At 40.2% G+C, this 72,089-nt stretch overlaps 4 protein-coding genes across 11 annotated transcripts; 3 read left to right on the top strand and 1 right to left on the bottom strand.

The window, feature by feature from the left end:
• The first annotated feature begins 23,473 nt into the window (after positions 1-23,473).
• LOC107811234 (uncharacterized) lies at positions 23,474-35,044 on the top strand. 7 transcript variants are annotated; one of them, XM_075254079.1, is made up of 21 exons: positions 23,548-23,578; positions 23,750-23,817; positions 23,952-25,092; positions 25,175-25,243; positions 25,320-25,518; positions 26,276-26,360; positions 28,325-28,438; positions 28,541-28,609; positions 28,691-28,772; positions 28,919-28,978; positions 29,135-29,187; positions 29,267-29,433; positions 29,790-29,958; positions 30,740-30,797; positions 30,930-30,986; positions 31,067-31,312; positions 32,045-32,106; positions 33,038-33,094; positions 33,249-33,342; positions 33,458-33,598; positions 34,319-35,044. In XM_075254079.1, exons 3-21 carry the CDS (start codon positions 24,061-24,063, stop codon positions 34,409-34,411), a joined length of 2,907 nt encoding a protein of 968 aa, XP_075110180.1. In that variant the 5' UTR covers positions 23,548-23,578; positions 23,750-23,817; positions 23,952-24,060; the 3' UTR covers positions 34,412-35,044. The 7 variants fall into 7 exon arrangements, 5 of the variants coding, with proteins under 5 accessions (XP_075110178.1, XP_075110177.1, XP_075110179.1 ...); XR_012709779.1 differs by adding an exon at positions 33,682-33,787 and having other exon boundaries at positions 23,475-25,092; XM_075254076.1 differs by having other exon boundaries at positions 23,497-23,578; positions 23,750-25,092; positions 25,317-25,518.
• Positions 35,045-36,449: 1,405 nt separating this feature from the next.
• On the top strand, positions 36,450-37,151 carry LOC142180978 (uncharacterized). Its single transcript, XM_075253086.1, has 2 exons — positions 36,450-36,786; positions 37,084-37,151. Exons 1-2 carry the CDS (start codon positions 36,450-36,452, stop codon positions 37,149-37,151), a joined length of 405 nt encoding a protein of 134 aa, XP_075109187.1.
• Positions 37,152-37,562: 411 nt separating this feature from the next.
• Positions 37,563-47,746, top strand: LOC107809589 (organelle RRM domain-containing protein 2, mitochondrial-like). Its single transcript, XM_075254074.1, has 3 exons — positions 37,563-37,726; positions 46,969-47,037; positions 47,145-47,746. The coding sequence occupies exons 1-3, from the start codon at positions 37,615-37,617 to the stop codon at positions 47,384-47,386; spliced, it is 423 nt and encodes a 140-aa protein (XP_075110175.1). The 5' UTR covers positions 37,563-37,614; the 3' UTR covers positions 47,387-47,746.
• Positions 47,747-48,614: 868 nt separating this feature from the next.
• LOC107809588 (uncharacterized) lies at positions 48,615-51,288 on the bottom strand. Of its 2 annotated transcripts, none has more exons than XM_016634247.2 (2): positions 50,604-51,283; positions 48,615-49,041 (listed from the first exon to the last, which is right to left on the bottom strand). In XM_016634247.2, the coding sequence occupies exons 1-2, from the start codon at positions 51,194-51,196 to the stop codon at positions 49,035-49,037; spliced, it is 600 nt and encodes a 199-aa protein (XP_016489733.1). In that variant the 5' UTR covers positions 51,197-51,283; the 3' UTR covers positions 48,615-49,034. The 2 variants fall into 2 exon arrangements, with proteins under 2 accessions (XP_016489733.1, XP_075110173.1); XM_075254072.1 differs by lacking the exon at positions 48,615-49,041 and adding an exon at positions 49,356-49,737 and having other exon boundaries at positions 50,604-51,288.
• Positions 51,289-72,089: the final 20,801 nt, after the last annotated feature.

The following is a 72,089-nucleotide window of genomic DNA, read 5'->3' as shown; positions in this document are numbered from 1 at the left end:
AGAAAAGAGAATGGAAACCTACTAGTTTGAAGTCCGGTTTCGAATGGCAACCTCGATTTCCGACCAAACACCAAAAAAAACTTCACGTCGAACCCAAACGCTTGAGCTACTCCATTTCGATTATTTCTTAGAAATGACTTAAAGTTAATGTTTCGAAAGAACAACAAACACCGAACTCTATCTATTTTGTGGTTGTTTTCGTTGATTTCTTAGTCCGTTCCTCCTCTGTCTTCTGAATGTGGACGTGAGTGTGTGCGACGTTGCTGGGTTTGGTTGGAAGTGAACGACGAGAGCTTGGAGCTGGCCGTGACAGTGGCGGTGGCTGCTGGACATGGAGGTTGCTGGGGTGTTGAAGAAGACGACGCAACGGCAGTGAGTTGGGTCGTTCGTGTATGGCTGCGTCGTGTGTGTTTGAAGAAGGAGAAGGAGGGCAACGAGGGAGATGGAGGTCGACGTGCTATGGTCGTTCATGGCTGGTGGTTGCTCAGAAGCGATGGGGCTGGCTGTGGTCGTTCGGGGTAGATGGAGGGGAGAAGGGAAGCCATGTGAGGGATGATGGGGACGACGGGGAGGGCAGCCATGGATGACGATGGTTGTTGCTGGACGCGAGGGGGAAGGGGGGTGGTTTGGGGAAGATGAAGAGGAGAGGGGGGCGGGTGGTTTTAGGGTTTTGGGGTTGGAAAAATGAAAATGAACAATGGAAGAAGGGGGGTGTTTGTTTGGGGTTATGGGGCGGACCGGGTCGGGTCGACCCGGTGGGGGTTTTTTGGGTTGGATAAGGGGTTATTTGGTTTGGGCCTGGTTGATTTAATTTAAAAGGGGCCCAATCCGATTTTCTTCTTCTTTTATTTCCATTGCTTCTTTTACTTCTTTTATTTTTCTTTAAATAAAACTAAAATTCTAAAAATCCTAAATTAGCCTATAAAACTAAATTAATTTATAAAAATGCTAATTAACTCTTAATAACAATTTACACACAATTAAATAGCAATTACGATAAAATCACACAATTTGGACATTAAATGCTAAAAATGCAACATACACTATTTTTATGATTTTTTTTTATTCTTGTAAAACAAACTTAATTGCTCCTAATTGTAGAAATAAATTCTAAATGCAAATGCGACATATTTTTGTATTTTTTATTAATTTAACAAATAAACATGCACGGACAAATACAAATAATTCTCCAAAAATGCCACGAAAATTCTCAAAATTGCACCCAAAGGAAAATTGTTTTATTTTGAATTTTTGGGAGTAATTCTCACATAGGGCAAAAATTACGTGCTCACAACCGTCTAGCTCGACCTATCACACCTGACACTCCTCCTCAGGCCAATGCTTCCTTTATTTGAAAAATTCTCCTCAAAGGGTTTACCAAGGGAACTAAGTGGAATTAGATCGGGTTTGGATATCAACTTTTGGCATGATATTTGGCTTCCCAACAATTCCATGCTTAGGAGTCTTATTCAGGTCTCTTACAACTATTTGAATCTACCTTAACATTGCCCCGCCTTTTACAGAATAATCAATGGTAATTTCAAAATCTTTCTTTTATCCTCCCTCATACTATCTCTTCCCTCATCCATAGTACGTACTTCAATCCTAACTCATCGCGCCCTGATATGTTCTGATAGTTCCCCAATCAAAGCGACACTTTTTCCACAAAATCGACATATTGACTATCTCCAGGAACTTCAACTTGCTGAGATGAATGCTGCCCAATTCTCTTGGATTTGGAAACTACATATACCCAATAAGCTTAAAATATTCCTATGGTTAGTGCTACAAAATCAACTTCCTACCGCTGCTTACCTTCACTTTTTACATTTTCTTCCTCACCCCGCATGTCAATAATGTATTTGTGCTCCGGAAACCATAAAACACTTGTTTTGGGACTGCGACAATGTCAAACCATTGTGGACTTTCTTCGATGTTAATACTATTGTTTCCAACTTTAACGATTGGTTTCACGATCAATGTCGTCAAACTCAAAATCCCTTTAGCTACCAAGGCATTCGGGTTCTTGCGATGTTAATAGTTCCCTTCATTCTTTGGCATATTTGGATAACACGGAATCATATTCTTTCTAATAACCTTCACAATCATGTGTCTGTTAATAATATTATGTACTATCTTATAGAATTTCACTTTCTCTCAATGGCTCATCATCCTACCACTATCACGCGCACTCTTTACATCAAATGAAACCCTCCGCCTGAACACTTTTTCAAACTTAACACGAATGGTGCCTTTGATCCAGCTACCCTAAAAGTTGGTGCCACAGGAATTTTTCGTAATCATAACGGTCAATGGATTCCCGGATTTACGACCAGCCTAATTTGCTCCACTGCAACTGAATCTGAAGTAGTAGCATTTTTGCTCGGTTTACAATTAGCTAAGGAATTAAATTTGTCTTCTCTTCAAATAGAGACCGATTCACATATACTATGCACCATGATCAAACATGAAATGAACTGCACTCACACTTTCTTTCTAATTGCAGGTCATTGATGTTGGAGCTGGGTCAAGAGGAACCTAGGCATATCTACCGCGAAGCAAATACTATCGCAGATGTCTTGGCTAAGCATGGATTGAACCTCACCTCATCTGATGGCAGGCAACCGTGGCAGCCCTTACACTACTTATCCCCCCTTTCTTTGTATTACTCGCTTTCAATAATGATTGTTTCGGAGACTTGTCTGCTCGAACAGTCCCAGCTTGTAATAACTATAACTCTCACGTTACTTAGTTGTTAAAATAAGTATCTGATTTAGCAAAAAAAAAAAACAATGCAATGGAATATTGTGTGATGATTACAAAGTTAAAGATGGAGACTCCAAGAAGAAATCTCAAATTTAATTTCAAAGTGTAAGTTTCATAGAGAGTAGTGGGCATCAGAAGGAGGCAATTTTCACCAAATAATGTGTTGTAACTATCTTTGTACTAACTACCTGGTGCACACTTCGACTATTAGTTGTGAAGTGATCTTTGTCCTTCCATACTTGTAGAAAAAGGAAGACATGAATTTGCTTTTCTCTTTAGTCTCTTCTCCAATACACTGAGTATCATAGGATAGTTAAGTACTTCCACACTAATAAGAAAACCAGTCACTTATTTTTCTTGTCCCTTCTCTTGCTTTTCCTTAACCAAGTAAGTATTATTTTAGCAGCTAGGTGTATACTTCCATATACCTCAATTTCAACTTAGAATATTAGGATCATTAAAAGGTAGCAAATGAGGGTAAAATCCCAACAACAAATGATTCAACAAAAGATCCAAATTTATCGAGAGATCAACGTAATGGATCATGTTAAGATATCAATATCTATGTGCATAGAATAAGTCAATACAAGGGCATCAGAGAATGTTTTCTACATAATTTATTGGATAAAGAATAAAGTATCCCATTAACTATTCTTATAAAAAGCGATAACGAATTAATCAAATAGCGCTTGCGATTAATCTATGTGCTAAAAGGGGGATTGAGATTGAGCAAAAATTGTCGATGATAGAACAATCTAATTTATTTCGACGATATTGTTTGTAACACTAGGGAGCTATTGTTGAGCAGTTGTTGGAGATGAAATTACAAGTAACCTTTTCCCCCAATTTTATGACAAACTTTCCGACTTTTTACTAGAAAATGGAGTAAGGCCATAACATTTTGACCCAATTTAACCATAGTCTTGCTTGGCCAAGCTTCTAAAATCATAGCCTGTTTGGCCAAGCTGCAAAAATCAGCTTATTTTGAGAAGTGTTTTTTCTTAAAGTGCTTTTCTCAAAAGTACTTTTGGTGAGAAACAGTTTGTGTTTGACTAATTAATTTGAAAAACACTTTTGAGTAGCAATTAGTGTTTGGCCAAGCTTTTAAAAATTGCTTCTAAGTGTATTTTTTTTCAAATGTGTTTTTCAAAAAAGTGTTTTTGGAGAGAAACAACTTTTTTCTGTTTCTCCAAAACTGCTTCTGCTTCTCCTCAAAAACACCTTTTTTTTCTTCTAAAAGCTTGGCCAAACACTTCAACTTAGAAAAAAAAGTACTTCCAGGATTGGAGACGCTTGGCAAAATAGGCTATCAGCCTATTTGAGAAGTTCTTTTTCTCCTAAGTATTTTTTTCAGAAGTACTTATGGTGAGAAATAGTTTGTGTTTGACCAATTAATTTGCAAAGCACTTCTACGAAGCTATTTGGCGTGGGCGTTCGGTACTTCGGTACAGTATTTAAAAACTTCCGTTCTGTACTTCGGTCTTTGGTATATCAATTTTGCACACTAAATATCGTACCAAAATAGTTTAGTATGGTTCGGTACTGCTTCAGTACGGTTCAATATAATTGCTATTAGTTTTTTTCTATTTGCCAGTGGAGTTCTCACAATATTCCATCCATATAATCCAAATCCATGAGATAACCATACTGATTTGTCAACAACAAACTCGACGGAATAACGTTTTCATACATTGCACTCAATCTATCTTCAAACGCCTAATATTAGTACTAATATTCCTTCTAGCCAGAAAAAGCTCCAGCCTTGAAAATTAAATCTACCAAATTTATGTTCTAACTGAGAATCCGCAGTAGAGCAACAAAGGACAGAGGACCAAAGAATCTAAAACAATAAGAAAAAGAGAAACTTTTCAAATATTATTTAGTTCCAGAATCAAATATATAAAGATATCAGCACACTCCACCAAGTTGGATTTTGTAATCTTGGTATACATATATGATTGTAAGTCAAACATAGAAGATTGGACTGTAAAAATTGTACGGGGCGACCAAATTTAATTTATACCCATTTTTTAAAAAACTTCTAACTTGTACTCACTTTTTAAACAATTTCAGCCGCCTTTCTCCTCCTCCTTCTCCTCCTTCGTTTTCCTCTTTCTTCTTTTATAACGATGACTTCAACATTGCTCTCTTTGATTAATGAAACTAAAGCAAATATACTGAGGACTTCCATTTGGATTATTATAACATTAAAAATCACCTAAACTGACTACTGAAATGGTTCAATTTTCCTGCAAAATACAAGGGAATCAAAAAGGCAAAGAACTGGCTTCCTAAAAAGGCTATTAAATAAAATACACATTCATATCAAGCATCAACAAAGCAGAAAATACAACTAATGTATACACGATAACAGACGCTCGAATCGTTGAACTCTGAGATGTCGGACTGATAGGTCCAACTGCTGTCGGAGGAAATAGCCCACCTAGAGTCGAACTGTCGAATAAAAGAAAGCAAATTAGCACAGAGAAGCAATATTTTTGCAATTTACCATGCATAAAACATGAGAGCATAAAACATGTTGAAGTTAATCAAATATAGAACAAAAACTTCAGCTCTAGAACTGAAGTTTGCCAGTTACAAAACAAAAATTTCAGCTCTAGAGCTGAAGTTCGCCAGTTACAAAAACAAAAACTTCAGCTCTAGAGCTGAAGTTCGCCAGTTACAAAATAAAAACTTCAGCTTTAGAGCTGGACTTCAGGCCCGGCTACTAGAATGCTAAAATTTTGCGTGATTGTCTTTGCTACTTCTGCCCCGTATGCTGAAGTTATGCGAAAAAGCGGGTACGCTTGCAATTTTTTTTGCAAAGCGGGCACAAGTTAAAACGTGACATAAAAAACGGATATAAATGCAAATGCCCCGATTGGACTTGGGTACTTGAATTGGGTTTACCGGCTTTAGGGGATGGAAGTTGGACTTGGGTTGGAAAATGGGAACTTGGGCTGGGCTTACTGAAATATTTCGATTTTTCGGTTTACCAAAGTATTAAAAGTTTAGTCCGGAACCTAAATAATGGTATTTTGGACTCAAAATACTTTTATACAACTAAAAAAAAAAGTTACCTTTCTATCTAAAACGCACGCGTTTTAGTTTAACGGAAATTTAGCTGTTAAAGGAAAACGTAGTATAAAACTGCGTTTTAATTAATAATTCGTTTTTTTTATGTAAAACGCAGTATAATACTATGTTTTACTAAAACGTTGTATTATACTGCATTTTACTTCAATTTTGGGCCCACCAATAAGTGTTCTGCGGATAACTGACATAAATAATTTGTTTTTAATGTAAAATGCAGTATAATACTGCGTTTTACTTCCTTTTTGGGCCCACCAATAAGTGTTCTGCGGATAACTGACATAACAATAATTCAAATACATAAAACGTGGTATTATATTTCGTTTTATATATAAAAAATTCTGCACCCCAAGCTAGGAATTGCCTTATTTAAAGGCGTTAGGATTTTATGAAAATCCATTCAAAACTTTCCTTCAAACTTCCGTTCATACTTCTCTTCTTGTTATTAAGCATTTTTTTATAATGTCTAAAGAACCAAAAATAAGGGTTCATTATATTGGGGGGTGAGGTTGTAATGGAGAATACTCTGTGAGGTATAGTTCACCTCCACAGTGTCATGTTAAATTGCCGCTTGCAATGGAGTAAGATAAATTGGTATCGTTGATATGTAAAAAAAATGAGTGTGAGGAAATGGTCGGTGAACCTTAAAGTAACCGATAGATTTCCGTATTCTATGACTCCGCAGGGGTTTGCTTATTATTCTGAGTTTAACATCGAAGATGATGAAACTCTTAGAGATTTTTTGCGGATTCTGGATGAATACAGGGAATTTATTGTAATAAAATTGTTGGAAATGTACGTCAAGGTTAAAGACGTTCCCAATAATGAGAGTGTGCATAGTAGGGATAACCCCCAGTCATCGGGTGGTTATTCTGGAGCAGTTTCTGCCGGACAAATTCCTGATGAAAGGGCTTGCCTTGATTTAAACTTGTCACCACCGGCGAATGAGCAACGAGAAAATAATTTTTTAACTTTATATAATCCATAAAGCGACTGGTAAACTTCAATTTTCTACGCTTTAGCGATGTTTATTTTATGTTTGAATTGGATTTGTATTAACTCATATTTTTCATAGGGAGTACCGTCCGGATATGAATTTTACAAGTTATGACCCCGCTCCTAGTTGGAATATGCGTAGTTCTGGTGTGTTGGACCACGGTGGTCCATCCAGGAGTCATCACCAACAAAAAAAATATCCATCATGGAACGTCATCACAGTACGACTTGTAAATAAAGTGATATAGCTATATGTAAAGTATTTATCTAGTTGAGTAGCTTATCATTTTGTTCTTTTTGTGCAGTGAAAACGAGCAACTTGATGTTCCTGACCTCACACAGTTGCCCATAGACGACGTATTGACTCGTGATTTGGAAGATGCAGAGTCAGGAAGATGGTAGTGATTATGACAACAATGTCGATGAGTCTGGAGATGATACACCCTTCCATGATGAGGGTGATGATGAGAAGGAAGTGAATGTCGAACCTGAGCTGACGAGGTAGCATGCTCCTCCACCTCCAGTTAGACCAAGAGTGTACGAGTCCCACGTGTTGTTTCATGAGCGGAATATTCCTTACCTTGATAATATGCCAAGTATGCCGGACGTGGATGCCCTCACAAGGGATGCTGATGAATTGGTTAATAACGTGGGATGAGTCTAGACCAGCGGTACTGGCAAAGGGCATGTATTTCCCCGATAAAGCTCGCCTAATCAGCGCTGTGAAAATCTACAGCGTAAGAGAGTGTCGTGAGATGACTGTAAGGGAATCAACTACGGAGGTATACAAGGTTTTATGCCGTAAAGACTTTATGGGTTGTCACTGGATGTTGTGTGCCATCAAGAAGAAATCAGGGTTGTGGAATGGACACATTCAATGAGAATCACTTCAACCTGGATGTAGACTTGATTTCTCTTGTCTTGATTCCATACTAGGAAGTGTCCATTAGGTTCAAGATTAAAGAGTGTATTACAGCCGTCCACCAGGAGTATGGGTGTACTATAACCAAAAGAAAGGCATATCTCGGTCGCAATATTATTTATGGTGATTGGGATAAGTCATTTTCTGCTCTGCCCAGGTACTTTGCCGCACTGCAACACTTTAACCCGGACTGTTGTTGAATGGAGGCGTGAGCGGAGTCCGGACAGACCCGAATATATTTTCAACTATGTGTTCTATTCATTTAAACCAGCAATTGATGGTTTTGTGCATTGTCGTCCTGTAATTTTCATAGACGGTACTCATGTCTATGAAAAGTATGATATTAAGCTTTTGATTGCAGTTGCAGTAGATGCCAACAGACAAATATTTTCACTAGCTTTTGCCATTTGTGCCAACGAAAGCGAAGAGACGTGGACGCTTTTTTTGAACCACTTGAAGCAGCACGTTGTCAAACAACATTCAGGTATTTGTCTAATATCTAACCGACATGGTGGTATTTTAAGTTCTGTACGGCATTTGCCTGAATGGCAGGAACCCTATGCATACCACTGTTACTGTGTGAGTCACCTGAAGGCCAATTTCCAGAAGAAATATCATGACAAGGCCTTACATGATTTAATATGGATGGCTGCAACTGAGCACCAATAGTGCAAATCACAAGGCACATGGAAGCGATCCGGCAGTTAGATCCACGAGCCTATACTTGACTGATGGGACATGAGCTTCACATGTGGACATTGCATGCTGATGGTGGCAGATGATGGGGAGCCCTGACTACAAATGTGTCGGAGTCATTCAACGTCTTGTTGAAGTTTGCACGTGGATTGCGTGTCACTGCCATGGTCCGGATGACATTCAAACAGATTGCGAAGAGGTTTGTTGAAAGGCATAGAGCTGCATCGGTATTGATGGACAGGGGTGTTCAATTTATGCCAATATCGATGAGAAAGATTTGAGAAGTACAGGAGGCGAGCACAGTGGCATTCATTTTTACAGTACGATCACGACCGGTGTGTTTTTGAAGTTCGCACCGCTATCCGCGGACACCGGGGGAATAATCTACAGACAGTGAATGAAGCCAGCAGGTTGTGTTCATGTGGGAATGGACAATCTACCACATGTCGTGTGCACATGCCTTGAAGTGCTTTCAACAAGTTGGTTTAGGGGCAACCAACTATATTGATAGGCAATACAGTGTTGTTGCATACGTAGACACATATAGTGGGTAGTTGCAGACATTGGGTGCTAAGCATTATTGGCAGCCGGAACCTTTTAAAATGGTGCGTAACAAGGACTATTTGTGCAAACTGCAAGTGCAAAATAAAACGCGTATACGGAACCAAATGGATGTTGGTGATACCTTTTATGCGCGTAAATGTGGCATATGCTCGCAAACAGGACACGACCATCGTAAATGTCCTTCAGCTGGTGTGGGTGGCGGTGGTAATCCAGCTCCTGGTGAAAGTTCGTCGAATGTACCCAACTATTAAGGATACACCTAGTCTTTTGTTTTTGTATTGTTTTTTTGTAATAAGTGCATGTACTTGTGTAACTTGCAATATCTATCAAATAAAATTATGTTCCACAATCTTGTTACATCTTATTTTTTAACATGACCTTTTGAATTGGGATTATGATATGGTAGTTCAAACATTCAACTTATTGGTATCTTAAAATTCAACTTATAAGAAGACCTATCTTAAAATTAAAAAAACCTATAAAATCAAGACATCTTTTATTATCCTTCTTGAAAATTTACTTCTTAAAATGGCCACTGTCTTAAAAAGGAATCGAAGAAAATAACTAAAGCAACGTACAAGAAAATAAAGGATAATAACCAATAGGAAAAATTTAATATGTATAGTGCGGTATAATATTACGTTTTGTGGGTTGCCTTGTCAGTCTGAAAAAAGCTGAACCGACTACGCAAAAGCTGTTTCACCTTAGAAAAATTTAATATGTATAGCGCGGTACAATACTATGTTTTGCGTGTTGTCTTGTCGGTCTGAAAAAAGCAGAACCGACTGCGTAAAAGCTATTTCGTCTCAAAAAAATTTAATATGTATAGCGCGGTATAATACTACGTTTTGTGTGAAATCTTGCCTATAAATAACGGGCGCATTCTAGTTATTTTCTGCGCTTAACAATAACCAATAACAAATATTTCCATAAAACCAAGGTTTCTCTTTACGCTTTAACAAATGTCTCAACAACCCCTTTATGTCCCAAGGTACGAGTGCGGCAAAAGATGCATGATGCACGATTGTTGGGAAGAAGCCGGACACCGCTATTGGGCGTGTATGAACAAGTTTTATAGGCAACCCGATGAACCTATTTGCAATTTTGAGATTGGATTGATGAACCCTGTGAGCAGGAATACTACAAAGACAAGTTGTATTCTCTTCATAGTTTGTGTTTGAAGCAGTGGAAAAGAGAGCGACAATCCAAACAAGAAGTTGCGGAGTTGAAGGCGAAACTTTTAACAATAAATTTTTTTTCCCAACTTTTAACTTTTTTTTTAAACAATAATAATATAATCCGGGTAAAAATAACATACAAATTTAATCGCACAACAAAACACAAATCAACGTGGAAATATACTCAAGAAAACAAATATGCATAATTATACGAGTTTCAACATAAACTAAATTGGAATACCTCGATTTATGTTTTTAGAAATGTCAAAAATTTAAAATTTTGAGCCCGAAACAAGGAAACCACAACAATCGAAGGCTTGGGTTGTATGCGGGACCTACACTCTTCACTTTTTGTGTGATGGGTGGGGCCCAATCGAATTTTTTTTAAATCGAGGGGGGGACAGCTGGAAAGGGTGGGGTATTTTTTAAAGAAACCTTTTGGTTTTTGTCGTGGGGAAGACGGCGGGTTTATAATTTAATAGAAAATGCAATATAATACTATATTTTCCTAAAACGCAGTATTATACTATGTTTTCCTTTAATGGCTAACTTTTCGTTAAACTAAAACGTAGTATAATACTGTGTTTTAGTTAGAAAGGAATTGTTTTTACTGTATAAAGGTACTTTGAGTCCAAAATATCATTATTTAGGTTTCGGACTCATTAAAAGTCCAATACCGAGAACCATACCGAAGTACTGAAATTTTGAAATACTTATATCGGATTAGTACCAAAGAACCGATAACGAAATACCAAATTAATTCAGTCCGGTCAGTTTTTCAATTTTTTGAATTTTATGCCCACCTCCAGTAGCTATAATTGTTTCGCCAAACTTTTAAAAAATGCTTCTAAATATATTCTTTTTAAAAGTGTTTTTGGAGAGAAGCTATTTTTATGCTTCTCCAAAACTACTTGCTTCTAAGTTTTGAGAAGCTTGGCCAAGCATGCTAGAAGTCAAGTTGCATAAACTTACCGAACTTGCTTTAAGATTCAAATTAACTTTCATCCCATAAATTAAGAGTCAGTTTGGATTAACTTAAAAGAAGTTAAAACAATTCTCATGTTTCTATGCTCCGGAAGTATGTTGGGGACCCGTCTCATGTTTTAGACTTTAGCATGGTACAGTTGAATGATGATTTGACCTACGATGTGGAGCCAGTGGCTATTTTGGGTCTTCAGGTTCGGAGGTTGAGATCAAAGGATATCGCTTCGGTGAAGGTGCAGTGGAGAGGTCGGCCCGTGGAGGAGGCTACTTGGGAGACCGAGCGGGAGATGCAGAGCAGATATCCTCACCTGTTTGAGGCTCCAGGTATGTTTCTTGACCCGCTCGAGGACGAGCATTTGTTTTAGTTGGGGAGGATGTGACGACCCGGCCCGTAGTCACGTGAGTTACTGCTCCGTTTCTCCCATTTTATACTTCTTCATGTTTCGTTATCAGTATTCGGTGTGTTAGAGTTAAATCGGATTGGTTTTGATAGGAAATGAGATACTTAGTCTCTTTAAGGGAGGTTTGTTTTGGGAAAAGTCAACCGGATGTCGACTATTGAGTTAGAGGGCTCAGATGTGATTTTTGGTGATTTGGTTAGCTTCGGGGGTTGACATGTGGCTTAGAAGTGTAATCGAAATTGATTTTGGAGGTCCGGAGTGGAATTAGGCTTGAATTGGCGAAGTTAGTATTTTGGCGAAATCCGGTTGGTAAGTGAGATTTTGATACGGGGGTCAGAATGGAATTCCGAGAGTTGCAGTAGTTTCGTTAGATGATTTTGGATGTGTGTGCAAAAATTCAGATCATTCAAAAGTGTTTTGGTCGGGTTTTTGATCAAATGCGTATTTCAGAAGTTTTTAAGAAACTTAGGCTTGAATCCGATGTAATTTGATGGTTTTGGTGTTGTTTGTGGTGTTTTGATGATTGGAACAAGTTTGAATGATGTTTTAGGAGGGGTTGACACTTTTGATTGAGGTCCTGGGGGCCTCGGGGTGATTTCGGATGGTCAAACGGACCAATTCTAACCTTTGGAAGTTGCAGATTTTTCAGCTGAAGTGTTGCAGACATTTGTTCTATGTGATCGCAGGAGTGCGATTGCGATTGCATAGAAGCATTTTTGAGGGAATGTTTGGTTGTTCAATGCGATCGCATAGGGAGGCATGCGATCGCACAGTGTAAAGTTAATCCGGGATTTTCGTGGAAATTTATTCAATGCGATCGCAGGAGCAGGTGTGCGATCGCATAGGCTAAGGTCATTGTGCTATGCGATCGCAGAGTATAGGATGCGATCGCAGAGTATAGGATGCGATCGCAGAGTATAGGATGCGATCGCATAGGGTTAATTCTGGAGCTGCAGATTTTGGTCTATGCAATCGCAGGGGCTTGAATGCGATCACATAGAGTTAGCTACAGTGATCCGGGCAGAATGTTAAAAATATTTCATCCGCGAACCCAAACCCATTTCCTCCATTTTTGAACATCCTTGAGAGCTTTTAGATGAGGATTAAAGAGGGTTTCGACTGGGATTGATTGGAGGTGAGTCTTATGACCTAAAAACATCATTTAATTGTAGATTCAACATCTAAATTCATGGAAATTTGATTAAAAAGGGAAGGATTAGGGCTTGACTTTTGAGATAGAAATGTGGGGTTTGAGGGAGCATTTGAGCTCGGATTTTGGTAAATTTGATATGTATAGATCGTGGCGAGATAAGGAATACGATGATGCAAATTTTTTGATTTTTCGAGAAGTGGGCCCGGGGCTCGGGTTTTGCCAACTTCGTGATTTTCAATATTTTTCGAGTCTTTTCGATTGGGTTGTATTCCCTTAGCATATTGTAACATATTACTTATGGTTTTGACCAGATTCCACGCTCGAGGAGGTTGATTTGCGTGGCAAGGGAGTAGCGAGCTAGGATTTCGGCCTGCTTGAAGTGAGTAATAGTTATAAATGATGTTCTGAGGGTTTGAAACCCCGAATTTGCACAACGTGGTGCTATGTTGAGATGAGACACACGTTGTATGATGAGCGTGGGGTCTGTTACTACTGGGGGTTTGGACTCGGTCCATCCCGTTTGATGACTCTATTGTACTTTTGACTGAGACTTAATTAATATCATTATATTATGGACTAGTTGCCATGTTTGGGGCCTTGTGCTGATTTGTAGAACCCTTAGTGGGCATTTGTATTGGTTGACCTTACTTTTCTTGTCAAAATCATACCCTCAGTCATGTTCTTAATTGATAAACATGATATGAACCAACTTTAGAAATTGTTAAATCCTCATGAGAGTAACGTGTGGGTTGAGAACCCCGTCTTATCTTAGTGTGCCCGAGAGGCCAAGTCTATATTGACTGAGAGGGGTCGAGAACCCATTGTGAGGGTATTTGATATGTTATGCATCGGGCTGCACGTCACAGTAGTATATTATATGGATCGGACTACACGCCGCAGTAGTATATTATATGGATCGGACTGCACGCCGCAGTAGTATATTATATGAATCGGACTGCACGCCGCAGTAGTACATTATATGGATCGGACTGCATGCCGCAGTAGTATATTATGTTGGATTGGGATGAACGCCGCAACGATATAGCGCTTGGGCTAAAGGAGCCCCTCCGGAGTCTGCACACCCCAGTGAGCGCATGTACCAATTGAGTATGATAACTAAGGCCTGAGAGCCGAGTGATTGAGCTGTTGAGACAATATATATATATATATATATCGGGCTGCACGCCGCAGCAGTATACTATATGGATCGGGCTGCACGCGCGCAACAGTACAAATATGAATTCGGTTATCGTGAGGAGTAAATGAAATGAATATTGGCTTAAGGGACTTTTAACTGGCTTCTTCATTCAGTTGTTGTTTTTGATATTCTCACTGTTTTAATATAGAACTGCGTAGCGTTTTACGAGTTTTCTTTCCGTCAGTCATTATTTATTGCTATTACTCACTGAGTTGGAGTACTCACTTTAATCCCTGCTCCATGTGTGCAGATACAGGTATCCCGGAGGCATAGTTTGGGCTTTCTGCTGCTGTTCAGCTTATTTCGGAGTCATCGGGGTAGCTACATGGCGTTCGCAGGACCCGATTTCTCCGCTTATCCTCTTTATTTTCCGCATTCTAGACAACTCTATGTATAGGTTGCTACACAGACTAGTAATAGAGGCTCTCAGCTCGTGACACCATATCAGTGGGATTTATAGTGATATTTTATGGATTTTTCCGTACTGTTTATCTATTGCTACGGAGTTATAATCATGTTAATTTGGCATTTGATCCTATCAATTGGTAATGAATTCTACTTAAGGAATTGTGAGTGACGAATTGGTCGGGCTTGCCTAGCATCGTGTTGGGCGCCATCAACACCGGGGATTGGGGTCGTGACAAGTTGGTATCAGAGCCTAGGTTACTAGGTCTCGCGAATCTTGAGCCAGTAGTAGAGTCTTGCGGATCGGTACGGAGACGTCTGTACTTATCCTCGGGAGGCTGCAGAACCTGTTAGGAAAATTCCACATTCTTGAAACTCCTATTGTGCGAACTTGTTGATCCGAATACTAAACTTTTGTTATTCGATTCTCTCATAGATGGCGAGGACTCGCGCTACCGGACGAGGTGGACGACCACCAGTGCCACCCACTGAGGCCACCAGAGGCCGTGGACGCGATCGTGGACGTGGCAGAGGCAGAGCAGCGAGGGCAGCACCTGTTGACCCACCAGCTGCCCAGGCTCCAGCTATGGATGCTCCAGCAGCACCAGTTCAGGAACCAGCTGTGCCTATCGTGGTTCCAGGTCTTCAGGAGGCCTTGGCACAGATCTTGTCAGTTTGCACAGGTCTGGCTCGGGCAGTTTCAGCCACCACAGCAGCAGCTACTTCGCAGGCCGGGGAAGGCAATCAGACCCCTGCTGCTCGCACACCTGAGGAGGTAATGCAGGGATTACAGACTCCAGAGGCACCTCCAGCTCAGCCAGTGGTGCCAGTTCAGGAGTTCGTAGTACCGGCTATGCCGGATGATGAGCAGCGTCGTCTCGAGAGGTTCAGTAGACTTCAGCCTCCTTCTTTCAGTGGTGCTCAGGGCAAGGATGCCCAGGGTTTTCTCGACAAGTGTCAGCGTATGCTTCGGACAGCAAGGATTCTTGAGTCCAGCGGTGTGGCTTTTACTACATTTTAGTTTACTAGAGCGTCATTCACTTGGTGGGAGGCGTATGAGCAGCGTAGGCCGACAGGTGCAACACCTTTGACTTGGCAGGAGTTCTCCACTCTCTTCTTGGAGATGGATACCGTAGTCTCAGAGGGATGAGCTGCGTAGACAGTTTGAGTGGCTTCGCTAGGGAGATATGACTGTGTCTCAGTATGAGGCGAGATTTTCTGAGTTGACTCGTTATGCCTCATGGATAGTTCCGACTGATCGGGAGAGGATTAAGAGGTTCATGGATGGTATTAATTATCACATTCATATCCTGATGACTCGAGAGAGAGTTCTGGGTATTTCCTTCGAGGATGCAGTTGATATTGCTCGTGATATTGAGACGGATCGCCGTCAGGAGAGAGAGGAGAGGAAGGCCAAGAGGCCTCGAGGTTCTGGCAGTTTCAGTGGCGCTCCTTCGAGGGGCCAGTTCCAGCAGGGTCAGGGTCATTCTTTCAGGCCCGCTCAGTCAGCTCGACCTGAGTACCGAGGTGGATCTTCTAGTCGTGGTTATCAGGGTTCTCAGCAGAGTCAGCCATCTCTCAGCGCTCTTCTAGCACAGAGTTCGTCTCGTGCTCCATCTACTCAAGGTTCTTCCAGGTCGAGTGCATCAGCTAGCCACTCTGGCAGAGGGGTTCCCTTCAGTCCCAGTTTCCAGCACCCGGGAGTTGCTATGAGTGTGGAGAGTTCAGGCATACGTGAAGGGAGTGTCCTCGTCGTGCTGCTAGCTCATCTCAGCAGAGGGGTCAGCCCTCGACTTCTGATCTAGTTACTTCACCACCCGCCCAGCCAGCTAGCGGTAGAGGTCAGGCAGCTAGGGGTCGCCCTAGAGGGGGAGGTCGATCAGGGGGCGGTAAGGCCCGTTTCTATGCACTTCCTGGCAGTCCATGTGCTATTGCTTCAGATGCTGTCATTACAGGTATTGTTTCAGTCTGCCACAGAGATGCCTCTGTATTATTTGATCCCGGTTCCACCTATTCCTATGTGTCTTCATATTTTGCTCATCATTTGGGTACGACCCGAGGATGTCTTGCCTTACCTGTTCATGTATCTACCCCGGTGGGTGATACCATTGTTGTAGACCACGTATATCGGTCGTGTTTGGTGACTATTGGGGGTCTGGAGACCCGAGTTGATTTATTGCTTTTGAGCATGGTGGACTTTGATGTTATTCTGGGCATGGATTGGCTATCTTCGTGTCATGCTATTCTTGACTGTCATGCTAAGACAACCACTTTGGCTATACCGGGTGTTCCGAGGATCGAGTGGCGTGGCGTGACTGACTATGTGCCTAGCAGGGTGATTTCTTTTCTAAAGGCCCAGCGTATGGTGGGGAAAGGTTGTCTATCATATTTGGCTCTTGTGAGGGATGTTGGAGCTGAGACTCCTAGCATTGATTCGGTTCCAGTTGTAAGGGAGTTTCCCGATGTGTTTCCTGCAGACCTGTCGGGCATGCCACCGGACAGGGACATTGATTTTGGTATTGACCTAGTGCTGGGCACTCAGCCCATTTCCATTCCTCCATATCATATGGCACCGATAGAGTTGAAAGAACTAAAAGATCAACTTCAGGAACTCCTGGATAAGGGATTCATTCGGCCTAGTGTGTCCCCGTGGGGTGCACCGGTTCTATTTGTGAAAAAAAAGGATGGCACAATGAGAATGTGCATTGACTACAGGCAATTGAACAAAGTAACAGTGAAGAACAAGTATCCCCTGCCCCGCATCGATGATTTATTTGACCAGCTTCAAGGGGCAAGGGTATTCTCCAAGATTGATCTTCGTTCAGGCTATCACCAGTTGAAGATCAGGGATTCAGATATTATGAAGACTGCTTTCAGAACTAGATATGGGCACTATGAGTTTCTTGTTATGTCCTTTGGGCTGACTAATGCCCCAGCCGCATTCATGCATTTGATGAACAATGTATTTCAGCCATATCTGGATTCGTTCGTGATCGTTTTTATTGATAATATATTGGTGTACTCGCGTAGCCAGGAGGAGCACGCACAACAATTGCGAGTGGTATTACTGAGATTGAGGGAGGAGAAACTTTATGCAAAATTCTCCAAGTGTGAGTTTTGGCTTGGGTCAGTGACTTTCTTAGGGCACGTGGTGTCCAACGAGGGTATTCAGGTTGATCCAAAGAAGATAGAGGCGGTTCAGAGTTGGCCTAGACCGTCCTCAGCCACAGAGATTCGTAGCTTTCTTGGGTTAGCAGGCTATTATCGCCGGTTTGTTCAGGGATTTTCATCCATTGCATCGCCCTTGACCAAGTTGACGCAGAAGGGTGCTCCGTTCGTATGGTCGGACGAGTGCGAGAAGAGATTTCAGAAGCTCAAGATAGCTTTGACCACAACTCCGGTATTGGTGTTACCATCAGCTTCAGGTTCTTATACCGTCTATTATGACGCTTCGAGGGTTGGGATTGGCTGTGTGTTGATGTAGGAGGGTAGAGTGATTGCATATGCTTCTCGTCAATTAAAGCCCCACGAGAAGAACTACCCTGTTCATGACTTAGAGTTGGCTGCCATAGTTCATGCTTTGAAGATTTGGAGGCACTATTTATATGGAATATCTTGTGAGGTATTCACCGATCATCGCAGTCTTCAACATTTGTTCAAGCAAAAGGATCTTAATTTGAGGCAACGGAGGTGGCTTGAGTTGCTCAAGGATTATGATATTACCATTTTGTATCACCCCGGGAAGTCCAATGTGGTGGCCGATGCGTTGAGCCGGAAGGCGGTTAGCATGGGGAGTTTGGCGTACATTCCAGTTAGGAAGAGGCCCTTTGCAGTTGATGTTCAGGCTTTGGCCAATCGGATGGTGAGATTAGACATTTCAGAGCCTAGTCGGGTGTTGGCTTGTGTGGTTTCTCGGTCTTCCTTGTATGACTGCATCAGAGAGCGGCAGTATGATGATCCATATTTGCTTGTCCTTAAGGACAAGGTTCAACATGATGATGCTAGGGATGTGACCATTGATGGTGATGGCGTGTTGAGGATGCAGGGCCGGATTTGCGTGCCTAATGTGGATGGGCTTCGGGAGTTGATATTGGAGGAGGCCCACAGCTCGCGGTATTCCATCCATCCAGGTGCCGCGAAGATGTATCAGTATTTGAGGCAGCACTACTGGTGGAGAAGGATGAAAAAAGAAATAGTAGGGTATGTGGCTCGGTATCTCAACTGTCAGCAGGTAAAGTACGAGCATCAGAGACCGGATGGCGTACTTCGGCGGATGATTATTTCGGAGTGGAAGTGGGAGAGAGTTACTATGGATTTTGTGAGTGGTCTTCCTCGGACTTTGAAGAAGTTTGATTCGATTTGGGTCATTGTGGACAGGCTGACCAAGTCCGCGCACTTCATTCCAGTATGTACTACCTATTCTTCGGAGCGGCTGGCAGGGATCATTATTCGGGAGATTGTCCGATTGCATGGGGTTCCAGTGTCTGTTATCTCAGATAGGGGTACTCAGTTTACTTCGCAGTTTTGGAGAGCCGTTCAGAGAGAGTTGGGTACTCAGGTAGAGTTGAGCACAACGTTTCATCCTCAGACGGACGGACAATCCGAGCGCACCATTCAGATACTGGAGGACATGTTGCGCGCCTGTGTTATTAATTTCGGAGGTTCTTGGGATGAGTTTCTGCTGCCTACAACTACAGCTATCAGTCCAGCATTCAGATGGCACCATATGAGGCCTTGTATGGGAGACGGTGTAGATCTCCGATTGGTTGGTTAGAGCCTGGCGAGGGTAGGATGTTGGGAACAGACTTGGTTCAGGATGCCTTAGAGAAAGTGAAGGTGATTCAGGAAAGACTTCATACGGCTCAGTCACGTCAGAAGAGTTATGCGGACCGGAAGGTTCGAGATGTATCCTACATGATTGGTGAGAAGGTCTTGCTGAAGGTTTCGCCCATGAAGGGTGTTATGAGGTTTGGGAAGAAAGTCAAGTTGAGTCCTCGGTACATTGGGCCTTTTGAGGTGCTTCGGAGGATTGGGGAGGTGGCTTATGAGCTTGCTTTGCCACCCAGCCTGTCGAGTGTGCATCCGGTATTCCATGTTTCTATGCTCCGGAAGTATGTTAGGGACCCGTCTCATGTTTTAGACTTCAGCATGGTCCAGTTGGATGATGATTTGACCTACGATGTGGAGCCAGTGGCTATTTTGGGTCAACAGGTTCGGAGATTGAGATCAAAGGATATCGTTTCGGTGAAGGTGCAGTGGAGAGGTCGGCCCGTGGAGGAGGCTACTTGGGAGACCGAGCGGGAGATGCGGAGCATATATCCTCACATGTTTGAGGCTCCAGGTATGTTTCTTGACCCGCTCGAGGACGAGCGTTTATTTTAGTTGGGGAGGATGTGATGACCCAGCCCGTCGTCACGTGAGTTACTGCCCCGTTTCCCCCATTTTATGCTTCTTCATGTTTCGTTATCGGTATTCGGTGTGTTAGAGTTAGATCGGATTGGTTTTGATAGGAAATGAAACACTTAGTCTCTTTAAGAGAGGCTTGTTTTGGGAAAAGTCAACCGGATGTCGACTATTGAGTTAGAGGGCTCGGATGTGATTTCCGGTGATTTGGTTAGCTTCGAGGTTGACATGTGGCTTAGGAGTGTGATTAGAATTGATTTTGGAGGTCCGGAGTGGAATTAGGCTTGAATTGGCGAAGTTAGTATTTTGGCAAAATCCGATTGGTAGGTGAGATTTTCATACGGGGGTTGGAATGGAATTCCTAGAGTTGCAGTAGCTTCGTTAGATGATTTTGGATGTGTGTGCAAAAATTCAGATCATTCGGAAGTGTTTTGGTCGGGTTTTTGATCAAATGCGTATTTCGGAAGTTTTTAAGAAACTTAGGCTTGAATCCGATGTAATTTGATGGTTTTGGTGTTGTTTGTGGTGTTTTGGTGATTGGAACAAGTTTGAATGATGTTTTAGGATGGGTTGACACTTTTGGTTGAGGTCCCGGGGGCCTCGGGGTGATTTCGGATGGTCAAACGGACCAATTCTAACCTTTGGAAGTTGCAGATTTTTCAGCTGAAGTGTTGCAGACATTTGTTCTATGCGATCGCAGGAGTGCGATTGCGATCGCATAGAAGCATTTTTGAGGGGTTGTTTGGTTTTTCAATGCGATCGCATAGGGAGGCATGCGATCGCACAGTGTAAAGTTAATCCAGGATTTTCGTGGAAATTTGTTCAATGCGATCGCAGGAGCAGGTGTGCAATCGCATAGGCTAAGGTCATTGTGCTATGCGATCACAGAGTATATGATGTGATCGCATAGGGTTAATTCTGGAGCTGCAGATTTTGGTCTATGCGATCGCAGGGGCTTGAATGCGATCGCATAGAGTTAGCTACAGTGATCCGGGCAGAATGTTAAAAACATTTCATCCGCGAACCCAAACCCTTTTCCTCCATTTTTGAACATCCTTGAGAGCTTTTGGACGAGGATTAAAGAGGGTTTCGATTGGGATTGATTGGAGGTGAGTCTTATGACCTAAAAACATCATTTAATTGTAGATTCAACATCTAAATTCATGGAAATTTGATTAAAAAGAGAAGGATTAAGGCTTGACTTTTGAGATAGAAATGTGGGGTTTGAGGGAGCATTTGAGCTCGGATTTTGGTAAATTTGATATGTATAGACTCGTGGCGAGATAAGGAATCCGGTGATGCAAATTTTCTGATTTTTCGAGAAGTGGGCCCGGGGCTCGGGTTTTGCCAACTTCGTGATTTTCGATATTTTTCGAGTCTTTTCGATTGGGTTGTATTCCCTTAGCATATTGTAACGTATTACTTGTGGTTTTGACCAGATTCGACGCTCGAGGAGGTTGATTTGCGAGGCAAGGGAGTAGCGAGCTAGGATTTCGGCCTGCTTGAGGTGAGTAATGGTTATAAATGATGTTCTGAGGGTTTGAAACCCCGGATCTGCACAACGTGGTGCTATGTTGAGATGAGACACACGTTGTATGATGAGCGTGGGGTCTGTTACTACTGGGGGTTTGGACTCGGTCCATCCCGTTTGATGACTCTACTGTACTTTTGACTGAGACTTAATTAATATCGTTATATTATGGGCTAGTTGCCATGTTTGGGGCCTTGTGCCGATCTATAGAACCCTTAGGGGGCATTTGTATTGGTTGACCTCACTTTTCTTGTCAAAATCATACCCTCAGTCATGTTCTTAACTGATAAACATGATATGAACCAACTTTAGAAATTGTTAAATCCTAATGAGAGTAACATGTGGGTTGAGAACCCCGCCTTATCTTAGTGTGCCCGAGAGGCCAAGTCTATATTGACTGGGAGGGGTCGAGAACCCATTGTGAGGGTATTTGATATGGTATGGATCGGGCTGCACGCCGCAATAGTATTTTATATGGATCGGATTGCACGCCGCAGTAGTATATTATATGGATCGGACTACACGCCGCAGTAGTATATTATATGGATCGGACTGCACGCCGCAGTAGTACATCATATGGATCGGACTGCACGCCGCAGTAGTACATTATATGGACCGGACTGCACGCCGCAGTAGTACATTATATGGATCGGACTGCACGCCGCAGTAGTATAGCGCTTGGGCTAAAGGAGCCCTCCGGAGTCTGCACACCCCAGTGAGCGCAATCGACTATTCTTGGATTGGGCTGCAGTATATATATATATGGATCGGGCTGTGTGCCGCAGCAATATACTATATGGATCGGGCTGCACGCCGCAGCAGTACAAATATGAATTCGGTTATCGTGAGGAGTAAATGAAATGAATACTGGCTTAAGGGACTTTTAACTGACTTCTTCATTCAGTTGTTGTTTTTGATATTCTCACTGTTTTAATATAGAACTGCGTAGTGTTTTACGAGTTTTCTTTCTGTCAGTCATTATTTATTGCTATTACTCACTGAGTTGGAGTGCTCACTTTACTCCCTGCACCATGTGTGCAGATCCAGGTATCCCGGAGGCATAGTTTGAGCCTTCTGCTGTTGTTTAGCTTATTCCGGAGTCATCGGGGTAGCTGCATGGCGTCTGCAAGACCCGATTTCTCCCCTTATCCTCTTTATTTTCCGCATTCTAGACAACTCTATGTATAGGTTGCTACACAGACTAGTAATAGAGGCTCTTGGCTCGTGACACCAGATCGGTGGGATTTATAGTGATATTTTATGGATTTTTCCGTACTGTTTATCTATTGCTACAGAGTTATAATCATGTTAATTTGGCATTTAATCCTATCAATTGGTAATGAATTCTACTTAAGGAATTGTGAGTGACGAATTGGCCGGGCTTGCCTAGCATCGTGTTGGGCGCCATCACGACCGGGGATTGGGGTCGTGACATTAAGACAACCTTATCACAAATGGATTCAAATGTATATGATGAAGATGATGTGTTGGATATCCCATAAGCATCATGGGCGCTCCCTTGAATAGTTTGTTTTGATTTTTGATTTTTAGTGAATGAGATATAATCTTGTCTTTTACTTTTTTTTTTTTGTGTTTATTGTGATATATTGGAATAGTATAAGAAATTATTAAGTTTTGCTAAATTTTACCAATAAGATATTTTTTAACTTTTAAATATTTATCTTTTTTTTAGGTTAGTACTTAAAAAAAAAAATATAAAATCATATTTTTAAAAATAATGGGCAGGTCCATGGGGCCCACGGCCCACATAGGACTAGGGTGAGCCAACCATTATAAGACCCGTCAAAATGGCGAGTAGCCCAGTCTAACCCGTCAATTGCTAAAACCCACATGAGCAAGGCTGGGCTGGCCCGACTCGGCCTATATTGATAGCTTAAAAGCCAATCCATACACCCTATAAGATATAAATTAAGCTAAGATATTCTACTCTTTCTATTACCCGGAATAGCCAATTACCAACTTCGAAGTATAAACCTCCACGTCATTCTTTTTTTTTTTTCCTCTTCAAAAAAGAAGGACGAATTTTCCCGATTATAAAATACTATTTGATATCCAAATCGAAAGATCCGACTCATCAAGCTGCCACGTGGTAAAATAACATAGGACACCTGGAAATGGACCCTACCCAAAGATATAAAAACAGGACCACAACAACTTCCCTGTGACCCTATCTATTCCCCTTTCTCGTTTCTTCCAAATCTCATCTTATACTTACTTTTTCTCTCTCCTCTTTTTCATACCGCGAAATCCATTTTTTCCCCCAGTTGGTTAGTTGTCTTTTTTGTCTTCCTGATTTGAATCCTTGATATTGCAAAAACCCTAGTTCATAAATATTTCCTCTTTTTTAAAAAAAAAAAAATAATCAAATTATGCGTTTAGTTTTCAGATCTATATTTAAATAACTGTATTTTTTGCAAATGTTTTGTGTTGATCCGCAGATCTCTCAAAGTAGTTTATTTGGATATCCAGATTTTGAATTTTGAGTTTTGAGTTTTGAGCTGTGGAGGTAGGTTAATTTCATCTAATAATTCAAATTGAAGGAGGTTTTCTTTGAATTGGTTAGAAATTTCAAGGTTTTGCTTATAAGGCCCTTTTAGTTTTCGACTTGCCGCGGTTAAGTACCTTTTATTTCTTGTGAAGTTTCCAATTCAGTGCTGTTCTTGGAGTTGTGACAAGTTCTTGTTAGTGTTGGATTGGATTGCTGTTGTGGTTAATTTGAAATTTCCAATTTCTTATAAATTTTGCGGTAATGAGTGATGGAATGATGGAAATAGAGAAGCCCGTAAATGTTGATTCAAAGTGTGACAAACAATGGTTTGTAGATGCCAGTACTGAACAGGAGGAGCCATGTGTCGAGAAGCTTAATTTTAAAACTTTAGATGGTGTAGAATTAGATTGTTGTGCCACGAATCATGCCACTAATTGTGCAACCGAAACTGTAGATGGTGTAGGAGTAGAATGTTGTGCCACGAATCGTGCACCCGAAACTGTAGATGGTATAGGAGTAGAAGGTTGTGCCACGAATCGTGCACCTGAAACTGAAGATGATGTAGAATTAGAAGGTTGTGCCGCGTTTCGTGCACCTGGAACTTTAAACACGGAGGAATCAGAGTTAGGTGAGAAGCAGGCAAACAAATTGAATAATTGTGATGTCCAGCCCTATGTAAGGATTGATGTGAAGGAAGCTTCGAATGATGAGATGCTTTCTGAAGTTTCAAATCCAAATTTGTCTCCAAGAGAGAACACGTCAAGTTTCCAGACTATCAGTAATCAAGGGATGGATTTATTGAGTAATAATCAAGGTTGTTCTGGAGAGATTACATCTTTTTCATCAGGGAATTCAAGTGCGGATGAGAGTGTCGGTGAAGAAGAGCATAATCAAATTGATGTATCTGAGGCAGTTGCGAAATCCTCTGTGGTACTTGAAATTCCAAAGGAATTTAGCACAACTGGTGTCAGGAAGATTACATTTAAGTTTAGCAAAAGAAAGGAGGATTATGGTAATGCATATGCTTCAGCTGCTCTGCCTGTGACTGATCGGGTTGATGATGGATTTGGTGAAGCACATGCATGGTATCCTTCTGATGATATGACTCACCGTATTTCAAGCACAAATGGAGCATTTTATCAACATGGAGATCCTTTTTTATGTCCTCCAAACATGGAATTAAAAATGTCTAAGAAGGTCATTTCTGATGCTTACCCGACAAATGTCAAGAAGCTTCTATCGACGGGTATTTTGGAAGGAGCAAGGGTGAACTACATTTCAACTTCTGGGAAGGTAATTTGTGGGTTTCTCTGTTTATACTCGTAATTTACTGGTCTTTACGTAAGCCTGAAGCACTTCTATGAATGATTGTCAGATGGAGCTTCCTGGAATCATAAAGGATTACGGATACTTGTGTGGTTGTTCATTCTGCAATTTCTCTAAAGTAAGTTTCCTGTCTAAAGTAAAAGCTATCTGTGTGCATGTTAATGAACATACTGAACAGATTGTTGTCTCAGCAGGTTCTCAGTGCTTACGAATTTGAAGTGCATGCTGGGGGCAAGACTAGACACCCAAACAATCATATTTATTTGGAGAATGGAAAACCTATTTACAGGATAATTCAAGAGTTGAAGACTGCACCACTTAGCAGACTAGAAGAAGTTGTAAGAGACGTGGCTGGTTCTTCTATTAATGAGCAATATTTTGAGGCTTGGAAAGGTGGTTAAATGTTGATATCTCAGTTGATTTATTTATGTTATTCATTTCTGAGACAGTCTCATATTTGACATGACAGGAATAAGTATTTAAAAAGAGATTCTCATGCTTTCCATGCTCTAATTTATGCTGTCGTTTGTTGTGGATGGTAACAGGGAGAAGGGTTGGGGGAATAAAATCACCATATTACTGCTTATTCATCATAGACCTCTATTCTAGATGATGTTCATTTCAATAAACAATCGAGCTCAGACTGTAGAAAATAAATAACTTGACCAGTTTAAGTATTTTCACAAGACAATTTCTTTCTCCGCAACTAGAATCAGTGGCACGCTTGATTTACTCGTTATTTTCGAAATTACTTTTTATTTATCCACTATAAGCATAGATTACTAAATTTTAAAGTAAGATGTTGATTTTAAGCACTTTCTCTGGCAAAGTTAAAAGAAAAAGGAGAGTAGAGAGTAGTGTACAGAGCAATGAAGTTTACAAATTTAACACAAGGGTTTTTAAGTTCCTTGTGGGAAATAAGGGCAAATTTGCGTTGAGATATTGAGGAAATTTCAAGGTAGTTATTCTAGGGTATTGGGGCTTTGTTAATACAAATATGGATAATAGTATCCTTGATTATGATATAAGTACTGTCCAAACCAGTGGATGCAGATGGGGCAAATAATAGTGCAAGTAGGAGGAACGAACATAGAGTATCAATTCTTGTCAGTTGTGTGATGATTCATAATATCCTTTTCTATTTTTGCAGCAAAACTCCTGCAGTGCTATGAGGTGGCTAGTGCTGACCAATATTCTTATGGAAAGGCTTCAGGAATTTATCACTCTAAGCTAAGGTACATTTTAAAGTGTTTTACGTACTTTATCTGAAGTATTTTGATCTTGTCTTTGCTCCTCCACCCTGATTTACTTTCTTATCACTCTTCTTTGGTTTAATTTTGGGTTGGGGTGAACAAGAGAAAGGAGACAAAAGTCTAGCTTATCCTGTTGAATAGGTATCCAATATGTGCTGTATTTATCACTTTTTTTTTCTTGAACAGCTGTAATGTGATTTAAAACTTGAAAAGTCTTGCAGTTTTGTAGTGTTCCTTATTTGACATTACCAGTTGACTTGATTTAGCTGTGTCCACTTCTCCTCTATGTTTTTTTCCTTTTCCAATCACATGAACGATGTGACCTCGACAATTGTTATCTTCAAGGAAATGAGTTGTTGATTCCTGACCAGGCATTTTAGCAACTGAATGGAATGTTTTGTCTATAGCTGGTGTTGATGGAATGTGCAATTGAAGGTTCTTTGTCATATGATTCTAGGATGATGTTGTCTTGGTGTTACTGTAACACAGTTCTTATTAGAATTTAGCTTAAAGGGTGATTTTGCTCGAGTGTAAGTGCTGTATGCTGTTGACTGAAATAAGTTGTATACAGTCTAGATACTTTGGACTGCTCATTTATTAGCTATTAGTACGTCGAATGCTGATAAGTTACATTCACTTATATAATTTTATTGAAGATAGATACTGAATAGGTTTTGGAATAACACCACATAAATATTACCTCAAATATTTAAGAGCTAAAAATGGTTGAATGTTGGAAACTTGTAAAGGTCAAATTCTGCTTCTTCAAGACTCCGCCTACAGGATTTGAACCTTATGAGTTCCCATCATTTGGGCAATAGTGATATTTTCAGCAAGTAAAAAAGTTTTTTAGTTCGGCTGGTCTGTTTTTAAAAGAAAAAGAGAAACAAAAAAGTGCCTCCAGGTGTTGTTTTGTGAAAACAAAAAAAGTGAAGTTAAAAAGTGTACAATGGGATTCGAACCCTCGCCAGTTATTCAGGAATAGCTTAAGCTGGTTCTTACTTTTTCTGCTGAACCAACAACTGATTTTACTTCTGGGTTCCAAGCTAAAAAGTGTTAAACGTTTAATAGATTTCTCAATACAAATACAGGGTTCGTAACTGGGTTGCCGGGAACCCATACCCAATACTATAGATCCGCCCTTGGTTTCAAAAGTCCTTTGCTGGGGAAACCACAAAGATCTAGCTTTTCATCAGTCGTGCATGTTAGGATTGGTATACCCATTGTTAAAGGAAGATCTAATCAACCCAACCGATTCAAATGTGCATCTTGGATCGAGTAGGCCTCCTTTAGATGCATTATAGAGTACCAAATTCACTTTAATAATCTCAGTTTACAAGTAATATTATTTCATCTTAGTGGGTCAATTTTTGTGTTATCTAAAGCCTTAAAATAATCTCATGAATAGTGAACAGATCAATCAGTGTGTGGTCCGCCAATTGCCTCTGATTTGGAATTAGCTATGCCTATATTATGGTTGGCACAGTGTAAATATTGACTTTGGCGTCTATTGTACAATAGCTCATGGCATCTTGATATCCAAAAAACTTAAAAGTTGAATACGTCAAGAAAACTTACTAAACCAGGCCACTTTAAGCAACATTGTTCTTTCCCTTTATAATATGACCCAATTTGCTGCTCTTCTGAAGCGCATTTTCTTTTTCCTCATTTACTGGTGGAGATTGGTGGAAGAGTTTAGAATTGCTTAAGTTAGATCCAGGCCTCCAGCATGGACCTGTAAGCTTGGTCCCATTTGGAGTTTATCTACTTGTAGTTTGAGGGTTTTGTGTATTAAATGATATTGTGTGGTTTTGGGTGTTGGATTGGCTGAAACTTTTCATACTCATTTTTTTATAACTCTGCACTATACTATGGATTTGCTGAAACTTTTCATACTCATTTTCTTTGTAATTCTGCACTATACGATGGTGGACTTGTGATTGCAGTTCGGTGATGGAAGATGGCCTTATTTCTGCTTCCTACTCCTATATTGACAACTTCCCTCCAAATCCATTTAGCTATATGGAGACAGCAGAGGCATGGAAGCATGTGGCTAAAAAGTTAGTCATTACTTATTTACTTTATCTATTTCGTGCAACTGGTCATTCTTTAAGTAAATGCATATTCCTATGCTGTTGCTAATGGTGCAGTTATTTTTCCAGGCCAAGGTGCAATTTTTCCAGCTCAACAGTAGAGCCAAAAAGACCTGCTGAAGGTTGCACAAGAAAAAGGTATGCTTTCTCTTATTAATCTTTTAAAGGATTTCTTCTTTTTGGCTCAGCATTTATCATCAATCTTTTTAATATACATAGGGATAATGACTTGCACCGATCATTATTCATGCCAAATGGACTTCCAGATGGAACTGATTTGGCATATTATTCTAAGGGGAAGGTCAGATTCATTTCTATCTTAACTCTTAATATTGTCATTTATTGTTCATTGGTTTCTGTAATTTTTATTATGTGTTCGGGGCCTTCCATTTGGCAGCAGTTGCCATAATTGTGATTTATGTCTGAGCTTTTAAAATCTTTCTGCAGAAAGTTCTGGGGGGCTACAAGCTGGGAAATGGCATAGTCTGCAGCTGCTGTGATACTGAGGTAAATTTTATAACATACACACACTCACACTTGTAATAATATAAAGCCCAAACATATACATATAAAATATATGTATATTTATGTATATTTGTGTATTATGTATATAAAATTCAGAACTGCTGCTTACTACTACGCATCTTTTCTCTTTCTAAACAGATAAGTCCGTCCCAGTTTGAGGCTCATGCTGGATGTGCAGCTAAACGTCAGCCGTAAGTAGTTCTCAAAGACTATTATTTGCATAATATGAAAAAAAGGGATTCTGATATGAATATTTATATCCATGACCAGTTACCGTCACATCTACACTTCCAATGGACTTACCCTACACGATATAGCATTAATGCTGGCAAATGGTCAAAGTATTGCCACCAATAACAGTGATGATATGTGTACAATATGCGGCGATGGGGGAGAACTGATTTGCTGTGAAGGGTGTCCTCGGGCTTTCCATGCAGGTGCTTCTTTTGGCCCAAATGTTTAACAAAGTTTTTATTCTTGTCTTTCTGCAGTGTACTGGTTGGTAAACTGATAGATCTGTACATGGTTTGCTCTGTATAGTATCTTAAAATCACAATTTAGTGCTCCTTCTATTTATTTGAATATAAACGAAGTCCATGTTACAAGGAATTTTCTTCACCGGATCGATACTAACTTGCCTACTCCTGCTCCTACCGGATCCAAGAGGGCCGATGCCCGCTAAGCTAAACTGTATGATTTTTTGTTTTCTGAAGGGGAGCTCTTTCAATTTCTCTGCCTAATAACCTCACTTGTGTTTATAAGTTTTGCTCATACAAAACCTATATGTTTGCAGCTTGTTTAGGTGTACAGTGTACCCCAACCAGTGGTTGGCTCTGTTCATATTGTAGAGACAATTTTGTACCTGGTAGGAAAACTGCAGGAGATGCAGGACCAATTATGATACGGTTGACAAGAGTGGTTAAAGCTCCGGAGTCTGAAGGTGGTGGGTGCGTTGTTTGCAGGTTTGTCACAGTTGCAGTCCTTCAGAAAGCTCTTAAAAATTATGTAGCCCTAGTTTCCATTTATGTAATTTTTTTTAATTAAGTACCAAGTATTAAATCTTTTCTAATGAATAAAATTAGTTTACCTTGTTTGAAATATCTTCCTGCTGAGAAATTTTTAATAAATTTAGGTCTTCACACAAGTCGGTAGTACATATTTTAATGCACTACTAGTCCAGTGTGATAAAGCTGGTCAAACCACAATGGGGTTGGCTCATCTTTTCTCTTTCTTCTACAGCAAGAACCAACAGTATTCTTCTCAAGATGTGGTTCATTCCCCTGAATATGTGCATGTGTAGGTCTCATTGCAGTCTGCATTTAGGTGTTCTGTAGCACTTCAAGAATGAAATTAATATAATGACTATTCGTCATTAGATTTTATGCACCTTGTAAAAATGGTCATATGTGGCAATACTGTCATTGAATGTTAGCATACATCAGATTTGGTGCTAGCAGATGGAGTAACCGTTTTTATGATTCATTATTATGAGTAGCTTGAAATAGTTTGGGTAGTGTTAGAAATTGAAGGTGTTATCTTGCTGTGTATGGGAATATAATTCTGCTGTGAGATATGCGCTTAAAGTATGGATTTTATTTTATTTCTTGTCCACTTTATGAAATATTATCTGTTGACTTGGTTGTCACATATTGTCGGGTTTGCTTGTGCTCAAAAACTTGAAATGGGTGCAAACAAGTGGAGATAAGTATACCGTTCAACTCATTTTCCACCATATATTTCTAGGACCCCGGACTTTAGCGTTGCCAAATTTGACGATCGGACAGTTATGCTCTGTGACCAGGTATGCCTTATTTGCCATATTCGGATGTTTTACCGCTATCTTTAACCTTGCCCTTCCTATCCCGTTTCTTATGGTTCCATCTCCCACAGTATCCAATTTCTTTTTTTTTTTTTTTTGTGTGCGCATATGCAGTGTGAGAAAGAATACCATGTTGGGTGTCTGCGGGAAAGTGGGCTGTGTGATCTGAAAGTGAGTAGTTTCTTTCTTGTGTTGGCTAACTGTGATTATGTTGTCCATTACCCACAAGTGCTTTTCAAAAATATTGTCAGGAACTCCCAAAAGATAAATGGTTTTGTTGCAATGACTGCAATAAAGTTTATGCGGTACTTCAGAATTGTGTTCTGAAGGGAGCTGAGGTCATTCCAGCACCTGCAGCAACTGCAGTAACTAAGAAGCATGTCCAGAAATGTTTAATGGATACAGCTACAAATGACATTCAGTGGCGAATCTTAAGTGGGAAGAGTCGCTACCCGGAGCATCTACCTCTTCTTTCCAGAGCAGCAACAATCTTTAGGGTAAGTTTTTTATTGTTAGGATTAAGCACCAGTTGGAATCATTTTTTGACATCTCAGAGCATAAAGAGGACACTGAATAAATCTCTGAATTTATGGGGATTGCACATTACTGTATTACAATTGGACATTTATGTTTTAAAATTTATGGTAAAGTTAATTTTGCATGGCACGGAAGCTATGAGTGTGAAAGTTGAGTTCTGTTTTGCCACCTGAGTCATTCAAATTGCAAAGACATTTCTATCACATTTCTCAGACTCCAAAATATAGAACTGTGAGGCCAGTATTTTCTCTAGAATTATCTATAAATCTGCAGAAGTTCTGTTCCTTTGGTCAGTCCTCTGTTATCATTGATAACTGAACCGTACTTAGACTCACTCCGCAAGACGCAAGTAGTCTTGTGAATCACCATGTTTCTTGAGCTCAAGAAACCTTGACAGAATGGCCATTCTGATCAGCAACGACATAGTTAGAAACAAGCAGATCCTTTTAATTACTGCATCATTGATACTTGATTCTACTTATCAATTCCTCTTTAAAAAGGATAATTGAATCTTAATGGATTAGGAACAGCAGATTGATGTGAACGGGTGTAATGAGGAGAATTTCCATATGCACTTGTCCCACTTATTCTTTAGTTGAATATTTAAAACTTATCCTTGTATTATGTGTCAAACTTTTCCTAATTCAAGTTCCTTGCCTTATTTTAATTGTCATCTTTGTCTTTTTTTGCAGGAGTGCTTTGATCCTATTGTTGCCAAATCTGGACGAGATCTTATACCTGTTATGGTTTATGGGTGAGCATTCCTTCGCTTGCAATCCTAGTGTTACACACAAGTTACTTTATCAAAAGTATAACACACAGGTTATTCTTAGAGACTCGATGTTTTTGTTTTCTTGTCTTTGAACTGTATTGAAGGAGAGCCTTGGAGCAACAATAGAGTTGTCTTCATGTGACCTATAGGTCACGGGTTCGATCTGTGGAAGCAACCACTAATCCTTAGGGTGCGGCCCTTCCCCCAACCCTGCGCGAATGCGGGATGCTTTGTGCACCGTGCTATCCTTCTAGGAACTGTATTTGAAAATTTGAGAGACAGTCCTTCTCGTGTTTGATCTTTCAGTAGCCTCCTTTAGGATAACACTCTTGAACTTTTCTTTAGTCACTGGGTATTTGGTTTAAGTATTCTCATTTGCATCCTAGATTCTTTGGTTCTGTATAATCATCTTGTCTTAGGCATTTATCATTATAGTATAGATGCTTTACCGTAAGAAGAGCTTACTGCATAAAGACATAATATTTTGCAGTATTTGCATGTGATTAAGTTTAAAGTATTCTAGACTTTCCAAAAACATCATGGTCTATAACCCCCCCCCCCCCCCCCAAAGGAGTTGAAATGACTAATTGGTTCTAGTATAATAGATATTTGTACCTGAAGTATGTGGGCAAAGTTCCTAAGCAGATTGCTATTTCAGCGTATTAGCAACTTAAATGTACAATTCTTTTGGCAGAATAATTTGTCGTTCATGAATAATGAAGATAGTTAAGTTCCAACTTAGTTTAATCCAGTAGTCTGAAACTTACGTCAAAGAAGTTGCAATCAGTATTCGTCAAATTATTTCCTTGGATCTTTTGTGCTTTTACCTTTTGCTGTTAGAACTCGAGAGCTTGCTGTATTTTGAATTGCAGACATTTTGGCTTTTCTAATTTCTATATTTCTGCTCATGTAGGCGAAACATCTCGGGTCAGGAATTTGGGGGAATGTATTGCATCGTTTTGACTGTAAAGTAAGTAACTGATTTTCAAGTTATTTTTCTGGTTTCATGATAAAACTAATACATGCCTGCTCAAGTGCATTTATAGTTGGTTCGGGAGTTCTATACATACACACAGAGTATTCTGCTTTGCTGAGTTACTAATCACGTGTCTAAATGGCCACAGGTCTGTAGTTGTATCAGCTGGTCTTCTCAGGATTTTCGGGCAAGAGGTTGCTGAACTACCTTTGGTGGCTACAAGTAGAGAAAACCAAGGGAAAGTAAGCTTTGTTTGACTTTACTCCTTTGCTATGCTCAATTTGTGGTTTCACGCTTATTGATTCTGAAATTCTTGTGAAACTCAAGCTGATGATTCTCGTTTTTCTTCTTTTGTAGGGTTATTTCCAGGCGTTATTTGCATGTATTGAGATGCTATTATCTTCCATGCATGTTAAAAACCTGGTTCTGCCTGCTGCTGAGGAGGCGGAATCCATCTGGACAAATAAACTGGGGTTCAAAAAGATGACTGATGAACGAGTGAGTGGATCTTAACATTCTTATTGAAATCATTTGTTTTTACTTTGTTTATCTGATACGTCCTTTGTGTAATGGGATGATAGCAATTAATAGCTAGAGGAATGGAGTCGATACTGGAAAAAGAGAGAGAATAGATTCAAGCTGTAAAATGTTCAAGGCCACTGGAAACTAGTGAATATTTAAAGTCAGGTTATACACTCATGCCAATATCTCATCAGCAATTTAAGAACAAGAGCAATTGGAAGCTGTTGAATGTTTGTAATTGCAAGCTGTTGAATGTTTTATAGTTAGGATGTTTAGGCTGCGTTAAAGTAAAAATGTAGAAATATTTGGTGTGGGAATAGAGTATTGGTGGGAATACTAGCACGCATAGCTTTAAAAGTCTTGCCTTCCATCTTTCTTCCTGTTGACCCCTCTTCGTGAGTTGAATTTTCTTTTCAATAGAATCGTAAACCTTACTGATCAAACCATGGTCAGGACTCAGATTGGGTAGTGGAAGGCATTAGTTAGAGTAATTTCAACTCCTATATTTTGTTGCTTCCTTTGCCTGTCATGGACAGGGGACGAATTTTGAGTTTGGTTACTTTCTGTTACTATTTATCAAGAACGTTCTTGTGTCTATCGAAATAATGTCTGATGTACTCCCTAGCTCTACTACCCTTCCTATTTTTCCCATTTAGTTAAAAACAAATACTGAGTCCTTTTAAACTGTTTTAACAGTATCTGAAGTATTCAAGGGACTTCCAGTTGACGGTATTCAAGGGGACATCAATGTTGGAGAAGGAGGTGCAGCAGACAGCTTATGAATTGTAATTCATCTTTGTGGAGAATGTGCAACAAGGAGCTAGAATTGCTACATATCTTGCACGCACTCTCATTCAGGAGGGAGACCTCTGTTCTACTCAATGATCTGAAATGGAAGTGAAAATAGAGAAAGAGGTGCTTCTCATTGCAGATCGATCTTTTCTTTAATATCTAGAACATGCAAAATGCACCTATGCTGATGAGTTTTGAGTTTCAAGGCGATTAAATAGTAGACAATGCAAGGTGTTTGGAGGCACATCAAGTTGCTGGCGGACCTTGTAGCGATCATTCTTAGATGCAAGGACAAGTGCATTTCGTATTCGTTATTTACCACTATGTTTTCATAAGGTAGTCATTGCTTTTATAGATTAGTTTTCAGCTGATGTATAAAGAGCAGCTGAGGAACTGCTCGTCGAAAGTCCTCGAGGCATGCTGACCTTTTATCATGCGTGCGTGGGGCAAACGTTGTTTTTACCCCTTTCTTTTTGCAGTGGTAGTTTTCTTTTGTACATTTCCAGTGCATACAGAGAAATTTTGCTAGAAAGTGGCCAACTCAAATGTAGGATATATCTTATACGGGACCCTATGTTTTTCCTTGATGTGATGCAATGTTTGAATATATGTAATGATTGGGTTACGAAATTATCTGCTCTCTCCACCTCCCTACAACGCAGAAAAAAGAGGAAGTCGACGTCACTTTTAGCGTTTTGCTGGTTAGTGGAGCCATGAAACTATTTTCTCATCTTTGGTGAGTTTTGTTACTCTGTTATTTTGTATTTTAGAACTGACAATTGGTAAGTTATTTAAAAAAAATATATATATTAATAATAATATTATCAAATTAGAATTCTTTTATGAAATTTTTGCATACTAGATATTAATAATAATTTATAAGTTTCATTAGAGCAACTTATAAGAAATAAAAATTTAAAATAGTCCTTAGGACAATATTTTTTGTTAATTAAATATTAGAAAATATTTGTTTAATTATTCTTTGACTAAAATTGTTGTAGTCAGAGGATTCGGTTGAGATGGGTTGCATCAGGGATCAACAATCAGCCCGTTTTTGTTTTCCCCGGCGATGGATTCTTTGACGCACCACATCAAAGAGGAGATGTCTTGATGCTTGTTATTTGCGGATGACATAGTCCTGATTGATGAGACGCAAGGTGGCGTTAACGAAAGGCTGGAGGTCTGGAGACATACTTTAGAGTTTAAGGGTTTCAAGTTGAGTAAGACCAAGACAGAATACTTGGAGTGCAAGTTCAGTGGTGTTACCCAGGAGGCGGACGGGGATGTGAGACTCGATACGCAAGTCATTCCCAAGAGAGAGAGAGAGTTTCAAATATCTGGGATCTATAATTCAGATGAATGGGGAGATAGATGAGGATGTTACCCATTGTATCGGAGCAGGATGGATGAAGTGGAGGCTCGCTTTCGATGTCTTGTGTGATAAGAATGTGTCGTTGAAACTTAAGGGTAAGTTCAAAAATTATTGTAGTCAGAGGATTCAGTTGAGATGAGGTTGCATCAGGGATCAACAATCAGCCCGTTTTTGTTTTCCCCGGCGATGGATTCTTTGACGCACCACATCAAAGAGGAGGTGTCTTGATGCTTGTTATTTGCGGATGACATAGTCCTGATTGATAAGACGCAAGGTGGCGTTAACGAAAGGCTGGAGGTCTGGAGACATACTTTAGAGTCTAAGGGTTTCAAGTTGAGTAGGACCAAGACAGAATACTTGGAGTGCAAGTTCAGTGGTGTTACCCAGGAGGCGGACGGGGATGTGAGACTCGATACGCAAGTCATTCCCAAGAGAGAGAGAGAGTTTCAAATATCTGGGATCTATAATTCAGATGAATGGGGAGATAGATGAGGATGTTACCCACCGTATCGGAGCAGGATGGATGAAGTGGAGGCTCGCTTTCGATGTCTTGTGTGATAAGAATGTGCCGTTGAAACTTAAGGGTAAGTTCTACAAGGTAGTGGTCAGACTTATGTTGTATGGGGCAGAGTGTTGGCAGTCAAAAAGTCTCATGTCCAGCATATGAAAGTAGCGGAAAGGAGGATGTTGAGATGGATGTGTGGGCATACTAGATTGGATAGAATTAAGGATGAAGTTATTCGGGATAAGGTGGGAGTGGCCCCTGTGGAGTCAAAGATGCGTGAGGCAATGTTGAGATGGTTTGGGCATGTTAAGAGGAGAAACACAGATGCCCCAGTCAGGATATCTGAGAGGTTGGCCTTGGGAGGTGAGAGGAGGGGTAGAGGTAGACCTAAGAAGTCTTGGGGTGAAGTGACCAGGCAGGACATGGCGCAGCTTGAGCTGAACGAGGACATGACCTTAGATAGAAGAGTGTGGAGGTGGAAGATTAGGGTGGAAGGTTAGTAGGTAGTCGAGTGTTTCCCTTTGTCTTCCCTAGTTCGATAGTATTAATGCTAGTATAGTACCCGTTTTTCCTTAGTTTGCTATAGCCGCGTGCCTTGTTCTATTACTACTTACCTTCGGTAATTCCGTAGTTTGCTAGCATGATTTCGTCATATTCTCGTGTGCTGCCTTGGACTTATTTGTCTAAATATACTATCTTGATATTACTTGTTATCAGTACTATTTTGCTATTCTTTGTTGTTATTTCCGATTTAGTTTTCTAACTGTTTGTCTTGCTATCACTTGCTATCAGGGATTCATTCACCTTCTTTAGCCGAGGGTCATTCGAAAACAGTCTCCCTCCCTCCCCTTTTAGGGTAGGAGTAAGACTGCGTATATCCTACCTTTCCCAGACCTCACTTGGTGGGATTATACTGGGTAGTTGTTGTTATTGATGTTAGGAGCTGCTATCTTCGCTGACACATATAGTTTCAGTTATTTTTAATGCTGTAATACTTCTTGTTGTTAATAAAATTTCTTTATTTATCTGAAAAAGGCTCCTCCTATATAACCCAGCCACGAAGAACAATTCCAAGAGAAAATATTTTTAGGTCGAAATAATTTGTGAAATACTAGAGAGGAAAAAATAAAAAATAAAAAATGGAGGGAGAGAGAGACGGTTCGCGAACCTTCGACCTAAAGTTATTTATTTTTCATGAAGGCCCTCTGCTTTGTCAAAATATCTATTTGAACCCCTATGGTTTTACAAATCACCATCATTTCTAACCTTATAATAAAACCCTAAACCCCGAACTTGGTCTGAACAAAATATCCTTCAAACAAAATGGCATTTCTTCGTCGCATTTTCAATGGTTCATCATCAACTATTCTTCAATCACAATTTTCTTCAATCCGCTTGAATTCAACGCTCACAAGTCCTAAGCTATTTGTCAGTGGTATGTGTATTATTTTTTTGTTCTGATTGTGATGTATATTCATGGCTAGAAATTTTGGTATTGAAGAGATTTACTACGATGTTTAATGTGATTTTTAGTTTTTCTTTTTTAGTTTTTTTTTTGTTAATTTTCATTGGTTTCATGACAGTACTATTTTTGTGCTTATTGGGTTAATGTGTTCTCATGATAGTTATTGAATGTGATATTAATTATTTCTGTAATTTGCACTTTACAATCTTTAAAAGTTAAAACCTTTAAGTTCATATGAAGAATATAAGGAAATAAAGGTTGAGGTTTTTGGTTGTTTACCTTGAGCTAATTCTGATATATGTAATACGCACTTCTTTTGGTGTCTGCTATTATGGATAGCATTTTCAGTATTATTCGTTCCTTCCTCCTATCAAAGTTGGATGTGTTAAAGTTTTGATGATTACTAATTTCTAGTTAGGTTGAAGGTATTAGCTCATTACTATTAAGTTACCTCTTGCTCTATATCACAATTTTTTTGTAAAAATAAATTAGTACCAAAGAAATGTGAGCGTTACTGTGTTAAAACAAAAAATCAAAAAACGGTTAGAAGAATAAAGAAATGTATAAAATAGTAAAGAAACAGAAATATTCTGAGTCCACAATTTTCTTGTGCGTCCTTAAGGAATTTTAACCCCCTCACACGTTGCCAAGATAATGGATTAAATCCTCCCAGGATAAAACCTTCCTACAACAGTGGCAATACAAACTGCGGGATACCAACGAACTCAAAGAACGGAGCAAAATCACACTTACGAATTTGAGAGAGAGAGACTGCAAATTAGGATGCAGTATATTCAGAAAGAAAGAAGTTCTAGAGTGTTTTTTCGTGTCTTGAAGATGCAGCCTTGCCTCAGAATTTATAGGCAAATATCAGAAGAGGTGTCTGGAAAGGTGCCTTTTCAGAAAATACGTGGCTTGCCGCGGTTCTACCGCGATCGCGGCGATTCTACCGCGGTCGCGGCAGAACCGCGGCCAGCGAGGCCCTCTGAACTTTCAGCAGGGTTCTGGCGTAGTTTCAGCAGTGATTTGGCATTTAATTAATTATTAAATAATTAAATAAATTTTGTCCAAAAAATAATCTTATCGATCGATCATTTGCCAAATCCGAATCCGAATCCGAATCCGAATCCGAATCCGAATCCGAATCCGAACCCGAAGCCGAAGCCGAGCGAGCGACGACGACGGCGCGAGGGTTCATTCTCTTCAACTCCTTTTAAGAGCTTTAAGAAGTGAATCTATATATAAGCACACTAATGTGATTGTCCCTCACCAATGAGGGACAAAGTGCAAGACCAAAGTTCACTTCTTCAAATTTTCATTTTCCCTCCATTTTATTTCCCTCCATTTCCAATTCACACTTCTTCTATTTTAAAGCCCAATGGCTTAAAGTCCAACAATCCCCCACATGAATGGGAATGGCTGTATCAAGAAAGATCGTAGATGAAAGCTATGTGATTTTGCAAGTAAGGATTAATTGCATCTGGATAAGTTGGTTTCCCTTTGAACTTTCCGTAGTGAACATATGTCGGATATACTCGGTCAATCGGTAGATTTGATATCTTTGAACCGTCGAACTTTAGTGTATACCTAGACAACCATATGTCACACAACCAACCCTTAACCGTCTTTTGTTTCTCATTGTTGTGTTCGTTTTAGCCATGAACACCGCGTGGTCTCATAAGTGCGTAGAGAATTGGCCTTACAGAATTCTCCTTGAAGCGGCTTACACTTCACACTTACGTAGGTGATTCCTAAACGTGTAATCCTTTAGATTGACACTATTTGATAGATACCTCATCAAACTTTGGTAATCATTAAAGAACGTGTAAAGTTCTATCCTTGTTACTGAACATTGTCTTCATCACGAGAATGGACCAGAGATTTTATTTTGACAATGTTGAACCGGTCAATCACAACTTTGTTTGAGCTCCTTGAACCTAGATCTCGGAACATCCAAAATTTTAGGTAGAGTTACCGCCATGTTGACTTGTCCTCGGCCATAGTCCCATTCCCTTAGATGATTTCACAACTCCCTCTCTAGTTAAGCCTTTTGTAAGTGGATCCGCAACATTATCCTTTGATCTTACATAATCAATAGTGATAATTCCACTAGAAAGTAGTTGTCTAACGGTATTATGTCTTCTTCGTATATGACGAGACTTTCCGTTATACTTAACGCTCCCTGCCCGTCCTATTGCAGCCTCACTATCGCAATGTATGCAAATAGGAGCCTAAGGTTTTGGCCAGAACGGAATGTCTTCTAAAAAATTCCGAAGCCATTCAGCTTCTTCACCGGCTTTATCCAATGCTATAAACTCTGATTCCATTGTAGAGCGAGCAATACATGTTTGTTTGGAAGACTTCCAAGATACTGCTCCTCCACCAACAGTAAACACATATCCACTTGTGGACTTTGTTTCTGATGAGCCGGTTATCCAATTAGCATCACTATATCCTTCAATAACCGCAGGATATTTATTGTAGTGCAAAGCGTAGTCTTGGGTATACTCCAAATATCCCAGAACTCGTTTCATAGCCACCCAGTGATGCTTGTTGGGATTACTTGTGAATCGACTAAGTTTACTTATTGCACAAGCTATATCGGGTCGTGTACAGTTCATGATGTACATTAGACTTCCCAACACGCGAGCATACTCCAATTGAGACGTACTTTCGCCTTTATTCTTCATAAGATGATGGTTTAAGTCAATTGGAGTCCTTGCACTTCTAAATTCCAAGTGTTTGAATTTTTCAAGTACCATTTTCACGTAATGTGATTGAGACAAAGCTAGACCTTGAGGAGTCCTCTGGATTTTAATTCTTAGAATTACATCAGCAACTCCTAAGTCTTTCATATCAAACTTACTAGCAAGCATACGCTTAGTAGCTTGAATGTCGGCAATGTCTTTGCTCATTATTAGCATATCATCAACATATAAGCAAACAATGACTACATGATTTTGAACGTTCTTAATGTAAACACATTTATCACATTCATTAATCTTAAAACCATTTGACAACATTGTTTGGTCAAATTTCGCATGCCATTGTTTGGGTGCTTGTTTTAGTCCATAAAGAGACTTAACAAGTCTACACACCTTCTTTTCTTTTCCCGGAACCACAAACCCTTCAGGTTGGTTCATGTAAATTTCTTCCTCAAGATCACCATTTAAGAAGGCTGTTTTTACATCCATTTGATGGATTTGAAGACCATACAAGGCGACTAATGCTATTAGCATCCGAGTAGATGTAATTCTTGTTACCGGCGAGTATGTGTCAAAATAGTCAAGATCTTCTCGTTGTCTAAATCCTTTAACAACAAGTCTTGCCTTGTATTTGTCAATAGTACCATCGTCTTTCATTTTCTTCTTGAAAATCCATTTAGAACCCAATGTTTTGTTACCCGGAGGAAGATCAACCAATTCCCAAGTATGGTTGCTCAATATGGATTTTATTTCACTATTGACAGCTTCTTTCCAATATTGTGCCTCTGAGGAAGACATTGCTTCCTTGAAGGTACGAGACTTATTTTCTAACAAGAAAGTCAGAAAATCTGGACCGAATGAAGTAGATGTCCTTTGACGTTTACTTCTTCTCGGATTTTCCTCATTAGGCATACCATCTGTTGTTTCCTCCCGAGGTCGTTTTGACTTTTGACAGGTCACTTCACTTTCCTTTTTATACGGATAAATAGTTTCAAAGAATTCAGCATTATCTGATTCTATTATCGTATTAATGTGAATCTCAGGATTTTCTGATTTATGAACCAGAAAACGATATGCCTTGCTATTGGTTACATATCCAATAAACACACAATCAACCGTTTTTGGACCTATCTTAACTCTTTTAGGTTTAGGAACTTGTACCTTAGCTAAACACCCCCACACTTTGAAGTATTTCAAGCTAGGCTTCCTTCCTTTCCACTTTTCATAAGGAATGGACTGTGTTTTACTATGAGGTACACGGTTGATTATCCGGTTAGCTGTAAGTATAGCTTCCCCCACAAGTTCTGTGGTAAGCCAGAACTTATTAGCAATGCATTCATCATCTCCTTCAACGTTCGATTCTTCCTCTCCGCAATTCCATTAGATTGTGGAGAGTAAGGGGCAGTTGTTTGGTGAATAATGCCATTTTCCAAACAAATTTCTTCAAAAGGAGATTCATATTCGCCACCCCTATCACTTTTTATCATTTTGATCTTTTTGTTTAGTTGCGTTTCAACTTCACTCTTGTATTGCTTGAAAGCATTAATTGCCTCATCTTTACTATTAAGTAAATAAACATAACAGTATCTCGTGCTATCGTCAATAAAAGTAATAAAATACTTTTTCCCACCGCGAGATGGTGTTGACTTCATGTCGCAAATATCTGTGTGAATTAAGTCTAAAGGACTTGAATTCCTTTCAACGGACTTATAAGGATGCTTAGCATACTTTGATTCCACACATATTTGACACTTGGAATTAATGCAATCAAATTTTGGCAATACTTCTAGATTTATCATCTTCCGCAATGTTTTGAAGTTTACGTGACCTAAACGCGAATGCCATAAAGTGTTTGACTCAAGTAAGTAAGAAGAGACATTCACTTTATTGATAGGAACTGCTATTACATTTAGCTTAAAAAGGCCCTCATTTAGGTAACCTTTTCCTACATATACATCGTTCTTACTAAGTACAACACTATTAGAAACAAAAATACATTTGAATCCATTCTTGACAAGAAGTGAGGTAGACACAAGATTCTTGCGAATTTCTGGAACATGGAGGACTTGGTTTAGAGTCACTATTTTTCCCGACGTCATCTTCAACGCAATCTTGCCAACTCCTTCAATTTTGACTGTAGATGAATTTCCCATGAAGATTGTCTCGTCGGGACCTGCGGGGGCATAAGAAGAAAATAACTCCTTGTTAGCACACACATGGCGGGTGGCTCCAGAATCTATCCACCATTCTTTCAGATTTCCTACCAAGTTGCATTCAGACAACATGGCACACAAGTCTTCCATTTCATCTTCAACTAAGTTGGCTTGATTCTTTTTCTTCTTATCAGTCTTTGGCGCACGACAATCCACTGCCTTATGCCCAGTTTTTCCACAATTGTGGCAATTACCCTTGAACTTCTTCTTGCTTGGGTAATTCTTTGGTCCAGAAGCCTTCTTCCTTTTCTTATTTTGTGGTGCCTCCTCAACAATGTTTGCCCCCACAATTGTTGAGTTTCCACGTGACTTCTTTTCAGCATTTTTGTCGTCTTCTTCTATCCTCAGACGAACAATCAAGTCTTTTAGTGTCATTTCCTTCCGCTTGTGTTTAAGATAGTTCTTAAAATCCTTCCACAACGGAGGTAATTTCTCAATGAAAGCAGCGACTTGAAAGGCCTCATTTATGACCATACCTTCAATAACAAACTCATAATTAGTAATAAGATAAATCTTATTAATAAAATTATTGACTCGGATCATACCTTCAGCCAGGAGGTCATGCACAATGACTTGTAATTCTTGGACTTGAGTTATGACTGACCTAGTGTCAATCATCTTGAAATCCAAAAACCTTGCAGCCACGAACTTCTTAAGTCCGACATCCTCAGTCTTGTACTTCTTCTCAAGTGCATTCGATAACGCTTTTGAAGTTTCCATGACACTATAGACATTGTACAAGCCATCTTCCAAACAACTCAATATGTAGTTTTTGCACAAGAAATCAGAATGTTTCCATGCTTCAGTTACAACAAGTCGTTCATCATCCGGAGTATTCTCAGCCATGACTGGAGGATCCTCCTTGATGAAATGTTGCAAACTCAACGTAGTAAGATAGAAGAACATCTTCATTTGCCAGCGTTTGAAGTCAATACCGGAAAACTTTTCGGGTTTTTCTGCCGGCGCCATAGCATGAGTAGGAGTAGAACGGCTTGACGAGGCAGCAGCACTCGTAACAGTAGCACCCGTTCCCGCAACACTTCCATTAGTTTGGTTTTCATTCGTCATATTTCTGTAAAGTTGAGAACAATACAGAACTTGTTTAATCAGTGAAGTTTTGATATCTTCAAACTGAATACCAAACCAAACATAGAACACGTAACAATGGTGAAGTTTTTATATACTTCAAATCCGTACGTTTATTATTCCGGCAAAGTTTTTATGAACTTTAAACCGGACAGAAACTATTATAGGAGTAGAAAGCAACAAGGCTTTAGTCTCCAACAAAGTATATAGAAAACAGTTTAATAATCAACACATAAACGTTAGTAATATTATAAAATTCCTTAAGCTTGTGAGAGTTACTGTGTTAAAACAAAAAATCAGAAAACTGTTAGAAGAATAAAGAAATGTATAAAATAGTAAAGAAACAGAAATATTCCGAGTCCACAATTTTCTTGTGCGTCCTTAAGGAATTTTAATCCCCTCACAACGGAATAAACCTTCCTGCAACAGTGGCAATACAAACTGCACGATACCAACGAACTCAAAGAACGGAACAAAATCACACTTACGAATTTGAGAGAGAGAGACTGCGAATTAGGATGCAGTATATTCAGAAAGAAAGAAGTTCTAGAGTGTTTTTTCGTGTCTTGAAGATGCAGCCTTGCCTCAGAATTTATAGGCAAATATCAGAAGAGGTGTCTGGAAAGGTGCCTTTTCAGAAAATACGCGGCCAACGAGGCCCTCTGAACTTTCAGCAGGGTTCTGGCGTAGTTTCATCAGTGATTTGGCATTTAATTAATTATTAAATAATTAAATAAATTTTGTCCAAAAAATAATCTTATCGATCATTTGCTGAATCCGAATCCGAATCCGAAGCCGAAGCCGAGCCGAGCGAGCGACGACGACGGCGCGAGGGTTCATTCTCTTCAACTCCTTTTAAGAGCTTTAAGAAGTGAATCTATATATAAGCACACAAATGTGATTGTCCATCACCATTGAAGGACAAAGTGCAAGACAAAAGTTCACTTCTTCAAATTTTCATTTTCCCTCCATTTCCAATTCACACTTCTTCTACTTTAAAGCCCAATGGCTTAAAGTCCAACAAGAAAGTGCTAAAATAAACACTTCGTTTCAGGGATATATCAATGAATTAATCAACTATGCCTTGATTTCAAACTAGTTTAGGTCAGTTATATGAATCATGTGCATCCATTCCGCTCTATTCGAGCCCATTTCGTTCCAATATTAAGTAATTTGGTCTTTAAGGTAAAAGTAGAGGTTCTCTAAAACTAAAAATTTCCCAAATCTCATTTTTATACCTACATAGGTATACGACTTTCTAACCAGACAAAAAGGACTCTTGATAAATAACTACACTTTATTATCAACTAGTTGGTAATTGCCTACATGGATATTTACTACTATTGAGTTATGGTTTTAGCTAAGTCTGCATTGATTCTGAGAGATTGTAGGTTTTTTGAATTAAGTTCGATCTATGTTTAACCCTTTAAGGTTTCTCTCATCCGTATATAGCACTTTCATCTTATTATTGCATCTAGGCGCCAGTGCTTTTGGAGGTTTGTGTGGGACTTGGCCAAAACATTTTAGGCAACCTCTCATTTATCATCTATGTGTGCTACTTGCACCCTTTGTTGGATGTAAGCAATTCTAATCTTGTCTAATCCTATATGGCTGCACATCCATCTTGACAAAAAAATTGCCGAAGGTTGCAGCGTTCTATCCTACTTAAGCTATATTTTCATTGCAGACGTTTAGAAACATAACAATGATTTTCCTATATATTCAAGAAAAACATGGCAGTGAGTTGCAATTGCATCTTTATCTGATAAGGAATATTGTTTTGATTCAACAATATGTGAAGCATTTATTTTCATAGTTGTTTTCCTTGAGGTTGTATGCCAATAAACAATGTGAATGCATCTAGATTATCTTCTCGACAAGGATTTTGTTCCATCTTCTCTCTCTTGAAAGTTGAGATTTTAAGCTATTAGGACCGAATTTTGATTTGATTATATTTTGTTTGAATTTTTATGACCGGATATCACATATTGCACTTTTTTGTATGTACTTGGGAGTTCATATGTGAATGCAGTATCTTTTGTTGGTGGTTGGTTCATCATGCTGTAAAAGATCAGAGGAGACTTAAGTACTGGTCTTTATTAACGTGGTTAAAATTTTAGGAAAGGGGAGTTCTTATTTAAAAAAAGTTTAGGCAAGGGAAGTTGAAAGGATATGAATTTTATGTGAATTTAAAAAATAAAATAACCCAGCAAGATACATTTTAGGTTTTGTTTTCACGTGCAATTTCTAAAGATTATTGTGTTTTGGAGGGTGACTTTCTTTAAATTATAGTAATTGTTCTGTTTCAAAAAAAAAAATAATAGTAATTGTTATGGAAGTGCACCATTTATTATGGGTTGTGCATGGTCTTTGGAGATTGATGGTATGAATCCTTTTGACTTTTTTATGAGAAAACGTCCAAATTTGGCTTGCGTAAGTTGATAGTTGAAGCCGTTTTGACCAGATCTCTTGGCTTTCTACTTGGCCTAACATGTTCATACATGGGAGGCTTATTTGTTTGTCTTATCTGAACCACAGAAGTTATTTCTACCTTGTAAACTGCATATGTCAATTGGCGAACTTGCTGCAGAAGACCAAATCCAAGGTACTAGTGAGGTGTACCTTGGAGTTTCCCGTTCATCTCATTCTGATACTATTATAGCTGGCTTAAATTGTTTAGCTTCATCCGGGAAAAAAAAGAGGGGGGTGGGGTGGGGGGCTCCAGTTACCATCTGAAACGTTTTTGAGGGTGTTTCTTTCTGACCTAGCATTGCTTGCCTCTGTGCTTTTGCTTTCTATGATCTAGTAAAGGTGTTTCCTACCTCCTTAATCTGCAAAATGTTGAAAGAGAATTTGTTTTGATGCTTCGGCACTCACTAACAAGGATACTACAGCCCAATGGTTGAATGAGTTTTCAGCTGGTGTTGCTCAGATGTGTTGCTGTGGACTATGGCATCTGCCTTTAATTACACATGATTTTTGCAACCCTTCCATGTTAAACAATTGATAATATAAAAGAGAAGGGGAAGCCGAAGAAGATTACATATTAAGAAAAAGAAATTGGAAAATCTTTTCAGTAAAGCACAATATGTTGAAGTGGGGAAAGACTCCCTGATGCAAGTGGTAAAAGAAAGTGGAAAAAATAAATGGTCCATTTTTGTTTAAGCTCTTTTTCATTGTTTTTTCCCTTTGATGTGTCATGGTGCAGGGCTTTCAAGATACACTAGTGATGAAAACCTTAAAAAAGCATTTGAACAATTTGGAAAACTTGTTGAAGGTAATAATTAGATATTTTCCCTCCCATCCTCCTCTTTTGTTTTGCTAGATTCTAATTTAACTGTGATAAACTTTCACCAATTTTATTTGCTATGTATTGATTTACAGCGAAAGTTATTACTGATAGAGCAACTGGGAGATCAAAGGGATTTGGATTTGTTTCATATGAAACAATAGAAGACGCTGAGAAGGCTCGTGAAGGAATGAATGCCAAGTTCTTGGACGGCTGGGTAATTTTTGTTGACCCTGCGAGGCCAAGTATGCCTAGACCACCACCATCACCACCTCCACAAGATCCTTTGAACTTTGGGATTACGACAAATAAGACTGTTGGTTGGACTGGCCGATGACCAGGGACTCATTATTTTAGTGAAATATTTATTTGATTGCAATATAGCACGGAGTGGCCAATGACCAGAGACTCGTGCATTTCCCTGAAATATTTGATTGCACTATATCATTTTTGTTGAAGGATATTGTAACTTTACTAAAATATAGTTCATTTTTAAGGTTGTCTTGTGCTGAATCGTTTGAGGTGGAACTCTTCCCTGCGAAGTGTTTAAGGATTTCCTCGGACCACATTTTGGAGGCTTTTGTTGACTGAACATATAAACTGGCTAATTGTTATCTCAATGACGTGTATTTGGATCCTAGATTATAATTTCCGTGGTGGTTATAGTATTTTGATGCCCTATCTTCATTTACTCAAATTTTGTGCAGTTATAACATGTGGATTTGAGAATGGGATTGTTCTGTGACTTGTGCAATCTCATGCTACCCTGCAATAGGGGACGGAATTTTTAAATCCTGTTATTTGGTTAATTCACTAATTGTATGTCCACCCTCCCCCCCCCCCCCCTTTGGGAGCAAATGTTATGTTCATTATCGGTCCCAAGGAAAGAGAAATTAGCCTCTCATGCTCTCTAGTGTCTAGTCTTCTCTATTTTAGAAGGGAATTCGTTTTATTCACTTGATCTCTATCATTATCTTATGTCAACCAATGTCACAAGCAGGAGGGTGTTAAGTTATATTATGTTCCTCATTGCTTGTGTAAAGCCATCCAAAGGGTTGACAAGGGTCTTTTTTATGCGTAACAATGATATCTTGACTAGCTTACGTGCACCTCAACTAATTTATCGAGTATATGTTACTTCCTACAACACAAGTACTAGGTAACTATGTATATCTCTAAGTTGCTTTTCCCAAATATAATGGATTCCTAATTACTTACAAGAAAAAATACAATAGGTTCCTAATTCCGATAATGTACAACAACAAATCCAGTATAATCCCACAAGTGAGGTTCAAGGAGGGTAGTGAGTATGCAGTCTTACCCCTACCTTGTGCAAGTAGATGCTGTTTCCGATACTCTTGACTCAAGTATAATTCCGACAATGTGAGATTAATAATCATTAGCTTACAGAAACAGAATGTAAATTTGGGATTGATAGCTATGTAGGTCTTAAGTACTTTTCCACAAATAGGATAGGCAAGTTTCCGCTACAAAACTAAAATGGTCGTATGTCAAAGCGAAAGCCAGCTAAATTTTCAACAAAGGAACCACAAAGAAGCGAGTCGTACTAGGAAGATTATTTTCAGTCAAAGGTACGTCTTAAAACAAACTCAAACTAGTTCAGCGACAACCAGACCATTACTCAAGCACAAACACAAGTTCAGTGATAAACCAAACGTTAAGAAAGTGAATGTATTTTTATCTGCAATCAACCCCAAAAACTCGGGCAATGATGTTCGGAAATTAACAAAAGAGTTGATCGAAGAAAAGTAGTCTCAACTCCAAGCTGCTCACCAGGGAGCTCCCAACCTTTCAATTCACGCCTGTGTTCTGCTAACTTTCCAAGCTACTTGGTCTTGCCATTCAAATACCAAGTAGCTCGGAAAAGGAAAAGGGAGAGAAATTCCATGCGGCAAAGGGAAAACGCGCAGAGCACCTCAATGTGCCTCTCATTGTGAAAAAGAGCGTATTCACAAGTCTGTCAGCTAGACCCTGCCAATCATGACAAGGAAATTCAGATTAAAACAAATAGAAGAAAGATGAGGGAAGGATCATCAAAACACTTATTTTAGCAGCAAAACAAATTACTATCAAATACTTGCGATGATTAAAAAGAAAATCAAGCAAAAATCACTTTCAAGCATCGAGATACAATCGCTTGGCCAAAGAAGAAAAGACCGTATAGGAATGAATACTGCACTTGGAGGTGAAAGGCAGGCTGCAGGTAACATAGTCATCTATATGCTTGATCAGGCTATTATGGAGATATAAATGCTATAGAATGTGGGGAAGAAGAAACCAGAATATAATCACCGACCAGATAAAAGATATCATATCTAGCAATGCCAAATTAGGATGGCTTGCTGATTTAAACACAGGGCCCAGAAGGCTCTGAAGCAATCTTATTTATAGAGTTCCAACATTGTGAATCACATATTCTATTGAATGTATCAGTTGTAAAAGTATATTTTAGCATGACGAGAACTAGATATAATTTTTGATGACCGAGACATCCATATGGGGCCACCCCTTAGGACCAGCTGCAACCTTCGAAACTCGGGGATAATGAGCCCGCCCCTCTACCCTTCTCCTCCTAAAATCATGCTTAGTTCGCATGGTGTAGGGCTTGAACTTGTGATCTAAGTCGCAAGTCCCTCAACCTTTGCCACTTGAATTAAGCCTGGGAGCCTGGGCCATGAAGAGAACTAGATATGATTTAACTAAATCCAAAAATTAAAGAACTCGTCTTAGATTTCAAGGATTAGATGAAAATAAAGAATATTAAAAATATAGCTAACACTTCTAAGCTCTTTGAGATGACATTAGAACATTTTGTCACTATGAATTGCAGCCAAAGTATTAATGGAAGAGAGTCCCATGTAGGTAAAAAAGAAATAAAACTATGCTTAAGTGCTGTTAAACAGCAAACATATCCTTTAGTCAGGCTATTCCAAATCTGCTAAGCCCATGTCTTATGAGAACTCCTAGCATATGTCCTACATAATCAAGATACTAGAAGTACAACAAAAGAAGCGGAAGTACAAGTGAAAAAGAAAAGCGCCAGCCCGGTGCACAAAGCATTCTGCAGTGAGATGTAGGCAACCTACCCTAATACAAGCATTAGTGGCTGCCTCTACGGCTCTACTTTTGTAAATTTTCAACCTCCAGAGAAGAAAACTAATTCAAAGGCAGCTTGTATCGACTATAGACTTTATAAGCAAATAATATACCACCATCGTCATCAACAACATAGAAAATTCTCAATCCCTAACTAGTTGGGATCACCTACAAAAATTCTCAATCCCCAACTAGTTGGGATCACCTATATGAATCCTCTACGTCCATTCTACTCTATTAGGCCTCAATTCATTCCGATACTCAATAAGCAAACAAAACCATCCAAGCAGGCAGCAATAAAAGAGCATAAGTCTAACTATCTTTATATGCTAAACTACTTCAAATAAAAAATTCTTAAATAACACCTAAAAAACAAACTGTAAATTGAGCCTCTTGCATACGAAATAATCGATATGACAAAAGGAGAAAGTACAAACCTCGGGGAACCAGCATTCATATTCCTCCGAAGAATCCGACCCTCGCTATTTGATTCACCCGATTCAATCAACTCCTTCAATCCCAAATTCCCTACTTTCTCCTCTTTCTCAACTTCCTCTTCCTCTTGCTTCTTCTTCGTAACCTTAACAGTAGTAACTCTTTCAAAATAATTCCCATAAATATACTCAGGCGTATACCCATTTTCCTCATCAAACAACATAATATGACCATGCCATTCCCATACCCGATAATCCGAACCCGGGTCCTCATGAAACCCGACACAAATATGATGCTCCCCAATCGTTACAGCCTGACCCGAATTGGGTTTTAAAGTTTCAATTTTCCCACTAAGAATTGTACGGATAATTTGTTTTTCAAGACGGGATTCTTCCTTTGAGAGCTCGGATTTTGAAGAGGAACTAAAATCTTGATCTTCTTCTTCGTCGTCATCGGAAGGGAGATTGTTGAAGAGAAGGTCTTCTAGGGATTGAGGTGAAAGGAAAGGCGGTGGGATTGAAGTTGAAGGAGGAGGACGAATTTGGAGTCGACCCATTAATGATTGGAGAAGGAGATTGTCGAAATTGGGATTCATGTTTGTGGTTTTAGAAGAGGTTTTTGGGGTTTTGGTGGGGGGAGACTATTTTTTGATTAGAATTTTCCTTTTTGTATTGTATGTGTAAAAGTGAACCAGCTAGTGGGCTGACAAATATCTTTGGGACTTTGTTTTGAGGTAGCAGTGTTTGGGTCAAATGGGGGGTTTATACATCTGATTTAGGGGCTCGTTTGATACGAGGGATAATAAATAATTAATTTTCGGATTAAATTTAAAAAAAGTTTATCACATGTTTGGTTAGGAGAAAATTGCGGTATAATTAATTTCGGGATTGTAGTGTTTTTTTATCCCATTAAAAGGTAGAATAACTAATCCGAGGTTAATTTTTTTTCAATTTGTACACGGGATAAGCATAATAATCTCGGAATAAAGTTTAGAATAAACTTCATCCTATATTTTGTTTGGGGTATTAGCTAATCTCGTAATAATTTTTATAATTAAACGGTGGAATTAGTTATCCCATATAAAATGTGGGATAACTAATCCTATGGGATATAGCACCCTATTGGATATTATGGGATATACTACTATTGTATCAAACGACCCCCAAAGGATGTCAAAGGTTTTTTGTTTAACACTTTCACTTAAACCATAAATTCATATTACTAGATTCTACAGCAACAACAAAAAAAAGAAGCCTTTTGAGGAATAATTTTACAAGATGCATAAAGAGAGAAGCACGTTTAGTATTGAATGTTGTGGTCTAACTGTCAAGGAAATGGATGAAAATTATGCGAGATTAGTGTTTAAATCTGATGTGAAATCATATGTCTAAAATCTGATGAATAAAGTCAATATCTATAATGGTGAAAGATGATAAATATAATCAAGGTACACCTAGACTGAGCTGATCACACCATGCGATTTATCAAAAGAAGAAATACTCACCATGCAACAAAGCTAGAATGTGGCTCCAATCAATGCTCTTAAGTTACCCTTTCTATTTTTCGGATCACGAGTAACAAGTGGGTAAAAACTTACCCGCACGGTCGCACCGGGTGTTTACACCAAACCAATAAATACATGACATGACATGTATCTTTTATATGGACTTCAATCATTTAACCATGGTAAATTATATACATTCTGATCTAATTAAATTATTAACCATAATGAGTTAGTAATATAGGAGATTATCTCAATTTATTACATTATGATATGATGTGCCCACCAAATTCAAATAAATTTGTCTCACCCTATCTTCGAATACCCATCTAATTTATCGAATTTCTTTATCTTGCAAGGTGTAATCAAACGGTTACTTTGTTTACTGTTCTAATGATTCATAACTTTATCAACTGAATCCAATTTAGGAGAACTGAGAACATTCTTGATCACTGTGAAACTAGTGAGGGTAGATCTATCGCAGTGGTTTTGAGTTCACGTGAATTCAGTAACTTTTGTTCAAATCTTATATTTATATTAAGAAATTTAATAAATATATTTTTATTTTGAAATTCAATCCGTTGGTATATATTAACGTGAGATCACTATAAGTTTGCGTAAATTTTAAATCCTGTATCTGCTCTCTATGAAAAATTGGTAGAGCTCCGTGCCCCCTCCATTCCAAGGATGCTTTTAATAAATAAAATAAAAAAAGAATTGTTCGGGTAAACACGCATACTGTTACGCAACGCCTTCCTGATGTTCTTTGGAAGGGCAATGTAAGGCTAAGCAACCGATGTCAGTGCGGTTGCTGTCCGCCAATGAGGTCCCCTCCGCACGCTAGACTAGATTGTCAGTGCCGTGCGGGAAAACCAATGTCATGAGCAATTGCGAAAGCTGAGAGAGAATTGGGTTTTGAATGATGATGATGATTTTATTGATGAATGAAAATGCTGATTACAAAGATGCGGTGTCGAGGGGGAGAGACACCAGAAAATGTTTGCTTGAAATGTTTGATTGTTTGGTCCCCCTTAATAATGCTTAAAAAAAATAAACCAACATTACATGACTAGTCCTAATAAAGCTGTAGAAGCACACTGAAATGAAAATGATGTAAACTAGCCTATGATTACAATAAAAAGGACTTAGATTATTACAAGGTAAAACTAAGTCCGATGGCAGCAACTTTGTCTTGCGGGTCAGGGTCTGCGCGCGACACTTGATGTGCTGGCCTGAGGCTGGGCACTGGTGCTTGGCATCAGGGTTTGTGCGTGAGGCGCTGCTGGAATGGGCCTGCAGCTGGGCGCTGGCGAGGCATCAATATCTGCGCGCGCGACATTGTCAGGGCATGCGGCGCTGTTGTCATTGGCCAGCCCTTGGGCGCTGGCGAGAGGCATCGGTGGGGCGACAGAGGCGCATGCGCGTTTGTCACTTGGCGCAGCCAAGACCACGGGGCCGACCATGGCGCTAGGCATTGTGAGGCTTGCTAGGCCGCCATGGGGCGCGACCAAGGGGTCATGGGGCATGTCTGGAAAGCAGCCCATGACATTCTCCCCCACCTGAGTTGGCGCCGTCCTCGGAGCCTTATGATGATGATGATGATGATGATGATGATGTTTGTTGGATGGGAGGTTTGCGCCCCTCTGTTCTGTGAGCTTGCTGTTGTGGCGACGCAATGATTTCATGCGGCTGACATGGAAGACTGGATGGATCTTCCACCAGGATGGAGTTTTTACCTGGTATGTGGACTTCCCAATGCGTTTTTCAATGGGCAGGGGCCCGATGTATTTTTGTTGCAGGCGAGGGTCATGGGTCCTTTTTGCAAACAAGTACCGCTTTGGGATGCATAACATTACTTTGTCCCCTGGTTGATGTTGGGCAAAGCAAAGCTTTTGTTCGGTGACCCTTTTTGCCCGCTCTTCGGCTTTGACGAGATAGCTCTGCACTATCCCCATGTTGCGCTCTCATTCGCTCGAGAAGTTGGCAGCTCGAGGAGAATTCGGCATGGTTGATGCATTCACCGTTTGTGGGAGAAGCGGTTGCTGTCCGATAACAATTTCAAAAGGGCTTTTGTTTGTATTATGGCTTTTTTGAGAATTGAAACACAGTTCAGAAGCATCCAGGAGCTTCACCCAATGCTTCTGTGATCCGGTTGCAAAGTTCCGGAGATATTCCTCCAGCATGTCATCGAACCGGTCTGTCTGGCCATCCGATGGTGGATGGATGTCTGAGTTGTGACTCAATGTTGACCCAAAGCACCTGAAGAGATGGGTCCAAAGGTTGCTAGTGAAGCGTGAGTCGCGCCTACTAACAATGTCTTTGGGCAAGCCCCAATGTTTGACAATGTGCGAGAAGAAGAGTCGAGCTGTATCTTCTGCTGATGCATTTTGCGGGGCTACTATGAAAGTTGCATAGTTTGAGAACTGATCTATGACAACCATGATGGATGCAAGATTGCCGACTTGGGGCAATCCCGTGATGAATCTGAGGGAAACACTTTCCCATGGTCTCTGTGGGACATGTAATGGCTGCAAGGGTCCCGTTTGTGATGAGTGATCCGACTTATCCTTGTGGCATGACTGACAAGTCTTCACATGATGAGGAGCGTCACCAGTCTTTTGAGGCCGATGGCATGATGGCTGATTGTTGCTGCGAAGGGTAGCCGGAACCAGGGGTTCATGTCTGTCGACTACCTTCTCCAACTGCATGGCCGAGATGTTTTCAGCGGCCATCTTTATGGGAAAGAATGGTATGGTGCAGGGCTTGGCCCCGTTTTCTCCCATCATCAGGAGCATGTTGGCATATGGTATCGGTATGGTGTTGGTTTGCCTCATGAACTCCAAACCCACTATGATGTCGAAGTCATCTATGATTACGATGTGCAGGTCGATGCTTCCTTTGTATAGGCCAAGTTTCATTGGGACATTTGTAGCTGTTCCACCCAATGTCTGAGGTGGTGAGTTGATAGCCTTGACGCGGCCTTTGCTCTTTTGTACAACAAGACCTAGGCGCTCTACTTGCGTTGATGACAAGTAGTTGTGGGTGGCACCCGTGTCTATCAATGCGTGAAGGGGCTTGCCGTTCACTTTCAATTCGACGAACATTAGGGTCCTCACTTGTTTAGGAGGCCTCTCGTCCATCTTTTCCTTCCCTTTCTTGGTGATTGGGACTGATGTTTTCTTAGGAGGACATGCACTAGTCCCCGCTAAGGCATGTGGGATAGAGCCAACAATTGCATTGAAGGCGCCTACCTGGTCGTCTTCGGATGTGTCTGATGCATCTGTATCATCCTCGACAGTCTGATGAGCATTGACCTTGATGTTTGGGCATTCATTGTTCCAATGTGCCCCGCAGCAATGACGACATTCTGAGGGAGGCTTTCTCCCCTGATTGTTGTTGATGGATGCAACACTATTGCTGTTGGAGGGAGGAGTCTTAGTTTTAGATGCACTCCGATCTCCCCCACTTTTGCTTGGGCCACCATTGCTGGGATGGTGCCCGTTGAATCCCCCTCGGACAGACGGCTGGGGTCTGTCGTTCTGAGTTCCCAAATGATAATCGCCAAGGCGTTCTGCAGCTTGAATGGCCTTGGGCAGGGTGTCTACCCGTTGTCTTTGTAGTTCCATATGGGCATGAGGTTTCAAACCTTCTATGAATGCGAAGAGTTTGTCTTTGTCCCCCATGTCGCGTATGTTTAGCATGAGTGCGGAGAATTCGCGCACGTACTCCCGCACTGATCTGGTGTGGCGGAGTTCCCGTAGCTTTCTCCTTGCATTGTATTCCACATTTTCGGGGAAGAACTGCAGGCGTATGGCTACCTTCAATTCATCCCATGTCTGGAGAGTATCTTCACCGGCCTTGATGGCTTCGTATTTGACCCGCCACCAAAGTTTGGCATCGCCCTGAAGATACATGGCAGCAGTCGCTACCTTTTTGGGTTCTTCCAAATGGCCCACGACATCGAAGTATTGTTCGATGTCGAAGATGAAGTTTTCCACTTCTTTAGCATCCCGGGATCCGTCGTATGGCTTTGGCTCCGGTATCTTAAGTTTTTGTGAAATGGGGGTGAGATTTGCTGCACCCCTGATGTGGTTGTCGCCTTCTCGAAGTAGGCTCTGTAAGGCAGCATTGACAACATTGAGCTTGTCTGTCAAGTCGTCTATGGTTTGCTGCATGGCAGTTAGTCTGTCTGCCTCTTGTTGCTGATGGGCTAAATCGTCGGCACGCTCCTATTAGAGGTCCTCAAATTTGCCATGAATATTGGCAGTTTCGATGGCTGCTGTTTGTCGGTCCTCGTCAGAGTCACGACTGATGTTTGCAATGTCATTTTCCGCCTGCCGCATTCGGCGGTCCAGGTCATCCAACCTTTGCACTAGGTTGTTGTTTTAATCAGGCACCGTATCCACGATGGGTCATAATCGGTCAACCGTCTCTTCTAGGGATGCTAGACGCTCCCCATGATTCACCATGGTCAGAAATGGTGATGATGGCAAATGTGTTCCCTCGTCCGATGTCGAGCCTAGGCTCTGATACCAACTGTTATGCAACGCCTTCCTGATGTTCTATGGAAGGGCAACGTAAGGCTAAGCAACCGATGTCAGTGCGGTTGCTGTCCGCCAATAAGGTCCCCTCCGCACGCTAGACTAGATTGTCAGTGCAGTGCGGGAAAACCAATGTCATGAGCAATTGCGGAAGCTGAGAGAGAATTGGGTTTTGAATGATGATGATAATTTTATTGATGAATGAAAATGCTGATTACAAAGATGCGGTGTCGAGGGGGAGAGACACCAGAAAATGCTTGCTTGAAATGTTTGATTGTTTGGTCCCCCTTAATAATGCTTAAAAAAATAAACCAACATTACATGACTAGTCCTAATAAAGCTGTAGAAGCACACTAAAATGAAAATGATGTAAACTAGCCTATGATTACAATGAAAATGACTTAGATTATTACAAGGTAAAACTAAGTCCGATGGCAGCAACTTTGTCTTGCGGGTCAGGGTCTGCGCGCGCGTTGCTGTGGGCGCGCGCGACACTTGATGTGCTGGCCTGAGGCTGGGCACTGGTGCTTGGCATCAGGGTCTGTGCGCGAGGCGCTGCTGGAATGGGCCTGCAGCTGGGCGCTGGCGAGGCATCGGGATCTGCGCGCGCGGCATTGTCAGGGCACGCGGCGCTGTTGTCATTGGCCAGCCCTTGGGCGCTGGCGAGAGGCATCGGTGGGGCGACAGAGGCGCATGCGCGTTTGTCACTTGGCGCAGCCAAGACCACGGGGCCGACCATGGCGCTAGGCATTGTGAGGCTTGCTAGGCCGCCATGGGGCGCGACCAAGGGGTCATGGGGCATGTCTGGAAAGCAGCCCATGACAATACGAATGTATATATAGACACCTAAAATGCACGCAAATGTTGATTTAACGTTGCGGCATCAAGTTGATTTGAATCTAATACTTTCGATGTTGAATATAGATTTATGTGTAAAAACTATTAAAATCATAATAAACAATAAATTCACATAATTTATTGGGTCCTAGTATAATATGCTTTTGGGTCCTAGACTACCCAGACCTACACATAATAGTAGCTACGCACAGACTCTCATCACCTCGTGCGTACATAGCCCCCACAAATAGGAGCACATAACCAATTATATTACCTATGGGGACAATTCCCTCTTACAAGGTTAGAAAAGAGACTCACCTCGCTCCAAAGATCCATAACCGGCATTCCACGCTCTTCCGAAAACTCGAATCGATGCACAATGCTCCAAAACTAGCCAATAATTATGCAAATCCATTAATATACATTCAATTACTCATTACAATCCAATTTATAACAATTCCTAACCCCGATCGAAAAGTTAACAAAATTGCCCTCGGGCCCACGTGCCCGGATTCGTAAATTTTTTCGAAGATAAATTTTACCCATAACCTCACGAACTCAAATATATAATTTACTCTCAATTTTATACCCAAAATCATGATCAAATTCCAAAAATATCGATTTTCTAGGTTTTCCCTCAAACTCTAAGTTTCTACAAATTTCATGTTCAAATCCGTACATAATCATATTTAACTCAAGATGGGTGGGGATAGCTTACCTTATCGTTGATGATAAAAACCCCCTCTTGAAACCCTCCAAGAATCGCCCAAACCAAGAGAGAAATGAGAGAAAATGGCCAAATCCCGATTTTTAACACTCACTGCCTCCAGTCCTTTCGCACCTGCGGTCTATTGACCACTTCTGCGGTCTCGCAAGTGCGGACCAATTATCGCTTCTGCGGTCTTCCCCCAAGCCTTCAACTTTCGCATCTACGCTCCTCCTTCCGCAGGTAAGGTCCCGCATCTGCGGCAAAATGACCGCATCTGCGGTCCTAGCCTAGCCGTCCATTTCCGCTTCTGCGGCTCCGCACCTGCGGCCCTAGTTTCGCAGGTGTGGTTACACCAACAACTTCAACATTCTCCAAAATTTTATTTTTGATCCGTTAACCACCCGGAATCCACCTGAGGCCCCCTGGGACCCCAACCAATCATACCAACCAGTCCCAAAACACATTACGGACTTGCTCGAGGCGTCAAATCATATCAAACAATGCTAAAACCACGAATCGACCTCCAATCCAAGCCTTATGAACTTTAGAATTTCGAACTTCTACTTTCGATGTTTAAACCTATCAAATCACGTCCGATTGACCTCAAATTTTGCACGCAAGTCATATTTGCCATTATGGACCTACTCCAACTTCTAGAATCAGAATCCAACTCTGATATTAAAAGGTCAACTCTCGGTCAAACTTCTCAAAAACCTTAAAATTTCTATCTTTAGCCAAATGACTCCAAAATGACCTACAGACCTCCGAATTCACTTTCGATCACGCTCCCAACTCCAGAATCACCATACAGAGCTACTCCCAGACTCAGAATCCCAAACGGATATCGATAACACTGAAATGCACTTCAATCCAAAATTATGAAATTTCTTCCAAAATGCTAACTTCCACAATAGGCACCAAAACGTTCCCGGGTCTTTCAAAACCCGATCCAGACATACAACCAAGTCCAAAATCATCATACGAACCTGCTGGAACCTTCAAATCTCAATTCCGAGGTCGTTTACTCAAAAATCCAATCTTACCTAATTCTTTCAACTTAAAGCTTCCGAAATGAGAATTCTCTTTCCAAATCAACTCCGAACTTCCCGGAATTCAATTCCGACCGTGCCTACAAGTCATAATACCTGAAGTAAAGCTGCTCATGGCCTCAAACTGCTGAACGACGCACTAAAGCTCAAAATAACCTGTCGGGCCGTTACATTCTCTCATACTTAAACATACGTTCGTCCTCAAACGTGCTGAGAACTGCAATGGAGTTGTTCGAAATCACTTTTTAACACCTCAAGCACCTACCCGTGCTACCACAACTCGGTTGGGCACCTTAGCTCGATCAATCTGAAGATATCCTTTTTCACTTAAGCAAATAAGCCTTAGAGCCCAATCCCAACATTCAGAATTCTTTGCCAGGCCTATTCTAACATACGCTCACCGTATCAATAGCCACACGCAGCACCAAAACATGATTGCATACCTTAGCTGAATTCACACCTTGCATCACTTTACTCACAGGACCACAATAATATTCTCTGACCCATTTAGTCGAAATTCCATGAATCTGATGCTCCCATGGCACCTCATGACATACATAGGTCTTGCTCTAACTCTTACAATACCGCCACGACGGAAGAGATGTGTAGAAATTCATAACCAACTGCCGAATCGACAAATCATTGGGTCTATACTTCTGACAAGAACCATCACCTCATTCTAAACCAAATAATGGTCTTATCCCTGTAATATACTTCATATAATAAGATTGCACTGATCCTAAATCCAATGATCTCGCCTCACCCAATACGAACTGCTCAGGCAATAAGCTACCCAGACATGACCAAAAGTCTCATATGATGCCACAATACGCCAAATAGGCTACCAATTCGAACGCGATACAAAAGGAAAACGAACTCTGAAAAGGAAATCCAATTGCCCCACTCGTGAGTCATACATGCAACGCGGTCAACATAATTAAACAAACACCCGCTCGTGAATCGTACATGCGACGCGGACACACAACTAATATGAGTTTTCCTCAGAAAGATAGGAAACAAAACACATAAAAATAGATATAGGAATCTGTACTCAACATCACACTGTTGCGGCGTGAAACCCAATCCAAATAACATACCCATGGCAGCGTGCCACCCGATCCACTCATAGAATTCACATAAGGAGATATACATCGAGCTAAATTGCTCATTACAACAAAATACCGAATATCGGTCACAAGCACGCTAAGTGCATAATACCATCCCTGGGGAGACATATAGTGCCATAGGCTACAAAAATCAAGCACAACTGAGGTGCGATATACGGTCTGAACCTCGAGAGACATCCTGCTCAAATAACATTATCTCTACACGGAATCTCAACACATAAGAAATTCACCAAGCCATATCACAACTCACACGGCACAACATATCATTACATGAAATAGCTGACGACAAAATAACACCCCGACTACTCTTCCATAAGGAGAGCATTGCTGAAATGAACACATCTGGCCTGATATAGAGCCCATATTCACATTTAAATCCATCCACATACCTCAAGCTGATTCTGATCACACCGAACTAGGCCATTAACCTTTCATGGGTCCATAATAACCCCCTTTTCTCATAACACACGAGATCAACCATCATAACCGGAGTAATCCTCCACAGTCCGCAACCCAATAAACTGTTTGCCCTCCAGGCATCAATACTCAATTTAACGACATAACTACAATCTTCATACATGATTTAACTCTTCAATCAATCAAGTGGATACATGACACACTAATACAGCCTTCCCGTGGGGCACGCTCCCACAACCTTCCGTATCAGATAACAGGATGCAAAGCCTCTTGCACAAAACACCAATCTCAGGTGATGTTGAAGACAATGCCAGCTTACTCTAAACATTCAAATCCCTTTCCTGCTCATCCGAGCTCGTGACATCCTTGTCAACACCGAATCGCAACCTTGATCCTCACTTTCAAATTCCATACCACTCACTACACCCAATATGCTAATATGCAATAGCACAAGATCTTCATCACAACTCTTGAACCACTAATAGATTAACACTTCATCATATAAACTTTTCACTTAACTCACTTCAGGAGAACCATAGCAAACACAGGTGAATTCTCATAACCGTAGAATATGCAAATCTCTAAGTAGTGGTCTAAGCCACCATAGCCCTTTCGGGATCTGCCTACACATAACAGGCCATAATAGTAGAATACTTCTGAATAACATCAGTTACGGCGGCCGACAAGCCTCACACGTACCGTCACAAATCACTTGCATAACTTGATCACGCTGAAGGAACTGATCACTACCACCAATATGCCAATTCAACTATGGTTAGCCAATCCATCTTCGTCCAATTTATCCTTGATTGCCTTTGAAATAATAATAACACCATTCAACACATAGCTTACTCCATCCGTACTTATCCCGAGTGACCTTGAATCATGAGACCATGATGTCTCAAATCCCACGAACTATTTCATACCTCCCTTGTGCGCACATTCACATCCTCAACTGGTAGGCCCATTCTGATAATCTCTCTACGAATCCGAAGTCTTTTCTCATTTTCCTCCCAAATGCTGCACTGCAAGTCAAAACATCATAGAACATTCTGGGCCTCTTCTCATAAGTTGCTACAAAGCTTGATCCTTAACCGTACCTATAGCCTCAAAATCATTAGGCACCACACTTTACCCCTTTGAATCCACCAGGACCGTTGTTAAGAGCCACCCGCTCTGACTTGGCCCCGGATATAATCTACTCCATGAATCTTCTAGTATATGAATACCCTCTCGATGAAGCACCCGTCAGAATCACTTTCCTTGAAACCCGCATCTATACGTGGCACAAATCCTAAATCCTTCCCCAAGTCTGAACATGATCCAATAAGGCCACCCATAGCACACCTTTAACAATCCCTTTGCTCAAATTACCACTTATGTTCTTTTTTCTGTAGCTGAAATAACCCATCAATATGCTAATAACCAGAAACCTCACAAGTAGTTAACCATGCAACCCAATCATAGGCGGTGGGACTCTCCCACTTATCTTGAAGCCACTATCACACAACTCTAGCATTAACTAGGATTCTTTATCTCTTATTGACATAAGTTTGCACAATCAACCGCCAAAATTCTCGGAATCTTTCTATAAAACCCCTTTTTATACTCTGAATCATCAACCACATCCGCACGACCGATCTCTTTGCTGTATAACCCATAGAATTCTTTGCAGAAGCTTCGACAACCATGCGACCGCCGGTCTGCTCACTGGAGATAACCACCTGGGGAATTTACGTGTTGACATCTTCCAATGCTACTATACAGGGTACAATCACTACGACATCAATAACCCATCCCGAGTTCGAGCTCACTCTCTAGATGCAAAGTCCATTCACCCCTCGTGGACATCAATTAAATGTGCGACAACATCCTTCCAATTCAAAGTTATGTTGTATCCTTTGTCATTTCATGCAGCTCCTTTCCGTTATATCAAATCTCCTGCCGCATAATAGCCCATACTTCAAATTAAGTCCGTAGACCCAACCACTGAATCTACATACTGCTCTGCCACTCTCCCACTTTGGGCAGACTCACTTCTTTAAGAAACTACTCTACCTCCACTTCTTACACCGGGCCTTCTGGAAGTTTAACCACTGCATGACACTCCCCCACACGCCCTTCCTCATCCTTTGCTGCTCAGCTAATGCCTTAGATCGAAATTTATCTCGGTAGCGTTTGAACCAATAGACCGTTACTCACTTTTAAACCTTTTCGAAGATCATCTTTCTCGAGCCGTCAGTATTAGGAATACACATTCAATCCTGAACCACCGTACCCTGTGATCTCTGATAGCCGTTTCTCCAATATTATTTCACAATATCTTGACCCAAAGACGAATTACAGAAGACCATAACATCGGCGAAATTAACACATACAAGCAAGGACGACGACACTACATCACAGATGAAAATTTCACCACGCTTGAAAATACCAAGTCTCGTTACTCCATCACCCCAAATCTGGACACTCATAGGCTAATAGTTTTTCCTTCTCCGGAAATGAAATATCAGATCTCTGAATTGTGCACTGAATAGACTTCCTTTCAAATCATTCACCGCCCCAACACATAGGCAAGTATCCTACCATCAAGTCAATACTGTGCGATAACCAATCGTGAGCATCATAGGACCTGTATATAGCCTCCAAGCTCATGGAAGCACAACTACCGAGCCGAAATGATAGAATAACCCTTCCGTCAGGCGACGATAATAGCCCGACCAACTATACCGGGAGAAACATCCCGCACCACATATGTAGTACCATTAAAATTCTTCAGTTCTCGATTTATAACAAGCGGTTCGCTTCGCGTAAGATTGAGTAGGAAGGAATCAAGGGCATAAACCTCAAGGAATCAAATCGCACGATGAGGAATCAAGAAGGGAAGTACTCCTAACAGGCCTGTAGCCTCCCGAAGATAAGTACAGATGTCTCTGTACCGATCCGCGAGACTCTACTAGACTTGCTCATGACTCGTGAGACCTAAGGGAACCTAGTGCTCTGATACCATGTTGTCATGACCCAAAATCCACTAAGGGTCGTGATGGCGTCGGACACCGCTGTCAGGCAAGCTAACCATAAATACTTAATTAATTTCTCGTTTTAATAATTTTGAAAACTATGATTTTCCTTCAATTTTACCAATAAAAGATAATCGCTTCAAATCAAGTATAAATGTTAAGAAGTTAATACAAGATACCTCGTAATCATCCCAGAACCCGGTGTCACAAGTGCATGAGCATTTACTAGGAATGAAATAAAATACAGTAACTGTCCGGAATACAAGTGGACAAAAATGAAAATACAGTACAATACTCTGAAAGAGACTCTGCTGGCTACGGACGTCTCGATAAATGCAACTCACCTAAGTCTCCATATCAACCATGCCGCCATGCCACTCATAAACCTGTGCAACAAAAATGCACAAAAAGTGTAGTATGAGTACGAAAACAACGTGTACCCAATCAGTATCCCGTCTAATCTCGAAGAAGTAGAGACGAGAGGTCGGCTTCGACACTTACTAGTGGTCCAATAATGTTATCTCAATAATATAGTAAATCGGTGATTTTTATAAGCATGATTGTAATTCAATGGAATGAAGCAAGTAAGAAATTCTTTCTTTTATAGAAAATTTCCAAATTTCCTTTTCATCATTTAGACAAATATTCTCAAACCGGGAAGAGGTAATAACAACTTCAATAAGTTTCAAGTCAAGCAATACAAGCATGCGCAAATCATGCCGAGGTCGTACTGCCCCATCCAACATAAATGTAAAATGTGCACTGCCGAAGGTCGAACGACGCGAACTATGGATGCATTTATTACCCCGGTCGCGAATCCTACATGCGACGCGTTCAAATTTAAATAAACAATCACCCTGCTTGCAAATCATACATGTGACGCAGGTACATACAGAAATACATGCTCAAACAACCAATTAAGAATTTATCGGGGAACATCTATCCAAATAAAAGCCAATTCTCTTTTAATGATTTAAGAAAATGAAGTTTAATCCTTTTTGAAATTCATTTACCGATTTGATAGGATTTAAGCAATTCAACTGCCAACAAGATTACATATATTCCAAGTATAGCATGCTTTTGGGTCCTAGACTACCCGGACTTATACATAATAGTAGCTACGCACGGACTCTCATCACCTCGTGCATACATACCCCCCACAAATAGGAGCACATAACCAATTATATTACTTATGGGGACAATTCCTTCTTACAAGGTTAGAAAGGAGACTCACCTCGCTCCGAAGATCCATAACCGGCATTCCACGCTCTTCCGAAGACTCGAATCGATGCACAATGCTCCAAAACTAGCCAATAATTATGCAAATCCATTAATATACATTCAATTACTCATTACAACCCGATTTATAACAATTCCTAACCCCGATCGAAAAGTTGACAAAATTGCCCTCGGGCCCACGTGCCCGGATTCCTAAATTTTTTCGAAGATAAACTTTACCCATAACCTCACGAACTCAAATATATAATTTACTCTCAATTTCATACCCAAAATCGTGGTCAAATTTCAAGAATATCGATTTTCTAGGTTTTCCCTCAAACCCCAATTTTCTACAAATTTCATGCTAAAATCCGTACATAATCAATGTATTTAACTCAAGATGGGTGAGGATAGCTTACCTTATCGTTGATGATAAAAACCCCCTCTTGAAACCCTCTAAGAATCGCCCAAGACAAGAGAAAAATGAGAGAAAATGGCCCAATCCCGATTTTTATAACACTCACTGCCTCTAGTCCTTTCGCACCTGCGGTCTATTGATCGTTTCTGCGGTATTTCCCCAAGCCTTCAAATTCCACATCTGCTCTCCCCCTTCCGCAGGTGCGGTCCCGCATCTGCGGCAAAATAACCGCATCTGCGGTCCCAGCCTAGCCGTTCATTTCCGCTTTTGCGGCACGAAGGCCGCTTCTACGGCTCCGCACCTGCGGCCCTAGTTTCGCAGGTGTGGTTACACCAGCAACCAACAACTTCAGCCTTCTCCAAAATTCCATTTTCGATCCGTTAACCACCCGGAATCCACCCGAGGCCCCCGGGACCCTAACCAATCATACCAACCAGTCCCAAAATACATTACGAACTTTCTTAAGGCCTCAAATCATATCAAACAATGCTAAAACCACGAATCGACCTCCAATTTAAGCCTTATGAACTTTAGAATTTCAAACTTTTACTTTCGATGTTTAAACCTATCAAATCATGTCCGATTGACCTCAAATTTTGCACGCAAGTCATATTTGCCATTACAGACCTACTCTAACTTCCGGAATTGGAATCCAACTCCAATATCAAAAAGTCAACTCTCGGTCAAACTTCTCAAAAACCTTAAAATTTCTATCTTTAGCCAAATGACTGCAAAATGACCTACGGACCTCCGAATTCACTTCCGATCGCACTCCCAACTCCAGAATCACCATACGGAGCTACTCCCAGACTCGGAATCCCAAACGGACATCGATAACAGTGAAATGCACTTCAACCCAAAATTATAAAATTTCTTCCGAAATGCTAACTTCCACAATAGGCGCCAAAACGTTCCTGGGTCTTCCAAAACCCGATCTAGACATACGCCCAAGTCTGAAATCATCATATGAACCTACTGGAACCTTCGAATCCCGATTTTGAGATCGTTTATTCAAAAATCCAATCTTAGCTAATTCTTTTAACTTGAAGCTTCCGAAATGAGAATTCTCTTTCAAAATCAACTCAGAACTTCCCGGAATTCAATTCCGACCATGAGCACAAGTCATGATACCTGAAGTGAAGCTGCTCATGGTCTCAAACTGCTGAACAACGCGTTAGAGCTCAAAACGACTGGTAGGGTCGTTACATTAATCTTTTATCAATTCAGTTAGATAGTTTGAGAAACATATTAATGAAAAATAAATTTCCACATTTGTCATATATTAATAAGTATGTTCACTGAAATTGAAAAACTATTGATGGAGAATTTAGAGATAAAAATTTCATGATAGAAAATCTAAGATTTAAAAAAATAAAATAGGAATTACATCCCCAAGAACCAAATTTTTGGACAAATACCCTTTTTATAAATAATAATGATCTTTTGATTTCTTTTTAGTATTTGTATATTAACTTATATTTTAATATATCAATGATTGAGAACTGCTGTGTGGCAATTTTTTTTTCCTTTATTGAGTTAGGTATATAGAATTAATAATCCTCATGTTCACAAACTTACACATTTATTTATAATAACTCAAACATAATTTTTAATAAAATAATATATAATTATTTAAGAAATATTACTTATTTAGAGAGGGTTTACGTGACACGCGCGTATCGTAAGACTAATTTTCTAAAATAGTACAGGCAGGATTGAGTGAGTTAATAGGATAAATTTTTTCTCTCACTAAATTAAATAATATATGTACTTTTTCTCTAATCCAATCTTTTTTCAGTTATTTATAATAATTTTTCATGTTTTCCCCTATTTTACTTTATAATTTCAACTCATATTCTCTAAATGAACTATTCTTTTTGTCACATTTGATTGATCCACACATTACAAAGCAAGTTTTTTATGTCTTATCTTTTTATAACTAAGAAATTTTCGAGACAAGTGTCGCAACGTTCAAAACACGATGGATAATGGGCTCACCCCTTTACTATTTTAATTTAAGGGGAAATTCAATACCATATGACATGCACATAACCCACACATCATGTGTTACACTCTCACCACTAGATCAAAGTTATATAAGTTTTTTTTATGTCTCAATATTATATGAACTTTATGAAAGAAGTTTCACGGTATTTTTATATATTTTAATTTTTAGGCCACTAGTTCCCTTAAGCAATCCCTAATTGCGTCAATAATTATTTGCAGGCCACTGCCCCAGCATGAACGTGTTGTTCAACAAGTTTCATTCATGTTTGGTAATTGAATGACACATTCACTGCCTTTAGGGGTCGTTTGATAGGATACATTAAATAAAGTAATGTATGTATTAGCTTTGTGTATTAATAATACCATGTTTGGTACACTTTTTTAATCTATGCATTAGTTATGCAAGCATTAGTTATACACCCTATTTGGTATTATCATATGCATAACTAATGCATAGGAAACGATGGTATTAACAATGCACTGGGTTTTAATGCATGCATTACCGTAGTTAAAGACAAAATTCCCCTTCAAATTTTATGCTTGATTAAAATATGCTATTATAATAATGCAAATTCGATACTGAAATTGCTCCCGCTAATTATATCTATACTTTGTCAATTTTTTCGTTGTACATTTATAAATCTGTACTCTACTACTACATACTGGAATGCACTTATAATCAACTCATTTTACTTTATCATTTTAATTCAAACTTTTTTTTGCCTAATAATCCAAGAAAGAGAGAATAAAATTATATCCCTAGTAGATAAAGAAATACTTAGCATATTTCTTCTTTTATAAATAAATATTCAGTTCTATATTACAATATAGATTGTCACGACCCAAAAATCGACACGGTCATGATGGCGCCTATCGGGAAACTAAGCCCGCCAACTTATTTCCAAATACGCTATTTTTCAATTAAAAACTTAAGAAAATCATATTTTTTTTATAGAAATCCAATAAGATAAAAGTAGAAATAAAAAACCAGCGGAAAGAAATACAAGCCCGACCTCGGGTGTCACTAAGTCATGAGAAAAATACTACAACTGTTCGAAATAAATAAGACTACATAGTTTGAGAATATCCAACAAAAAGTACTACAAGGAAGATAAGGAAGGAGAAGGCGAAACTGCGGTCGCCACACAGCTACCTCGCAATCTCCAAGGAAAGTCTTCAACCGATATGATCAGCAACCGTTATCGTGCCCCGAGATACCTGGATCTGCACATAGGAGTACAGGGGGTAACATGAGTACACCAACTCAGTAAGTAACAAGTCCAAACTATGGACTGACGGTAGTGACGAACCAAACCTCAATAGTTAGCAACATATAATTATACAGAAAGTAGACATGTTTGAAGTTCAAGTAAATTCTCAGCAGTAACAAAACACAGAATGAACAGTACGGAGTATAAAGCTCAGGAAATCTCTAAGTACCAATGCACAAATAGCATGATCAATGTTCTGTATACCTTTACTCACAAGTGCTCAACCACTCGGTACTATATATGGCCATCCGGCTAAGGGAAGATCCATCCCGGAATATATACACATCACTGACTGTAGTCATTCAGTACCGAGGAAGACCATTCCAGACCTATGGAGAAGATCCATCTCCAGGTATCAATACTTCGGACAAGATCCATGTCCAGGGAAGATCCGTCCCTCAATATCATCAACTGCGCTCATCGGGGGTGTAAAGACTCCAGAGGGACTTCTCTTAGCCCAAACGCTACATCAAGCCAACGAAGGCATGATCAATATCTCGCTGTGGCGTGCAGCCCGATCCCATACGTCACTCAATATCAGGCTCTCGGCCTCACTCAGTCATTACTTTCCAATCTCACACACACGGGCTCAAAAATGTCATGATACTAGCCCGAACAATGATATGATATGTCAAATAGCATTAATCGAGACTGAGGCATGATATAATATGCATGAACTGGACTGAGTACAGAATATAAATGAAGCTAATGACATGACAACAAGAAACGACCTCTCGGGTCTCAACAGTATTGGCGTGAAGCCTTAACAGGATAATTAGCATGATTTGTAGCTCATTAACTTAATCACATAATTACAACACAGATATCATTTAGAAAGAGTCACTAAGCGGTGCCATGGGATGACCCAGGCCACAATTCTCACAGTGCACGCCCACACGCCCGTCACTTGGCATTTACGTCACCTCAATTGTAATCATAGAACACATAGTTCGGGGTTTCTAACCCTCAGAACCAAGTTTGGAAGTGTTACTTACCTCAAGCCAAGCCAAACTCTAGCCCGCAACGTCCTTGGTTCTCGATTCGGCCTCTAGATGCCCCGAATCTAACCAAAATTAGTATACAACCATCAATATACGCCAAATGAGTGAAACCTATACGAAAATTATCAATTTAACTCAAAAATTTCAAAATTGCCAAACCTGACCCCCGGGCCCACTTCTTGGATTCCGATAAAATTTACTAAACTAGAATCCTTACACTCTCACGAGTTCATACATACCAAATACACCAAATCCGACCACAAATGACCCCTTAAATCTCTAAATCAAAGCCTCCAATTCCAAGCCCTAATCTCCCAACTTTCTTCCCTAATTTCCACTAATACCATGATTTAACAAATGAAAAAATGGCCATAAACACAAATAATAATTCTTAAGAAGCTTACCCAACTGAAACCCTTCGATTCCCTTGAAACATCACTGCCCTAGCTCTCTTCCCATCTTAAAAAATGGCATAAGTTAGCAAAATTCGCGAAGGGGGACTTTTTATAACTTCTGCCCAGCAATACCATATTTACGGTCCATTTTCTGCACCTGCGGGACCACTTCTGCGCTCCATCCAACCGCATCCGCAATTTTTCATTTAAATTCCCCAACCGCACCTACGACTCAATATCCGCACCTGCGGTCACGCATGTGCGTTCTTCCTCTACATATGCGGCTTCTGCTCTGCATCTGCGACTCATTCTCGCTTCTGCGGTCATTGCACCTGCAATCTCCTAACCGCAAGTGCAGTTATGACAGAACCTCAGCAACTTCAGCTGCAAACTCCAACTCCCAAACTTCCCGATAACCATCCAAAATCATCTCGAGGCCCCCGGGACCTCAACCAAAAGTACAAACAAGTCATATCCTACTATTCAAACTTATACCAATCTTCAGAACACTCAAAACAACGCCGAAACACCAAATCACCCTCGGATTCAAGCCTAAGTATTCCAAAACTTCTGAATTCTACAAACGATCAAAAAGTCTATCAAACCTCCTCCGAATGGCCTAAAATGTTGCACACACGTCACAAATGATACAACCTACCTACTCCAATTTCTGGAATTCCATTCCGACCCTGATGTCAAAATTTCCACTACCAACCAGAAAGCGCCAAAATTTCAATTTTGCCAATTCAAGCCTAAATTTACCACGGATCTCCAAATTACATTACGAACACACTCCTAAGTCCCAATTCACCTCACGAAGCTATCCAAATCATAAAAACCGAATTCTGAGATCGTTTACTCACAAGTCAACTTTTGGTTGACTTTTCCAACTAAATGGCCAACTTAAGGGACTAAGCGTCTCATTCCTCTACAAAACCACTCCGAACTTAAACCAACCAACCCGATACCACATAATACATCTGAACAAGACATAAAGAAGCAAAAATGGGGGAAACAGAGCGGTAACTCATGAAATGACCGGCCGGGTCGTTACATCCTCCCCCTCTTAAACAAACGTTCATCCTCGAATGAGTCAAGAAACATACCTGAAGTCTCAAATAGGTGAGGATATATGCTCTGCATCTCCCGCTCGGTCTCCCAGGTAGCCTCCTCCACGGGCCGACCTCTCTACTGCACTTTCACTGAAGCTATATCCTTTGATCTCAACTTTCAAATCTGATGCTCCAAAATAGCCATTGACTCAACATTATAAGTCAAGTCACCATTCAACTGAACCGTGCTGAAATCTAAAACATGAGACGGATTGCCAATATACTTCCGGAGCATAGAAATATGAAATACCGGATGCACACCCGATAAGCTGGGTGGCAAAACAAGCTCATAAGCCACCTACCCAATCCTTCGAAGCACCTCGAAGGGCCCAATAAACCGAGGACTCAATTTACCCTTCTTCCCAAATCTCATAACACCCTTCATGGGAGAAACCTTCAGTAGAACCTTCTCTCCAACCATGTAAGACACATCATGGACCTTCCTGTCACCATAACTCTTTTGTCTGGACTGCGCTGTACGAAGACACTCTTGAATCGCCTTCACCTTATCCAAAACATCCTGCACTAAGTCTGTACCCAAAAGCCTAGCCTTACCTGGCTCAAACTAACCAACTGGAGATCTACATTGTCTCCCATATAAAGCCTCATATGGAGTCATCTGAATACTCGACTGATAACTGATGTTATAATCAAACTCTGTGAGCGGTAGAAACTGATCCAATGACCCTCCAAAATCAATGACACAAGCGCACAACATGTCCTCCAATATCTGAATAGTGCGCTCGGACTGCCTGTCCGTCTGAGGGTGAAAAGTTGTGCTCAACTCAACCTAAGTACCCAACTCTCGCTGCACGACTCTCCAAAACTGTTAAGTACACTGAGTACCTCTATCTGAAATGATGGA

Source organism: Nicotiana tabacum, chromosome 5 (assembly GCF_000715075.1).
Source record: "Nicotiana tabacum cultivar K326 chromosome 5, ASM71507v2, whole genome shotgun sequence".
Taxonomy (NCBI): Eukaryota; Viridiplantae; Streptophyta; class Magnoliopsida; order Solanales; family Solanaceae; genus Nicotiana; species Nicotiana tabacum.
This window is presented reverse-complemented; position numbering and strand designations above follow the sequence as displayed.

Coding starts and splice junctions, on each gene's coding strand:
- LOC107809589 (XM_075254074.1), top strand. CDS start 37,615: ATGGCATTTCTTCGTCGCATTTTCAATGGTTCATCATCAACTATTCTT. Junction 37,727..46,968: donor TCCTAAGCTATTTGTCAGTG/GTATGTGTATTA, acceptor GTCATGGTGCAG/GGCTTTCAAGATACACTAGT. Junction 47,038..47,144: donor ATTTGGAAAACTTGTTGAAG/GTAATAATTAGA, acceptor ATTGATTTACAG/CGAAAGTTATTACTGATAGA.
- LOC142180978 (XM_075253086.1), top strand. CDS start 36,450: ATGAAAGTAGCGGAAAGGAGGATGTTGAGATGGATGTGTGGGCATACT. Junction 36,787..37,083: donor GTGGAAGATTAGGGTGGAAG/GTTAGTAGGTAG, acceptor ACTTGCTATCAG/GGATTCATTCACCTTCTTTA.
- LOC107811234 (XM_075254076.1), top strand. CDS start 24,061: ATGAGTGATGGAATGATGGAAATAGAGAAGCCCGTAAATGTTGATTCA. Junction 30,798..30,929: donor CAGTTATGCTCTGTGACCAG/GTATGCCTTATT, acceptor GCGCATATGCAG/TGTGAGAAAGAATACCATGT. Junction 30,987..31,066: donor GTGGGCTGTGTGATCTGAAA/GTGAGTAGTTTC, acceptor AAATATTGTCAG/GAACTCCCAAAAGATAAATG.
- LOC107809588 (XM_075254072.1), bottom strand. CDS start 51,196: ATGAATCCCAATTTCGACAATCTCCTTCTCCAATCATTAATGGGTCGA. Junction 49,738..50,603: donor ATGAATGCTGGTTCCCCGAG/GTTTGTACTTTC, acceptor TTCATGGCCCAG/GCTCCCAGGCTTAATTCAAG.